This window comes from Lactuca virosa, chromosome 4 (genome assembly GCF_052849685.1).
Source record: "Lactuca virosa cultivar CGN04683 chromosome 4, Lactuca_virosa_CGN04683_v6, whole genome shotgun sequence".
In the NCBI taxonomy this organism is placed as follows: domain Eukaryota; kingdom Viridiplantae; phylum Streptophyta; class Magnoliopsida; order Asterales; family Asteraceae; genus Lactuca; species Lactuca virosa.
The window spans coordinates 182,175,423-182,247,511 of record NC_136429.1 but is presented as its reverse complement, the minus strand read 5'-3'; the positions used below and the strand labels follow the sequence as shown (position 1 = coordinate 182,247,511).

The window sequence follows — 72,089 nt, the reverse complement described above, 5'->3', positions numbered from 1 at the left end:
TAAAAATTACGTAGGCGTAGCTCACTTACAGCGGGTTTTCTTAAAAACTGGGCTTTGCTTGGAGCAACGTTTCCGAACCGAAAGACCCTTTTTCTCAGGACTCTGGGAGCCTCGGGGCTTCATTCGGGTGCTAGGGGTTTTTCCTAGGGTTTAGGGGGTTAGAAGGGTAGTGAGAGAAAGTAGAGAGAGAAAGGAATGAAGAAATGAGTGAGAAATCCGGAACATTTCGCATGGTATTTATAGGGCCGAAGTTCGGACCTACGCTGCGCGTACCACTCAACTACGCTGGGCGTAGTTCGGATGAGGGTGCCAGCTTCGCACCAGCTGTCTCGCACACCGGAAGAGGATAAGGACCGAAGGTACGCTGGGCGTACCAACCTTGGACGCGGGGCGTAATTGCGAGGCTACGTGGCGTGATCCGAAGCGAAGCCTTGGGCAACAAGCAACGGCTCAGATGCGGCCACGTCATCACCCTTTCTCACAGATTTCGCAAATTGCACACTCGAATTTAAAAAAATCATAACTTTCACATACAAGCTCCGTTTTCGACATTCTTTATATCCACGCGTGGGCGGGAACGTACTCTACAACTTTCATTTAGACTCCGTCGGCTAATTTTGATTTTATTTTAAATTTCATATTTTTAATAGGCCGGGACAGGATTGGTCCGTTAAAAATTCATAACTTCTTTATCCGATGTCCGTTTTCGTCTGTCTTTTTATCGGTACGCTACTATTAACGAGGTCTTCGATTCTCGTTTAGGTTGTGTCGGCTAAAAACCGCTCGATCTAATATTCGAACTTCGGGCTATACACTCCTAAGCCGAAACTTCGAAAAATCATAACTTCCTCATACGAAGTCAGATTTGGGCGTTCTTTTTATGGACGCTCTCGGTTTCACGTTTTCTACGACTTTCGTTTATATCGCTAAGGCTAAAAGTTGCTCTATCGTAAATTCACTATTTACGTCTCCCGGTGCCGTGCCGGTTTTGCCGTAAAACTTCGACGGGTCATAACTTCTTCGTTATAACTCGGATTTCGGCGTTCTTTATATGTACGGAAACCTTGAGACATATTCTACAACTTGGTTAAGATTATTTATTCTAAATAATCTTTTGTTGAAAATTCGTTTTCGACCCCTATTATCTCTAAATTGACTAGCCCGGATCTACGGGCGTTACAATTATCTCCCCCTTAGGATGATTACGTCCCGGAATCATCAACGAAACGGGGCTCACATGATGAATCCACATGTTATCTCTTCATCCTAACTAATAACCGTAACTTTGATGTTTCTTCGAACGAGTATCTAACTCTTGGACTCGTTGACTGCAGGCGGTGCTCCATCTTGCACTTGCTCCCTATCTCACGTTAGACTCCAAATTATGACCTTCAAGTCACAATCTCGATCCTTACTGGATACGAACTTAAGATAAGTTCTTTTATTATTACAATGGAACGATGTGTCATATTCTAATGACCTGTCATCATATGTTGCAACGCTTAGACTTAGGTCTCTTAGAGTCAAATTCTAGAATAGGTTATACCTTCCTTCATGTTCTAATGGGATATAATCACATCTTAAAAGGTAGAATTCCTAGCTACAAGCAACTATTGCGATACCTCTACTGATCGATTTGAATGTCTTTCACTTCAAGCTTCTAGCTTAAGTCAGATGCTACATCAGACTTGGTTCTCTGAACCACGTATCATACTCACCGTAGTCGGACTCAATTCGATATGACCACCAGGGTCGGAATAACAACAATCTTCTTAGTCATTACCGAATCGATGGTAACGACATGCTTGAATAAAACGGAATCAATTACTAGCTTCTTGGTAACCTTGTGACTTTCCCTGATCCAAGCGTGAGTCATGTGCTTCCGGTAGTATATGCATCTACTACCTTTCACACCTACTCATACTCGTCCCAAGTATTGTCTCGCAGTTTTTTTCCAAGTCACCATACAGAAATCACACAACAGTTTAACACACCAGATAACAAAACGATGGATTTATTATTTCTTGAAACTATTACATAGGTGTTCAAATTCACCCTAGACTATGCCTCTAATAGGGTACATCATATGAAACTACGGCTACTGCATAATCTGATCTTTGGATGAGAAATCCTCATCCTTGATTCCTCGCGTTGTTGTCTGCTTCATCGAGGATCATGTGGAATGCCCTTGGTTTCGGCGGTGCTTCTGGCCTTGTTGCTTCATTTTTCTTTGGCCAATCTTTAGAAATATTCCCTTCTTTGTTACATCCGTAGCACACCTTCTTGTTGGACGTGCAGTTGTTGGCGTAATGCCCTGTCTTTCCACATTTGTAGCAAGTCATCCCCTCGCTACACTTTCCAAAGTGTTTCTTCTTACACTTCTCGCACCACTTAGCTTCACCTTCTCCTCCAAATTTTGAGATTTTGCTTTCTTTGTGGGTCTTTGAAGATCCCTCATGCTTCCTTTTCTCACCAACTTCGACCTTTTTGGCGGCTCTACTCTTGATCATCTCTTCTACAGACTTAGCAGCCCAGATAGCTGCCTCCAGAGTATGTACCTGACGTACCGGCACCGCATACTCCCATGGGAGTCCCTTGGCATACTTGTCGATTTTCGTTAATTCATCCGGCACAAGACGCAAGGCAAACTCCATCTTTTCTGTGAAGTTGTTGGTGTACTCATCAATTGACATGCTTCCCTTCCTCAGGGTCAGGAACTGGTTCTCTAGCTCGAGCAGGTTTTGGGCTGAGCAGTACTTGCGTTTGAATTGCACAAAAAACTTTGCCCATGTCAGTTGCAGGGGCTCATTGGGGTTTAGAGTCTTCCCCAGGGTGTTCCACCAACGAACCGCGCCTCCTCGGAACTGACCCACTACAAACGTGGTTTGTAGCTTGCCTTTGCAACCACATGTCATGAAGGCTAATTCCATCTCCGAGATCCAATCCATAACTCCGATCGGATCTTCCTTCCCAGTGAAAGTCGATGGCTTGCAAGTTAGAAAATCTTTGTACTTGCATCCATTCCTCTCGACTCCATCATCTTGGTTGTTCCTTCTAATTATCGGCGGATCAGCTTGACCAACGGTCCTGCTGTAGTTTCCTTCCTCAGACTGCCCATCGTTCAATTCAGGCTCTTCAACATGCATCGTAGGTTCATCCCTCTCTTGTAGCAGTAACCGCCTTGTTTCCTCCATTTGGCGATCCAACATCATCTGGATCATCGCTTGTACTCCGGCCATTGTGATTGGTTCGGGAGCGGCTACCACCACGGGTATTTGCTCAACTACTGGTGGTTGATTCCTGTTTCCATTCGCATTCCCAGCTCCACTGCGGGTTCTTGCCATCTTGATCTATACACCAAATACGGTGAATTTTAGATCCTTATTTAGGATAGACATTTAAATCATCCTTATCTCTCCGAAACGATTACATGTTAGTTCTAATATCGTAATCGTACGTTTAGAATCCTAAACACATAAGGTTTCCAGATCCGGTCGGCAACAGACCATAGATCCGAACAAATAACAACATATAAGGCATAAATCATTTAGCACATAAAGCATATTAGGCATTTACCTAAATAAGCTAGTGCTTGTGTCTATTCAGGTGTATTACCTAAATTCATTCCTCACGATCATAACTTAGCATTCTAAGTTTAAGTCTAGAAATAAATCCATATTCCTAGTTCGCTTAAACTAATGCTCTGATACCAACTGTGACATCCCCATTTTCACGGCCAGAAAAAACCGATTTTGTTTATGCTTTATAAAAATCAGAGTACCTCTTTTAATAAAAATGTTGCGGAATTTGTTCCCAGAAAAACATGATAAATACGTTATCAAAGCATTTCCGAAGAAATGTATTTTTATTCATTTTCAAACATTGGGATGTCATCGTCAATACAAAAACATAAGCATAAACAGAACTTACATTCATTATCACTAGTGATCTATATTTCTTTTAAATCCCTCAGTGTAAAGTGGCTTCATATCGACACCTGTGATACAAATAGGCTTGAGTGGGTCAGGTTGGGAAACCTGGTGAGTACATAGGGTTTTCAACCCACAATAATATAATTATTATGTTTAAACAACAAACAATCAACCCAATTACCCTTCCCCATTATCTTCTTTATTCTACCCTAAGAATCAACTATTCCTCGTTCATTTATTCCTAAGGATTATCCTAAGAAATCGGCACGAAGTCCATAGTTGCCAGAGTCTACTCATTTGGCACTACGTCGCATAGTCGCCAGGTTTTAGGCACTAAGTCTCATAGTCGCCATGGGTTTATACAACAGGCACTAAGTCGCATAGTCGCCAGGGTTTATACAACAGGCACTAAGTCGCATAGTTGCCAGGGTTTAGGCACTAAGTCTCATAGTCGCCAGGGTTTGTTTATCGACAGTATCGTTTCCGAGAATCCACTCGCAATACATGTCAATGGGTTTTTAGATTACACCTGGTGAATACACAGTTCAAAACACCTACAGGTTGCGAGCCTGCTAGTGTCCACTGGACTGTCTAGAATAGTCCGTGCTTGTCATCCATACTCTGATGAATGACGGGGCCAACACATGGGTAAAAGGCTTCTCTCATGGTTTACCTCTCACCCTTATCTCATGGTCTATATCACCTCTCATCATTTTGTTTTTGTCACACAGCAACTATTACATCTACCCATGTTTTACCCAACACATTTTGTAGATATAAAATACATATACAGTTTAAATCATTTAAAACGTGTATACAATCGTTCATCCATCATAGATAGCAAGTATACAGATAATATGCACACGTAGCACGTAATTTATATAAAATACTTCATATCTATGTGTAAGATGAAAGTAACTATGCACTCACCTAATTAGGTGGTGACTCGGTACTTGAACAGCGCTTCGTTATCTCAAAACAATTTTTCCTTGACCAGAACCTAGTATCAATACCACTAGAGTTTAGTTTTAACGTTAACCGCGACTAATTAATAGTCTAGCTATTATTATTAGTATATAAGCGTTAAATAACACTCAATATAACTCATAATAATAGCCCAAATAATTATTTTAATGACCTAATAACATTACTATAATTATTTAAAAGCTATATTAAAAAATACGTAGGCGTAGCTCACTTACAGCGGGTTTTCTTAAAAACTGGGCTTTGCTCGGAGCAGCGTTTCCGAACCGAAAGACCCTTTTTCTCGGGACTCCGGGAGCCTCGGGGCTTCCTTCGGGTGCTAGGGGTTTTTCCTAGGGTTTAGGGGGGTTAGAGGGGTAGTGAGAGAAAGTAGAGAGAGAAAGGAATGAAGAAATGAGTGAGAAATCTGGAACATTTCGCATGGTATTTATAGGGCCGAAGTTCGGACCTACGCTACGCGTACCACTCAACTACGCTGGACGTAGTTCGGATGAGGGTGCCAGCTTCGCACCAGCTGTCTCGCACACCGGAAGAGGATAAGGACCGAAGGTACGCTGGGCGTACCAACCTTGGACCTAGGGCGTAATTGCGAGGCTACGTGGCGTGATCCGAAGCGAAGCCTTGGGCAACAAGCAACGGCTCAGATGCGGCCACGTCATCACCCTTCTCACAGATTTCACAAATTGCACACTCGAATTTAAAAATTCGTAACTTTCACATACGAGCTTCGTTTTCGACGTTCTTCATATCCACGCGTAGGCGGGAACGTACTCTACAACTTTTGTTTAGACTCCGTTGGCTAATTTTGATTTTATTTTAAATTTTATATTTTTAACAGGCCGGGACAGGATTGGTCCATGAAAAATTCATAACTTCTTCATCCGACGTCCGTTTTCATCTGTCTTTTTATCGGTACGCTACTATTAACGAGGTCTTCGATTCTCGTTTAGGTTGTGTTAGCTAAAATCCGCTCGATCTAATATTCGAACTTCGGGTTGTACACTGCTAAGCCGAAACTTCGAAAAATCATAACTTCCTCATACAAAGTCAGATTTGGGCGTTCTTTTTATGGACGCTCTCGGTTTAACGTTTTCTACGACTTTCTTTTAGATCGCTAAGGCTAAAAGTCGCTCTATCATAAATTCACTATTTACGTCTCCCGGTGTCGTGCCGGTTTCGCCGTAAAACTTCGACGGGTCATAACTTCTTCGTTATAACTCGGATTTCGGCGTTCTTTATATGTACGGAAACCTTGAGACATATTCTACAACTTGGTTAAGATTATTTATTCTAAATAATATTTTGTCGAAAAGTCGTTTTCAACCCCTATTATCTCTAAATTGACTAGCCCGGATCTACGGGCGTTACACTGGTCGACTTGCTGTTAGATACATTAGAGACCCTATCATCTGACGATAAAGGGTCATGTCAACAACCGGTTTGTCCAGAGAAGGTGTTAGCTTTGTGCCAAACGCCATAGGAACCTTTACTTTCGAATCTCCCATCATTCCAAACTTGGCGAGCAAGGTATTCGTGTAAGCCTCTTGATTAATGAAAATGCCTTCGGGTCCCTGTCTTATATTCAAGCCAAGGAAAAAGTTAATAGGACCCATTGAGCTCATTTCAAATTTAGTCTCCATCAACTTCCTAAATTCAGCTGTTAAGCTAGGATTTGTGGAACCGAAGATGATATCATCAACGTAAATCTGAACGATCATAAGGTGGTCACCCTCTTTCTTACGAAAGAAGGTTGGGTCAACCGAACCTTGTTTAAACTTAGATATTTTGAGAAATCTAGTTAGAGATTCATACCATGCCCTTGGTGCTTGCTTGAGACCATAGACTGCCTTGTCCAGAATGTAGCAGTGATCTGGATACATCTCGTTCACGAAACCCGATGGTTGCTCTACATACACCGTCTCTTCCAGTTCTCCATTTAGGAAGGCACACTTCACATCCATTTGGAATACTTCAAAGTTCTTGTGTGCAGCATAGGCGAGAAAAATACGAACCGATTCTAGCCTTGCTACTGGAGCGAAGGTCTCTTCGTAATCTATGCCTTCTTCTTGACAGTAACCTTTCACAACCAATCTTGCCTTGTTGCGTATCACATTTCCTTCCTTATCCATCTTGTTCCTGAAAACCCACTTTAATCCAACCACGGAAGCATCCTTTGGTGTTGGAATCAGTCTCAACACTTTATTTTGCTCGAACTCATTGAGTTTGTCCTGCATCTCCTGTACCCAATCAGAATGATCGAGTGCACTCTTGATCGTCTTTGGTTCGACTTTGGAGACGAACGAATTAAACATACAGAATTCCACTTTAGAGAAAAGTGCAGTTTGTTTCGCTTTCAGTTGTGATCGTGTGAGAACCTTTTCTGTCGAATCACCAATAATTTGTGTTTGTGGATGATCTTTGGTCCATTTGGTGAGAGGAGGGTAATTAGGATCATATGAGGGATCCATTTCAGTATTCACTTCTTCTTCAAATTCTGACTGAATATCATCATCGTTTGTATTCGCATTCTCCCCCTCGAATGATGATACTTCCTCAGCTTTAGGCTCAGAATTCTCCCCCTGGACTCGACTTTCGGTTGGAATGAATGATGATGAGCTCTCCCCCTGGAATGGTGAATCTTGGTTATGTGGAAAAGACGAACCCTCCCCCTGAATATGAGAACTATCTTTTGGAGGTTCGCTTGTGTCTGGCTGTTCGGTTGTTACCGGTTGTTCTTCTGCCATTTTCTTCGCAGCATCATCGATTATCTTTTTCAAGTTATCTACCTTGTTGTCTGCAGCTTCAGATTCAGAGAGAATAGCCTTTTCTGGTTCATCAAATAGCATCATGTATTGCTCAAAGAGGTTTGAAATGTGTACCGTAACTTGACCAGAGATTGGAAATATTTCCTCCACAGAGCCTTCGGTTGTCTTCAGTTTCTTGACGTAGTTATCATCGAAGGTAACATAATAGGTCTCCTCTATTTTCTTTGAACGCTTGTTGAGAACCCTATATGCTTTGGAGGTTAAGGAATAACCCAGAAAGATTCCTTCGTCTGCTTTGACATCAAACTTGTTTCGGTGCTCCTTTGAATTGAAGATGAAGCATCTTGAACTGAACACGTGGAAAAACTTTACATTAGGCTTTCGGTTGTTCAAGATCTCATAGGGAGTGATGGAGAAACGTTTGTTGAGATAAGATCTGTTCTGTGTAAAACACGCAGCAGCTATGGCATCAGCCCAGAAATATATAGGTAGAGAAGCGAAGCTCAGCATGGTTCGGGCTGCTTCACATAAAGATTGGTTTCGCCTTTCGACAATTCCATTCTGTTGTGGAGTATACGGAGCCGAGAAATTGTGAGTTGTTCCCTTCTCTGCAAGAAAATCTTCAAAGTCTCTGTTCTTGAACTCCAACCCGTTGTCGCTTCTTATGTTGCGAACTACCTTTCGCAGTTGAACTTCTATCTGCTTGATAAAGAGTTTAAGTTTGGGAGTGGCCTCTGATTTCTACTTCAAAAAGAACACCCAAGTAAACCGAGAGAAGTCATCCACTATGACAAGTATATACGTGTTACCGCCAATGCTTTCGATTGAAGATGGACCACATAAATCAATGTGAATTAATTCAAGTGGTTCAATAACTTTTGTGTTGACTCGAGAAGGATGACTTTGTCGACTTTGCTTTCCCATTTCACATGCAGCACACATGTGTTCTTTATCGAACTTCAGAACAGGAAGACCTCGAACATGATCCCCAAGCACCAGTTTGTTGATGTCTTTAAAATTGAGATGGGAGAGTCTTCGGTGCCAAAGCCAGCTTTCGTTTGAATGAGCCTTCGTTAGTAAGCAGATTGTTGGTTTCCCTCGTATGGGATTGAGATTCAGAGGGTACATCTCTCATTTTCGCTTCGATTTCAGCAGAATATTGTTCGTCTTCTTTTCAATAATCTCTGAACCATCGTCATCGAATGAAACTTTTAACCCGGTACCAACAACTAGTTGAGAAACACTGATAAGGTTGTGTTGTAAACCTTCAACGTACGCCACTTTTCGTATCGAGAAATCGCCATTGGTGATCATACCATAACCTTTAATCGTGCCAAAAGAATTATTACCATACTTGACACTTCCACCATTTGTAAGGGACCGAAACTCCCTCAGCTCTTCCCTTCTTCCTGTCATGTGACGCGAGCAGCCACTGTCTATGTACCATTCATCGTCAAACTGCTCGTCACGTATAACCTGCAAAAATTAAGCAGATTTAGGAACCCAAAGTTTCTTGGGTCCTTGTGAGCCTTTTACAGAACAGGGAATTGTAAGAGAAACATCAACTAAAAAGGTTCTTTTTATTAAGGTTGTTTCATCTTTTCTTTTTAAAGTGAAAATTTTGATTTTATCTGATTTGAATACTTTAGGTTGAGTTTTTGAATTTGAGAATTTGACGTTGGCAGACTTTCGGTTCTCAAAATCAGGTTTAAAGGACGTCTTCTTTGCGTTTTCTGGAGAGAGCTTTCCTTTTCCCTTTCGATCATTCTGTGAGTGACAGTGAGAACGAGAGAGATGAGATTTGGAATCAGAGTTAAACTTTTGGTCATTGATCTTACATGGTTGAGAGCCGAAACTACTTTCCCTTCGGTTCCTCTCACTGGTTGGTCTAGAACCGAAACCACCCTTTTGGTTTCTCTCATCTTGAGGACCGAAACTTCTTGTTTGGTTTCTGTGCCTTTGTGGACCGAAATTCTGTTTTCGGTTGTTTTGATTCTGAGGACCGAAACTCTTCTTTCGGTTGTTTTCATCATGTTGAGCACGAGAATTGGAGTTTGCTTTTCCTTCCTCCTTTGACTTAGAAGGCTTTTCATAGCGAACGTAATTAGGGTTTTGAGATCGCCAAAACTGTTTCCTTTCAGTGAGATTCTTCTTGTACCTCAAATTTCGTTGATGTTTTCGGTCTAACACCTGTTTTGGATTTTTGTGGATGTTGGCCTTTTTCATTGGTCTTTGAGCACGAGGCTCGCTCTTTAGCGAAGAGGTTTCGCTAGACACCATGACCGGTTCACCTGAAGGAATTTTGGTACCACTTGTGTTGGGCACATCAAAGCGTGTAGAATCATTAAGTGGTTCTGCCACATACCTACCTTTTACTCTCCATGATGTTTTCTTAGATAGACCTTCTGTTTCATCAGCGTTATCAATCGGTGCTGACCAGAAAAACTTATCACAGCCACCAGCATTATCTTCTGCTACTAATGCTGTCAGTTCGGCTGTCTGTTGCTGAGTAACTCCTTGAACTGTATAAACTTGATTTGGAGTCGTTTGGAAATTTTGATATACTACAGCCTTTTCCTTGAGGACTTTGGTCCTTTCTTTGGATAAACGAGCGAACTCAACGGAATTTTCAGAAATAAGATTTTTGTTGGTTTCGGGTTCGCTTTTGACAAATTCCGAACAGTCAACCTCATCTTCTACAGATATTACACTCATATCATCATCCTCATTGAATTCAAAAGTGTTTTCAATATCAATTTTATTTTCTGAACTCAACTTGGCATTCAAAGAGTCAAATTTCTGTACAGTTTCGGTTTTGATTTTTAATTTGTCATTTTCATCCAACAAATTTTTGAGCATGTCCTTATGGTCTTTTGACTTTATGAAGGACTCTACTTTGTCAAGACCAATTTTGTAAGTGGGAGAAATGTCACCAGAAGAAACAACGTTTTCACAGTTATATGCATCGGCATCGATTTCATCCTCCTTTAACTCAAGGAAGGGTAAAATCATACGATGTATCTTCTTCCCTATTTCACAATCAAGATGCAATTGAGTAATGTTGGAATATAATCGTTTAGCAATTAAACAAAAAACATTTCGTTGTTTTAAAAGCTGTAAATTATCTCTTTGCAAATAAATTGTTTCATCCCTAGACCTAATCAACTCCTTCTCCTTCTTCTCAATCCATATATGCCTCTCATCACTCTTCGATGATACCCTGCTGATTTGATCACTTAGGTTAGAGTTTGTGACGCGAATTTGAGTTAAACTACCACTTATACTAGAAAAATTAGATTTTAATCCATTTAGTTCTTTTTCATAGTTTGTGATGGGAATTTGTAAGGAAACAAGAATAGATTGTACCTTCTTGATCAACTCATCACATTCATTGATCTGCTCACTGACAGGTTTCGCTGCAAAACACCTGTCTTCTCGCTCCTTTGCTTCATCCAGTCCCCCATCAGTGGTATAGCCTCTCATTTATGACACCCCAGAAGTCACCATTAGACACTTTCCTGCAATGTCCTCTTCTTTCACCAACAAAGCCTTGCCATGAGTGGGCTTCCTCACTTCTTCATCTTCTGAATCAGTGGACCAAACTTCAACACCTCCGAACTCATCGTCAACAATATTTCCCTGTACAATAAGAGCATTCATAGTGTTATTAGATCCAGCTTTCTTCTTCTTGATTTCTTCCAATCGTCGTGTGAGGTTCGCTTCCTCGTCCTCATCTTCATTCTTTTCTGACATCTTTCTCAGCATACAATCTTTGGCGAAGTGATTTTTGCCTCCACAGTAGTGACAATTAATGCCCGAGTCACCACCAAGTTTTACTTCCTTCTTTGGTTCTTCGTTCTGAGAAACACTCTTCGGTTCCTCCTTTGCTTTCTCGACACTGTAGCTACCTTGCCAGTTTCGGTTCTTATTTGTTGGGAACCTTCTTTTGATGAACTTCTTGGGATTTGACACCATCAAAGCATACCCTTCACTTGTTAGATCATATTCAGAAAGATCCCAATCTTCTTCTTCTTCAGCAGCATTCTTTCCTTTGGAGATTAAGGCCAAGGAACCCATGCCAGAGACCACATTTGTTTCTTTAGTCACGATACTCTCATGTGACTTTAATATTCCCACCAGTTTTGCTAGAGAATAAGTCTTGAATTGTTCATGTGCCTTCATAGTAGACACCACAACCATCCATTCGGGTCTAAGGCCATTCATGAATGTCACCTTTTGTTCAATGACTTTCCTTTCAATCCCATGCTTTATCATCTTACTAAGGAGATGATTGAAGCGATCGAAGGCTTGAATAAGCTTCTCTTCGGGCTTCTGCTTGAAGTCACCAAATTCTCAGAGCAATAATGTTTGGATTGAATGCTCAAGATCTTCATCCGTAGAATACAATTCCTTCAATCTGTCCCATATTTCTTTTGTCGTTGTGCATGAGCTTACTAACCGAAACGTGTCCGATTGTAAAGCAAACCTAATCATTCTTAAAGCTTTGATGTTGCACTGAAACTTTTCCTTCTCATCTTGGGGAATGTCTTTCACATCATTGACGAGTTGATTGTACTCCTTTTGAGTTTTAACAATTCTTGAAGTGCTTGAGTGAGCGAATGGACCTACAGTAATCGCCTCCCAGATCAAGTATACATTGTCTTCTGAGCCAATCACGTAGTCTTCAAAGTGATGCGTCCAGACCTCATAATCCTGAGTGTACAACATAGGAATCCTTGTCGTCGATCCTATGCTGTTGGAGATATTGATTGGGTTAGACTGAGAATCATCCATGGACATGACGATGTTTGTTCAAAAACCTGCTTAAGATCAGACTTGTAAATAACGTTAGGGTAAGATCGAATATTTAAAGAACTACGTCAATAGCAAATGACGGCTCTAACAATATCAATCAAAGCGGAAAACCCTAAGATCTTCTTCAACAGAAAAGATGTGTATGAATTACACAGTCTCCTGCTCTGATACCAATTGATGAGTTGAAAAACTCTTAGATCGATTAGATCTTCAACAGGCTAAACAATAAAAGCAAACAAACACAATAAACACGATATAGAATCAAGTAATGCTTAATGATTCAAATGTAGTCACGCCTCAGCAGAGCTCGATAAAGAACTTCCACTGTAGAGGCGAACTAGGGTTTGTAGTACAATGATAAGAATAATAATTAAAGCACTACCAACAAAGGATGCATGCATGCACCTTAAATACTAAACCCTAATAAAATAAATATGGTTGGACAGGCCCAAACCGGATAACAAAACTGGGCTAAGGACCGAGCCCAAGGACGCAACACTACTAGACCCAACACTATCGGATATGAGATTTGTTACAGTCGCAATAATCTAGTAAGTTTGGTTGGATATTGTAATAGCAGTCACAACATTGATCAAGATGATGGAAGAAGTACCACCGGGCATGCATTTTACTTTGGTAAATCGCCAATCACATAGTGCTCTCAAAAGCAAGAAACAATGGCATTATCATCTTGTGAAGCTGAGTATATGGTTGCTTCTGCAGCAAGTTGTCAAGCAGTTTGGTTATTAGATCGTTTGGGAGAAATAACAGGTTCTCAAGTACAAGAAGTAGTAATTAAAATTGACAACACATCAGCAATTGCATTAATAAAAAACCCAACTTTTCATGGCCAGAGCAAGCACATCAAATCTCGTTTCCACTACATACGAGAACAAGTTGAAGACAAGGAGATCACAGTTGAGCATGTCAACAAAAAGGAACAACGAGCTGACATTCTGACAAAGGTGTTAGCTAAGATAAAGTTCGTTGAAATACACAAGCTGCTAGGAGTTGAAGACCTCTCAATTTCCATTCTGAAATTAGGGGGTGATTGTTAGTTAATTTCCGGTAATACCCTTCTATACACAATGAGGTGTAGAAAGGACATTCCTTGGGCAACAATGAGTCTTAAGAAGTCGTTTAGGACTCGAGCAAATCTAGTTAGCTTAGGGAACAAGCAAGTCTCTTATATGGCAAGTTGTCTCCTAGTTAGATACAAATTAGGAGGTCATTATCGGCTATATATAGACAATCAAAACATGTAGGTTTCGATGATCAAGAGAGCATTTGAGAGGAGAGATTGTAAATAGTTTTTGAGTTATTTTCTGATTTACAATAAGAATTTTATACCTTTCAATTATGTGTTCTTATTTTTCTTCATATCAATAGTCTTTCAGGCATGATACATACTAGATGTCGATGTAATTGTAAACACTAAATGAAATCAATGAAAAAATGTATCATATGCCTTTATTTATCTTTGTGTATCATGATTATCCTAACAGGTGTTGCTTGTACTCTCCGTGAAACACTGAGCGAGCCCTAGTTTCTTCCCAACAATATGCTAAAAAGTTTTATTTCATCAATGATCATTCATTATATTCTCGAGCACCAAAGAAAAATAAAAAGAATAACCCAAGCTTGAAACATAACATTGATGTTTTCATCAAGTGCAAAAAGACTACTCAACAAATCATAACTTTATTAAAAACAATATTTAAAAATAAAAATGGTTTAATATACAGACAACAAAACACAATCCTTAACAAATTTCATCCATTAAGTTATTAATGTATCTAATAACATTTAATTTGGAACACCAGCAGCAAGCATTGCTCTCAAGTCTTTACGAAGAATTTTCCCTGATGGTGATTTAGGAATCGCATCGATAAAAAACACACGGTTTATTCTTTTATAGAATACTACCTGTAAATTATATAAAAAAAATACCATTAATCTATATACATTGAAGTAAAGACATATATAGTTTATAAATGATAAATGATTTTATATAAATATAATTACCTGTTTGTGTACAAATTTCTTGATATCGTCCTCTGTTATGCTTGAGCCAGCAGATTTTACCACAAAGGCAACCGGAACCTCTCCTGCTGCTTCATCTTTCATTCTGAGATAAATGCATCACAAAATATTATGTCAAAAATCAAATGGATGCAATTTGAAAAAAGTAAAAACCTAATTAAAATCTACCTTTGTATGATAAAACAAGTCAACCTACTTATAAGGAGTCAAAGTGTCAATTTTCATGGTGGATGGGCACTCCTTGTCTTAGTCAGAATAGTTGGTGGGAGGTAAGTGCATATTTAGATATTTTATAATATTTAATTTCTCTTATAAAATATAATTCTATTTAATGCTAGAGCCAACTAGAAAAGGACAACATATGTGCCTACCCGATTTTGATGCCAGATCCAATCATGCTATTCTCGGTATTTTCTTTTTTACCCCCAAGGACAATTTAGGTATTTGTAGAGTTGGATACTCGCATTAATCATCTTTTTGATTATTCGTTTATTATGTGTAACAAAAAGTTCATTGTACTTCACTAGCGAGACAAAATAGAAAAGGTAAATCACAATCTTGACATAGTACGGATATCAGAACATCTTTTTATTAATTTTTATATTTTATATCCTTACCACTTACGTGAGTATTATTTTTAATCATGGTCTTTTGCTCACAATTAATTCAGTACTTACGGGACAACTGCAGCATCAAAAATGTCGGGATGAGTAAGCAACAAGGCTTCCAGCTCAGCGGGTGCTACTTGAAATCCTTTGTATTTAATCAACTCCTTAAGCCTATCAACAATGGTAAGCTCATCATCATCATCAATGTACCCAATATCACCCGTATGTAACCAACCCTCTGAGTCTATTGTACTCTTAGTCGCCTCAGGGTCATTCAAATAACCTATACATAATTCAATCCACATTAAAAAAAACATATTTGGTTGAATAGTTGATGATCAATTAAATTGTGACAAATATTGGTGTTGACACATAGTGTACAAAATAAGGATTAAAAAAAAGGTAAGAATACCTTTCATGATTTGGTCACCACGAATACAAATCTCGCCACGTTGGTTTTTGGGAAGTGAGGCACCGGTTTCGGGATCGATGATTTTCATCTCGGCATTACGGACTACAGTGCCACATGCACCGGACTTTATGTCGAATGGCTCTTTAGCAAAGGCTAAGCACATGGCTAACACTGGTCCTGCCTCTGTCATACCGTAACCCTGTCATTTATTCAACTATCAGTTATCAATTATCAACTACCAGCTTCTTCTGGAGAACAGCTAATGTTGTCAAATATGCTCTCGACGTAAAGATCTAGTAAATAGTTTTCTTCTATCTTTTTTCTAATGCAAATTTTATTTTACACATTTAAATTATTATTGAGAAATTAAATTTATTATAAGTAAACAAGTATAATGCATATTTTATTTATGTATAAATATTTGGTATGTCGCTGTAAGCTTTTAAAATGTGTAAAATTACATAAAATATATATAAAGTTAACAGGCTAAAAGCTAACTGAAGGTGTTAAATTACATATAATATATACGAGTAACCAATCTCCGTATTCTAACAAAATAATATGTTTATTCTCCTTTTGTCATGTGTCACCCTATTTGGTCTCATAATTAATGTCAGGTCAGTTGTCAACCTATTTTGTCAACCTATTGGCTTTCCATTTCAAATTTCAAAATTTCCACTCTAATTACATTAAATTAATAACATTAAAATAAAAATTAAAATAAAGTTAATAAAGATTATAATGTGATATAATTTCACGTATTTATTTAAATCAATGATTATAATTTTATATAATTAAAAAATATCTCTTAATTAATAATTTATTTAAAATAATTGATTAATAATTTTGAGTTTTTTAATATGAAAGTTTAATTAATTTGGTAACCGTGGTTGGTACGGGTTATAAACTAGTTTACAAAACAACTAGCTACTACAATTATATAGAATTTTAATTTAGGTATTTCTATAATTGATAATAATGATGTAATTGGTATTTTACCAACCAATTATGTCGATGGTCGATGGGGTGGGTAACAAATATTTATGGACTCCTTGTGACCCAAGTTGTATAAAAATGAATCAATTGGTCTTATTATGTTTATAAGGACCTAACAAATTAAATCTCATCTATTCAATGAAGCAATGGATTCGGTTTTCAATTAATTCAGTGGGTCTAAAAAAAATTAAATATTTTTGGCTCTTTCCATTTAATATAAAACCATCAATCAAACAACATTTCCAGTCATTTATCTTTTTAACAGTTTCGCAAAAGGACAATACTTGTTCAATTGTGTTCATATAACGAGAAGTATTGAAAATGATGTTGATTTTAGATAATCATAAGAAATACGTGTAGACAGATGCATCAACTGTGTGTTCAAGTGTGAGAGAGAGAGAATGTTGTGGAAGGAACGCCATACCTGTCCAAGCTTCGCATTCGGGAACTTCATCCTAACAGTATCTTCAAGCTCTTTTCCCAACGGCGCCGCGCCGGACATTACCGTTCTTATCGATGACAAATCGTACTTATCCACCAATTCCTCGTTGTTCGCGATCGTCAACACGATCGGCGGCACGAATGGTCCGATCGTCACTTTGTACTTCTCGATCAGTTGCAGAAACGGAACTATGTCGAATTTCTGCATGATAAGGATGGCTGCACCTGCGCGTAATCCACACAACAAGATCGAATTCAACGAGTAGATGTGGAACAACGGCAACACGCAAATCAACACATCCTCTTTGTGGATCCATAAATTAGGATTCTCTCCATCGACTTGTTGTGCGACGCTCGTCACAAGCCCCTTGTGAGTCAACATCACTCCTTTTGGCAGTCCAGTGGTCCCGGAGGAGTACGGTAGCGCCACCACGTCGTCAGAAGAGATCTCAACCTCCGGCAATTTAGTCTCGTCGCCGGAAATCAGCTCCGAGTAGTGCAGACATCCTTCCGGAGCCGAATCGATGCACACAATCTTAATTGAATTCTCCGATGCGAAGTCTCTGACCTTCGGTACGTGTGCGGATTGCGTGATGATGATCTTAGCGCTGGAGGCTTTTGCCTGCTTGATGATCTCAGCAGCGGTGAAGAACGGGTTGGCCATGGTGGAGATGGCGCCTAGGTAAGATGCACCGAAGAAAGAGTAAACGAATTCAGCCGAGTTTGGAAGCAAGATCATGATTACGTCGCCCTTGTTGATGCCGTGTTGGTGAAGAGCAGAAGCAACTTTTCGTGACGTGAGCTCGACTTCGGCGTAGGTGTGGACTTCACCGGTGGCGCCATCAATGAGACAAGGGCGTTCACTGAAGTCTGAAATGTTTTCAAAACAATACGAGTGTAAAGGTAGATGTTTGGGTATGTAGATATCCGGGAGTTTTGATCGGAAAATTATCTCCTTCTCCGGCTCCATCGGAAAATATTTCTAGAGAGAGAAATAGGCGTCTGGATTGGGAATTAAAAGGTTGTAAAAAGGCAAAATCCTTTATACGCCTGTTGTGGCCGGAGGGTAGTTTGGGGATTATGGGTTGGTTTGAAGGGTAATAATGGAAATTTGTTCAAGTGGTCGGAGGGCATAATGGGCAATTGGGCATTGGTGTGGTTGGTGAGGTTGGAGTCGTTTTTTTGTTATACCACTTTTATGCTGACTTTGTAGCCACATGTCTTTGAATAAAATAAATTATGAACGAGATTATACTAAGTCGACAATAACGTGGAATCATATGAAACGGAAAGTCATGTTTATGTTTGTTTATTAAGTTAAGATGGTTTTGGTATTGAGGGGTAGGTCAACTTTTGGGTGGTGATTCTTTAAAGTTTGATATCACAAAGTTAAGACGCCTTGTCTACCTACCACACTTACTCGCTGGAGGACATGTGATCTATTGCCGTCGGCGACAATTCCGGTGAATCACCGATGATTTACAATTACAACGTGCATTTAAAAAGTATACACGTTTAAAATTAACTTTTAGACATCTAGCGATTCATTTTCTAAAAAATGTAATGCGTTTTTTTATAAAAAAAAATTCTTACAACTTTCCTAATGATTTTATAGTTGACGAGACTATAACAATAATGTATATCTTGTTGTCATTTTTTGTGGTTTTATTCAATAAAATTTTGGATTTGTACCTGTTTAAATTTAAATCTTTTTTGTCTTTTATTATCTTACACTTTTTTTCCTTCAAATTCTATATTTCTTTTCATATTTAAAATATTTAAGAAATAAAATGGAACCCATCCCACCCCACTAGGGGTGAGCAAAAACCACACCGCAACTAAAATTAACCGCAAAAACCACATAAACCGCAATCGATTAACCGCGACCGCAATAAAAACCGATGGTGTGGTTTTCTGTTTTTCAAAAACCGCAAATTTGCGGTGCGGTGCGGTTATTAGTTTTCAAAAACCGCAAAAAAAAACCGCACCGCACCGCATATATTATATATAATTTTTTTATTAATTATTAATATATTAAATATTAAAAATAAGACAAGTTTCATGGATGAAAGAAAGATAAAATTTTAGAAGACAAAAGTGTTGGTTTTTTTTATGTTTAACATTGGAAAATGGTGAAATTTGACAATTTTAAGATATTTATTATTAATTACTAGAGATTTAAAGTTTTTAAGATATTAGTTGTTTGTGATTTAAGTTAATTGTTTTATACCTTATAGTTTTTTATTAGTACAAGTAATATGTTTAAACTCTTAAAGCTGTTTGAACTCTAAAGTGCGGTTAAAAACCACAAAAATAACCGCACCAAATCCATGCCGTTAATAACCGAAACACAAAAAAACAAAACAACACCGCAAAAAATAACCACCTAACCGCACCGCAAAAATAACCGCACCAAGCAGTTTTGAAAATGGATTAACCGCATTTGCGGTTAGTGGTGAGGTTTTGGCCAATAGTCGCACCGAACCGCACCGCGTTCATCCCTACACCCCACCATATCCTTTTTCATTCAAACATGTTCAAGAAATTATATTCATATTCTCTTTCAAAAAATTCTCATATTGCGGTCCAGATTAGTATGCTCCGACGACATTGTTTCTCTGCTATGACATCCATTGAAGCCTCTGTTGTGGTTATCGAAACCTAAACCGTCATCTACTTTCATCTTCTTTTCCAATAAACTGCAACATCGACAAGTAAGAAAAACTAGTCTCCTACGTCAATATCAACATCAACAACCCATTGATTTCACTTTTTGCCTTGCAATTTTTGGGTCTACAAGATGTTGAAAAGCTTACATCTTTTACTCCTAACGATTAACATTCGGTATGAATCTTCTTTCATTTTTGTTTTTGAGATCATTATGAATCTCAAAGCTATTGAAGTCCACATTTGACTTTTCGTGATCGAGTAATTATACATCATTTTGAAAATTTTCTAAGAATTATTTCTTTGTGACATAAAAAAAAGATAATTTGATGAAAAAAGCAGAATGTATTCATATAATATAACACCCGTTTTCAAGGTTGTTAAATTGTCAATTTGAGGATTTTAAGATTTTGCGGTTTAAGGGAAAAACCCGTAGTCGCAATGTGAATATAGAGGTATAGCGCTGCGAGCCACGTCACAAGTAGCGACATGACCATGGATGGGTCGCGACGTGAAGCCGCAAAAAGCCCAAACCTTAATCTAGGGTCTTGAGCCCTATATAACGACACTAACTTCTAGGGTTTCCCCAATTTTCCGGCCTCCAACCCCAGAAACCCTTCACCTCCAAAACCCTAGACTCATTTACCTTCTTTCCTTGTGTTTGGTGCTTTAGAGAGAAATTGAAGAGTCGGTTGCTATTTTTATGTCTAGAGAAGCAAACTCCAAAGAATTTCTACCTTCTTATGGCCTTCTCAAGCTCAGTAAATTATCAAGTTCCCACCTTTAAGGTTTTTGCATGCTAGATCTAGGATTTAGAGCTTAGTTGGTCACCTTTGTCTTGACTCCTTGGAGTTTGGATAACTCATGGGATATAAATGAAAGATCTTATATGTCCAAGAGTCATTATAGAATGATATTGCTAATAACATATGATCTTATAGGGTCACACCTTATAACAAGTTACCATTAATTGATTTTGTATTAATATATTTTGATTATTATTAAATATCAACACTTGTATTTAATTGTAAAAACATTATTTTATGAAAATAATATTTAACAATATATTGGGAATTATTATTTTCAGTGTTCATTGATTATTAATAATGTTTTCTCTTATTTACCGACTACGTATGATTATGCATTCATAATGCCACCATCAATGTTACTAATAGCCTTGCATGGTTGTGGGTGAAAGGTTATGAACATATTATCTAAGAAAATATAGCATTGAAAGCATATAACAATTTTCTAGTCAAATGTCTAACTAAACTTACAAGGATCCTACATTTTCATTATATTATTGCAACTACAATGTAACATCCGATTATCATGTATTATCATCTAGCTCTTAACTTTATCAAAGTTGCATAATTGGTCCCTTGTGGTAAAAGTTTCACATTTTAGTCGTACGTTGGGCGTACTTGAGGGTACGCGCAGTGTACTCGTGTGATGTGGGATCGCGGGTGTCCTACTAGTATGCATGGCATAAGTGTGGTACGCCAGGCGTACTAGCCCAGTCACTAAACCCTAATTTTAAGGGTTGCTCCTTATTTAAACAACCCTATGCCTCCTTTGGACTATAATTAGCAGCCACCATTCCCTCCTCAAACCCTAATCTCGAGTCTAAGCTTGTTAGTGAGAGTTTGGGAGCTTATTAAGGGATTTTGGTGTATATTGTTGAAGAAGTAGGCTAGAGAAGAAGGAGTTGTTGCTTGCAAGCTTGTAGATACAGAAACCACTCCTCATTGTGCATATTTTTCAGGTATAAAGTTTATACCTTGATGAGTTTCCTTTTTGATCTCCATGGATAAGTTTTATGAGCTTTTTGTCCCCAAGTTTGGACCTTTATGAGTTTGGAGCACTCCAAGGAATATTAGTTGTCCTTTCATACATTTTAGGACTTGTAGATTCATAAAAATGGTTGCTTGATCATTTCCTATGGCCCATGCATTAGTAAAGTGACTTAGAGTGCGATGGAAGTTAGAGTTTGTTGCATTGGGTCCTTTCTAGCCATGCAAAGGCTAAAGTCGACGACTTTATAAGTTAAGCTACCCTAGGATGATCAGATCTAAAGTTGGGTTAGATGTCCTAACGAATTAAGACATAAAAGTTGGTGAAGTTGGATAAGACGGAGTATGTCAGGCGTACTCCTAGCTACGCCCTGCGTAACCAGTTCCTTTCCCGATTGGTTGATGATCAAGTAGTACGCCTCGCGTAAGAAAGAGTACACCCAGCGTACGCATTGGGCAGTTGAATTCCGTTGACTTTTGGTCAAGATTTAGGGTTTTGGACCATGGGAAGGGCAAAATGGTATTTTTGCCCTTAAAGGACATAGTTGTGGGATTTGGACTCGTGGGTTGAGTTATGGACCTTAATTATTAATTAGGTTTAATTAATTCGTTGATTAGGGGGAGTCTAGTTCCAGCAGTTCGGGTGTGAGATTTACTTGTCGTCAGTAATAAGTGAGTCTCCTCACTTATTCTTACATGTATGGTAGAATAGCTGTATTTGTGATGACCAACTAGGTCTACTGTTATTTGTAGTATGATGTTTATGTATGACTGAGACTGAGGGTAGTCTCCAGGGTTGCTGATAACCCATAGGGCGTGCTGTTGCCCACTGGGACTGCTGATATCCCCAGGGTGTTGATAACCGTAGTCGTTTATTTATGTTGTGTTGTATGTGGTATCTTGGGGAACTCACTAAGCTTTTTGCTTACAGTTGTTGATTTATGTGTTTCAGGTACTTTTGAGGACCATGGTGTGACAACCATCAAATTTCGGTCAAGTCAAAGTCAAACAAAGTCAACTAGTCAAACCGGTCAACTCCATTAACCCTTGTATGATAGGGTTTACGTTATGTAATCACTGTATAATTCGCTATTTTAATGAGAAAACATCATTTGGAAAGTTCATGTGTTTGATTTTCCTTAGCCTTAACAGTGCTAAACAATGAACCAAAGCGATAAAACACTATTGCACAATCATCGGGATTGTGTAGGACACTAAATCATGGCTTAACGGGGTCTATGGACCTTGCGTTGCGAAGCCGGGCACTCAAAAAGATCACAAACGAAACCTCTCGCAATCTCATTCAAACCCTACTCAAGATTACTTGACGCTAATAGGATCGAAACTCATACACTACGATATAAATTGACGTTAATAGCAATATAGTATAGTACAACGTTATAACTATAATCAAATTAAATTATGATACCATATTAAAATCAAATCAAAGTATAATGCTCTAATTAAATTTAAAAGAATCAAACTTGAATGCTATAATTAAACTTCAAATCAAAGTAGATTGTTATAATCAAATAATAACTCATCTTTTATAAAACTCAATTTTTATAAACTTTACATTAAATTTTATAAAACTCTATTTTTATAAACTTTACATTAAATTTTATAAAACTCTTATATTAATTATGTAAAAGATGCTTGTGTTAGTGGGAAATTATGAAGACCACCAAAAGCAAAAAGATTATTCCCATGGTCTCCCACTCACACCTCCCATCCACTTTCCTTTCCTTTTTCTCTCAACACATTATTCTCTTCACCACTTAAACCTTCTCTATTCTTTTTCTCACTCTCAATCTCGAAATTTCCTCCAAGAATACTCATATTTCATCCAAGAACAATCTATTATACTCAAATCTTCATCCCTCTTGAAGCATTCATCAAGGTATGTTGTTAAAAGTTTCATATTCATACAAGAAACAAATTAAATCCACCAAAATATCTAAAACTCATTTTATGCATAAACCTGATTTTTCTAAGAATCCCATCAATAAAATAAGAAGTTTTGGAAATTTTCAGAAAATAATTTATTTTTATTGAATTACTATAATTATTGCAATAAAGTAGGGCAATAATTCACATAAAATACCTTTTGCATTCAATAAATTCTGAGAAAATTCTGGGATGACCTGTATACTGATTAAACATGATATATGAAGTTTCATGCATTTATATTACTTTTTACTATTATTTATGATTTTATTGATTAATTAATAATGAAATATATAAAAAATACTTCTCATAGTCACAAATATCTGAAACTTATACACTGAGCTCTACATCATGTTATAAAACTATGGTTAATTTTACAGATTTTTTGAGAATCATTTACTATTTTTCCCGAATTTTGTGTTGTTTAATCATTAAAATATTAAATAAATACTAAAACAGTTCAGAAAAATATACAAATTTTACAGTAATTCATATTGTATGAAATAATGATTTCCTAATAATTTCATAATTTTTCAATACTGGTTACTATTTAAAACTATTTTCCTAAGTATTTAAGCATGTAAAAATGCATTTTAATGATTATTTCATATAAATAATTGTTAAAATCTGTAAATAATTATAATTGGGCAAGTTATTATTTTAATAAGAAATTATTAAAATCTGGCCTAAATTGAAAATATAAATTAATTATGCAAAGTAAGTAATTCAATTTAAAATTCATTTAACAAATAAATACCTTAATATTATAATCAAAATGAATTATTGTTAATTCATCTAATATAAGAATATGTGTCTAATTATTTGTATTAATACTCCATTCTCGTTTAGCAGTTCCTAAACCAAAACTATTAATTATATTAGGTTCTACGCCATTTTGACCCGAATCGTCTATCGTACGACACACGCATTTCGTTTTGGGACTAATGTGAGTAATCTACCCCATACTTTATAATTTTCAATACTTTTGGGGTGTATCATGTGGTTCTAATATGTTCCAACTTCATTTTATTGTTTTATCACAATTGAGACATTGTTGGAACATTTATACGTGAGTCATTAATTGTATAACTATTGTTTGTTTACGCTACATGTACTTGTAGTGCATTATCATTTTTAGTCTAATCTCCATGACTATGTCCGTATTCTTGAGGTACGTTATGGACAATAATAGCGCTATTGGGTTGACCACCTCGCCTTGGGACGCTAAGGTGATTGATCGCACGTGGTTGAGTGTGTATGATGATTAGATGCTCCATCCTATATATATTTATATATATATATATATATATATATATATATATATATATATATATATATATATATATATATATACATATGTATATATAGGGTGAGGACTTATTGTTGTTGTTATCATTTGTTAATCAATTTTTGATTTATAAACCGTTATCTCAAATACAATTGTTTGCCGACTTCAAAAGAAAACAAATTTCCAATTATAAAGGTTTCAACTTCACAATTTTCTCTACTAAAATTAGATTACTCACCAACTCTCGTAGTTGACCTGTTTTTACCCATGATGCAGATTTGAAGAATGAAGTTGATGAAAAATAGGTTGTGCCTTAGAAATCCACAAGACTATTTAAATTTGATGTAATAAATGTTGTTCATATTTGGATTTGTATTTGTATGTTGTGGATCTTGTTTGCATACTTAGTACTTAATTGAATCTAATCCTATTATAACATAGTTGTCATGAGACTTTGAACAATATATCACGCCTCGATCGATTCCGACAAGGATCGGGGTGTGACAGATTGGTATCAGAGCCCTTGACTATAGGGAATTAGGTTAATTGCCTTGACCTAGTCTATAGCCTCTAGGGTCCTCTCGTATGCTAGTTTATAAAATGCACACACAACTGCATGCAATTCGCACTTAGAAAATCCTAGGAATACCTGTGTGTGTTAATTGCTCCCTTATGTGCATACGTATTACTCCTGACACTTATATGTGTGCATACACTTGTGAATATTCTCCACTTTCTCTGAAAATCACACACATACTCAAGTTGTTTAACAAAATGTATATACATATATGTATTCCTTAGAGCTCATAGGAAATTCAAAGTCATCCACTCTAGTTGGGTAGGATCATAGTAATGGACGCGTAGTAACCGGAAGGGAGAGGTGCCGGTAGCCCGAAAGTCCTGACTAGGTAAGCATTCGTATACATCCCAATCAACCGAGGGACCAGTTTGCTTATCTGGGGACCAAAGGCGAGAGTTCCCAAACCTATAGGCCAAAGCGCGTCATTCACATTACTTTTGAGCCATCAAAATACCCGACCTTATCAAACGTATCCGAAAAGATACACTCCAAAATGGCCAACTCATTGGACTATTAAGTTCCCTATGGGCCTAGAAGTGGGAAAGAAATGTGAAAACTTAGTTTTGTGGGGGCCCACGCAAGTGCTACATGTTTCACATTTAGTAACCATGGAAAGCCCAAAAGGTGCCCAACACTCCTAACCATGGCCCAACAAGTGTTTTACAATTATTTTACCCAACAATGTCTAAAAAAAACTTTATTTCCCTAATCAATTTACAAATAACTCACAAGTTCATATGCGTGTTTCTCATAGTTGACATGTTCCTTGTTTGGTTGTGGACTTAGGGTAGACTCATTAGGATCAACAGTCTAATAAAATTTTAATTACACATAACTGGGGGCATGTCGAGTGAATCTTAGGAGTGGATCAGACATGGAACAAATCACAAGATTATAATCAAGTTATTCCTACTAAATTCATAAGTCTATTTATATAGACCTCTGGTATAGAGTCGTCAGCGTAGTCGTGTCGGCAATCTAGAATATAGCTAAATACATATACAAACTATAATACCCAAATTATACAAAATTTTCTGCATAAAAAAATCAATAGACAAACACAATGAAACTAAAAAGGGTATCAATCTATCAAGAGAAAAACACATACAATGTAGATTAAAATCCACTAATTATAACAAAATGGCTAAAAGAAAAGGTAAGGACTAAGGATTGTTAAGTCCTCTCTTCTTATAAATAGCTTTGAAGCAAGCTTGCCTAAGCTTCTTTGTTCTTTCTGTCAATTCCATACCTGACAATTTCTCCATCATCTTCTTGTGCCCTGCTAACGTCTCTACCTCCTCCTTTAATCCCAACTCCTAGTTTTTTTAGGTAGATGCAATATATTTTTCGTGTGAGTTCATAAAATTTACAATGAGTTAAGTTTATGTAAATATAAATCAGAAATCGTAGTAAAACAACTGATTCGATGTGGCATATGCCTAGGGCCTATGTTTATGTTATAAAGAAACTAATAATTAAAATTTTAGAAAATACCAAAATAACTTTGGTTACCAAGTGCATGCATACATGCATGAGTAATGTATAGAAGGTTATTATCGTAGTTTACCTTGGCATTTTGAATGAGGGATTGAAGGCTCTTAAGTTTTCTATGAGGCCATCTGTTTATGTTTAGCTCTCTGCATCTTTTCTTCAACAATGTTAACCCTATCCCTAGTTCCTTTGCTGCCATGATTATCGGCATCTCAAAGTACTTCGCTATCTCTTCAAACTCCAATGGTATCAATCTATTTGCCACCTTCCGGCCACCGTGATCAGTGGTGGCAGCACTAGAACTACCTGTAGCCTCACCACCGGATTTACAGTCTTCACTGAAACTAACCAATGGTAAATTACCATCCTCCCAACAATCCCATAAGCTTATGTCTTTAAGGGGATCCAAATCGTGAAACTCATTTCTAGAAATGATGTTTTGATCTTTGTTAAGTACTGTGGAAACGTTCTGATCGAGCACTTCATGCAATTTTTCCGACAACTCGTAATCATGATGGTCGAGCATGTCACCACTGCAAAAATCCAAAAAAAAAAAAAAAAAAAAAAAAAAAAAAAAAAAAACTCAAGATAATCAAATCCAATACGATGAAAGACTCTTTTTTATCACTACAAATCCAAACCGTGTTTTGATCAATATAGACAAAATCACTTTTATGTGCGAAAGATGGGGTAATGAGTGACGTTTATATATACCTGAAAAGATCTTGATGATCAAAGTACTGAAACCAATCGAGGTCATCTATGGGGTTTTGATGATCTGCAGGTGGATCCATTTGTGAGGGAGAAGTTAAAAGTTACGGTAAGAATGTGATGATTTATATAAGTGAAGTGGGAGAAGTAATTAATAACAAATAAAGAGGAAATGAATATATATGGTCTTTGAACTGTAACCTTCTTCTTCAATTCACACACATATACGTATATGTTGCCGCAAATTATGACTTATGTGCCTCATGCATTTAATACATCACATGCCTACCGCATATTCTTGACTTTGAAGCTACGTACCAGTTTCAAATTTCCCCAGTAGCACACTTTTCATTAGAAAGTACTCCAAGTCTTCACACATGAACCAGTTAGAAAGTACTCCAAGTCTTCATACATGAACCAGTTAGAAAGTACTCCAAGTCTTCACACATGAACCAATTAGAAAGTACTCCAAGTCTTCACACATGCAAATTATGACTTGTGTGTCGCTATAGGTAACTAATAAAATTTTATTTTTTAACCCCTTAAATATCAGTACAAGCTTCTAACCTCGACGTTTAAATTCAAAATTTCTTTTTATTACTAAAACTAGCATCGATTCAAGTATATAAACCATGAATCTTGAGAACACGGCAAAACCCAAATAAGTCTTATCATCTATGTAAAAAAAAAACTCAGGGTTTTTACTAGTAAATCTATCAGTGGCGGAGCTTGAACAATTAACTTGGGGGGGGGGGGGAATATTATAAACTGAAATTAAAATTAAAAAAAAAACAGATTGTTTTCTACAAATAAACACCAAAAACACCTAGAAAAAGAATTACAACTCAGCCCGACAGCCTTTAATGTCTTTAAAAACAGATTATGAATGATATATTAGTAAGCAGACAACAATTTCTCTTTCAATGTTTTCATCTTTCCCATGATTATATCTAGAAAAATCAAAATGAAGGAACAATTGATCCAATCAAAACAAAATCAAATTCAAAATTAGAACAATAACCAATAACTCATTTAACAATAACCAAATCAATCTTTGTTGTCACTTTTCAGTTTTGTTTGAAGCTGACAAGCTGTTAAGCATAACCAAATCAATAACCAAATCTATAAGTTCATAACTTATAAATCAAATTGGCAAATCGCCAAATCGCAAATGACAGCCAAATTAAAAGGAAACTCAGTAAGACAGTAGTAACGCATAAATAGGCAACAAATTGACAGAAAACAGCAGCAGCAGTGCAATACGCCAACACCAACAATCAACAATCTTACAATCAGAAAAGAAAGAACATCTGAACAGGATTTGGGTCTCGGGATTACATACCTGATTTCTGTGAAGTGAGAATGGGGACTTGGGCACTTGGCGATGGCGATTGGCGAGAGTGAGACCAGGCGACTGACTTGGCGAGACAGCGACAAACGAACAACAGGCGAGATAGGCAGCGAATTGGGAAAATAGGGATGAATCGATTTTGATTTCTTGATACCGCTTGGTCGCTTGGAGAATTGGGAGTATTGGACCATTCTGATTAGGAATCGGGAGGGGCCAAAGCCCAAGTTTGAAGATATCAGGCCTATAACTATTTTATTTTGAACTACAATTCCTACTTCTAGCCCAATAATACTACGCCCCTGGAATCTATGAGGGCTAGTGTAAACATTATGGTCATATATCATTAAGATTCTATGGACTTAGAATGTGTGATTCCGCCTCATTCCCTGTTCCTTGTTTGGTTGTGGGCTTAAGGCGGGGTCACCCATCCAAAATGCCCTTGCAATCTTAATGATATACGACTAGTTTACGTCAATCGACTATAAAAGAACTTGTAGGACTTATAATGCAAATTTCGTCAAAATTTGTTGAAACATTCGTAATGATGGAACTCGCTAACTACGTTATAAAATATTCATAGTGGTAATACCAAGGATAAAACAGGGAGTATAAAAGCACACATAGAATACTCTATCATCCCAAAACAATAAACTCCTTTTAAATTGACTCAGTTCAAGTTACAATAAGAAATTTCCAAGGTCATCATGTGACATCAGGAGGGTTGTTCCTCACCATAATCAATTTCTTGTACTATGAAAAGTTTTCCACATCTTTTTCCAAACTCTTGAAGTCCCAATCAAAATGCAAATTTCGGGACGAAATTCCCTCTAACGGGGGGATGATGTGACAACCATCAAATTTCGGTCAAGTCAAAGTCAAACAAAGTCAACTAGTCAAACCGGTCAACTCCATTAACCCTTGTATGATAGGGTTTACGTTATGTAATCACTGTATAATTCGCTATTTTAATGAGAAAACATCATTTGGAAAGTTCATGTGTTTGATTTTCCTTAGCCTTAACAGTGCTAAACAATGAACCAAAGCGATAAAACACTATTGCACAATCATCGGGATTGTGTAGGACACTAAATCATGGCTTAACGGGGTCTATGGACCTTGCGTTGCGAAGCCGGGCACTCAAAAAGATCACAAACGAAACCTCTCGCAATCTCATTCAAACCCTACTCAAGATTACTTGACGCTAATAGGATCGAAACTCATACACTACGATATAAATTGACGTTAATAGCAATATAGTATAGTACAACGTTATAACTATAATCAAATTAAATTATGATACCATATTAAAATCAAATCAAAGTATAATGCTCTAATTAAATTTAAAAGAATCAAACTTGAATGCTATAATTAAACTTCAAATCAAAGTAGATTGTTATAATCAAATAATAACTCATCTTTTATAAAACTCAATTTTTATAAACTTTACATTAAATTTTATAAAACTCTATTTTTATAAACTTTACATTAAATTTTATAAAACTCTTATATTAATTATGTAAAAGATGCTTGTGTTAGTGGGAAATTATGAAGACCACCAAAAGCAAAAAGATTATTCCCATGGTCTCCCACTCACACCTCCCATCCACTTTCCTTTCCTTTTTCTCTCAACACATTATTCTCTTCACCACTTAAACTTTCTCTATTCTTTTTCTCACTCTCAATCTCGACATTTCCTCCAAGAATACTCATATTCCATCCAAGAACAATCTATTATACTCAAATCTTCATCCCTCTTGAAGCATTCATCAAGGTATGTTGTTAAAAGTTTCATATTCATACAAGAAACAAATTAAATCCACCAAAATATCTAAAACTCATTTTATGCATAAACCTGATTTTTCTAAGAATCCCATCAATAAAATAAGAAGTTTTGGAAATTTTCAGAAAATAATTTATTTTTATTGAATTACTATAATTATTGCAATAAAGTAGGGCAATAATTCACATAAAATACCTTTTGCATTCAATAAATTCTGAGAAAATTCTGGGATGACCTGTATACTGATTAAACATGATATATGAAGTTTCATGCATTTATATTACTTTTTACTATTATTTATGATTTTATTGATTAATTAATAATGAAATATATAAAAAATACTTCCCATAGTCACAAATATCTGAAACTTATACACTGAGCTCTACATCATGTTATAAAACTATGGTTAATTTTACAAATTTTTTGAGAATCATTTACTATTTTTCCCGAATTTTGTGTTGTTTAATCATTAAAATATTAAATAAATACTAAAACAGTTCAGAAAAATATACAAATTTTACAGTAATTCATATTGTATGAAATAATGATTTCCTAATAATTTCATAATTTTTCAATACTGGTTACTATTTAAAACTATTTTCCTAAGTATTTAAGCATGTAAAAATGCATTTTAATGATTATTTCATATAAATAATTGTTAAAATCTGTAAATAATTATAATTGGGCAAGTTATCATTTTAATAAGAAATTATTAAAATCTGGCCTAAATTGAAAATATAAATTAATTATGCAAAGTAAGTAATTCAATTTAAAATTCATTTAACAAATAAATACCTTAATATTATAATCAAAATGAATTATTGTTAATTCATCTAATATAAGAATATGTGTCTAATTATTTGTATTAATACTCCATTCTCGTTTAGCAGTTCCTAAACCAAAACTATTAATTATATTAGGTTCTACGCCATTTTGACCCGAATCGTCTATCGTACGACACACGCATTTCGTTTTGGGACTAATGTGAGTAATCTACCCCATACTTTATAATTTTCAATACTTTTGGGGTGTATCATGTGGTTCTAATATGTTCCAACTTCATTTTATTGTTTTATCACAATTGAGACATTGTTGGGACATTTATACGTGAGTCATTAATTGTATAACTATTGTTTGTTTACGCTACATGTACTTGTAGTGCATTATCATTTTTAGTCTAATCTCCATGACTATGCCCGTATTCTTGAGGTACGTTATGGACAATAATAGCGCTATTGGGTTGACCACCCCGCCTTGGGACGCTAAGGTGATTGATCGCACGTGGTTGAGTGTGTATGATGATTAGATGCTCCATCCTATATATATTTATATATATATATATACATATGTATATATAGGGTGAGGACTTATTGTTGTTGTTATCATTTGTTAATCAATTTTTGATTTATAAACCGTTATCTCAAATACAATTGTTTGCCGACTTCAAAAGAAAACAAATTTCCAATTATAAAGGTTTCAACTTCACAATTTTCTCTACTAAAATTAGATTACTCACCAACTCTCGTAGTTGACCTGTTTTTACCCATGATGCAGATTTGAAGAATGAAGTTGATGAAAAATAGGTTGTGCCTTAGAAATCCACAAGACTATTTAAATTTGATGTAATAAATGTTGTTCATATTTGGATTTGTATTTGTATGTTGTGGATCTTGTTTGCATACTTAGTACTTAATTGAATCTAATCCTATTATAACATAGTTGTCATGAGACTTTGAACAATATATCACGCCTCGATCGATTCCGACAAGGATCGGGTGTGACACATGGGAAGGCGAAGATCTGATTGTACACACTCGCTAGGAGATTTTTTAGAGGGACAGTTTGAGATACTCTGATATTTCGTGATGATGTTTGTTTTCGACACTTATGTTTTTGATAACTTGGATTGTGAAACTTTATTTTGATAAATTAAAAATGAAAAAAATTGGTTTAAAATTTGAGGTGTTACAATTTGGTATTAGAGCCCTGGTTTTGAGGGATTTGGATGAACCTCAGGGTAATTCCAAACTCAAACTAAGGATCTGAAGATTTTATAAAAACTTAACAAAAAATGAAGATTTCAGATCCATCACTCTAAACCATAAAGGGACTATGGGGATCCATAAAGTTTGCAACTTTATGGAACCCCAACCTTCCAACTAGCCTAAACATGAAGGATAACACAAGAAAACCTAGATTTAAGCACATGGAGTCATAAAGATTGGAACTTGAGGACTTACAAAAGTCCAGAGAACATGCACAAGGAGGATGGTGAGGCTTGCAAGTTGAAATTATGCACTAAGACTTCTTCTCTTCTTCTTCTTCTTCTTGGCTAGAAATCACCCAAAAACTCAAAGACTTCAAAGATGGAGTTAGGGTTTCAGTGAGGGAGGAAGGGAGGTGATGGAGGCTGAGGGTGTGCAAACCCTAGCCATCACATCCCTTAAATAGGGACGCAAACCGAGGAATTAAGGTTTTCATTAAACAGCTCCCACGATGTAGCACCCGTTAAAGATGCGCACATCCTCAAACTATGGCCACGCCGTGGGAACTCATTCCCCACACTGTGTCCACCAAAAATTCTAAACTTTAAACATTAATTTCTTAAATGAACACACCAGAAACTTGGCGTTACAGTGTAAGTTCAAAAAAAATTAGACTGAAACCACAAAAAATAACAACCATGTGGACCATTTTTACATCTTTCTCATCATAGTTCATTGATTTTTTTTGGAACGGCATGCATATATTAAAAATATGCTAGCAAGAAGCTAGAGATAATTACACATAAGTAAATGCCATTTTGAGGAAAGACAACCAGCAATCTTAAGAAATTATATATTTCCTACGTCTATTGCTAATCCAAAAAAAGGAAAAAAAAAATCGAAGATCATCAAGATTTTCATCTTCTGTGGGCTTTAACGTTCCAAAGACAAGGTTATTGCGAACGCGAGAAATAATCCAAAAAGCAACTCTTATAACTGCATAAAAAATTCTTTTTAGCCTCCATGTCAAGAACCATAGAATCAATCTAATTCAATAAAAATGAATTGAAATGACTTTCGTAGTTGGTAACCCTCACCACAATGCAATCCTATTCCAAATGGGAACTAATAAAGTGCAAGAAGAGAAGGGATGATCAGTGTACTCATCCGTCTGAGAGCACACCGGGAAAAGCATCGACTCTAGATCAATTCCTTTATCTCGGAGGTTTTAACGAGATGGGATCCTATCCCTATTAATCCCCCAAAGAAAAAATTTATTTTTCTAGGAGTTAAAGTATTCCGGTTGGTAGAAATTGGAGCATTTCCCAGCAAAAAATAATCTAAACAAGTTCTCGTAGACGAAACAAAGAAACATCCATTAACCTCTAAATATCAAGTGTATCGATGCAGCACATTAAAAAATAAATAAATAAAAATTAAAAGTTAAAAATTAAAAAAATAATAAAAATAATATAAAAAAACATCTTCAAGCTTAGAACACAACTCTTACAATTGAGTAATTGTGACGACCCGCCCCCGGCTCCCTTTCAAAAGCCTCCAAAATATTTTCTTGGGAGTTTTTAGCAGTTAGAATACGCTCTAACGCAAAAAGTCTAGAAATTATCCCTTTAAAGTAACTGAACCTATCACAATTTTACTAAATATATCATATTTTGTTAATTATTAAGAAACAGAAGATACAATAATTTAAAGCTATCATACCTAAATATACATTACTTAAAATTAAAAACTAAATATATATTAATTAAGATATGCAAGCCCTAAAAGATGAAATGCCTAACAATGATACCTAAACATACATTATTTAAAAGAATACAATACTCCAAAAGTCGTTACTTGAAAAGTACTAAACATAAAAACAAATTTCTAAATAAACCCTAATTTAGGTTTATAAAACCTCATTTATGCAACATTTATTAATTATGATGTGAAATGGAAAATCAATATTGCATTTGGTTTGAATGTGAGGCCTTAAGGCTATACATAGTGCGATGGCATCTCCCAACGACATCCTAATTGGTAAGGGATGTCGGCCAAGCATGTCGGCCAATCACACCGCCCCATAATAGGTGCATCGGCAAAAACCATTGCGTGAACAACATGTTCATCCTAGTTGGCAAGGTTGGATCGGATTTGGACCAAATCTTCCCAAATCCGAATCGGATTTGGGCCGGATCGGATTAAAAGTGACATCTCCTAAACTGGATCGGATCATATCAAATCCTAGTTTTGTGCACCTCTACTCCTATTAGAACTTCACTTACCTCTTCATTGGACCACATTGGTCTATTGAGATAATGTCTCAACGATTTACTTATCTACCAATCCAGTTAAACATCAAAACATGAAACAATCGAGATGAATATACATTTTATTCGGAAAAAAGTCAACCTTGGCCACATCTGAGTTCTTCACATACCTTCGGCCTACCAGTATGCCAACATCTTCGGTAGGGGTCTTACTCACCAACTTTTTCCCAAAAAACAGATCATTTAATCTTTGTAATAATTCAACTCTTTATATTGCTCATTCTATTACCTTGTTCGTTCCATTACTTTGTAATTAATTTTTTCGTATCAAATGGACCTGATTAAGTGACTGAAGCAATTATCCATATCCCAATTATTAGGATAAATATAATCTTTGTTTGTAATCTGTAATAATTTGGCTTTATTGTATTTTTGTTGCAATATTTAGATAATTGTTGGTATCTTCAGTGTGTTTTATATATATTCGCATTTGACAACTCTCGGTTTGCTTTTCTTTTGCAAAACATCAGCCAACTCAAAGACAATATATGAACACAAATCACATGAGTTCTTAGAGTTTATTACTTCCAGATTCTCTTCAAGATTCCACAACGATCATACTTTGCAAGGAAGAAAATCACAACAGATTTTATGGCATAGAAAACCAATTTACAGTGTAATCCTTTGCAGCATTAGAAGGGACGTCTTCAATGACTTTTTCTTGTCCCTTAGGGTAATAGATTCCAGTACGACCATCAGGGACCCAAACGATATTAGCATCTGAAAGAGACCCACTGCACAAATTCTTGTTCTTAGCTTCGTCATGGTTCAGTTTTGTAGTATGATCAGCACCCCCACTCTTTCTGCTATGATATGCCTTTCTCAATGCTGGTCTGGAAATAATTTATAAATATACTTAGTTTTTCATGATCTTATAAACTGTAATAGCCGTTCAAAAAAATGCAAATTATACGTAATCATTGTTTAATTTAACAAATTAAATTCAAGATTAAGAGAAATTAATGAATCAGTGACTTTGAACGAATGTTATTCTTGTCTCATGGTAATATTGAAGCATAGATCATCAACCATTGAGCATTTAGATTTTTGTGAATAAAATATAGATACTGTAATCAAAGTGATTGTATAAAGATATGGTGGCAGTTGGTTTCTTTGTTGAGTTAAATATTTACTCCAATAACTAGATTTCCTTATCAACCTTTCAACAAGAAATATAAATGATCATCAAGTTTGAAAATTTATTATTTTGAAATAAATATGTATTATTTTATTTATTTTTTGACAAAAAAACAATTTTAAAACTTATTTTTGGTAATAAGAAAAACAATTTTGAAATTTTAGTTCGAAATAGCAATTTCAAAAATTGCCTTTTAGTTGGGAAAATGTTTTTAGTTCGAAAATAACAAAAGTATCATATAAAATTAAATATTTTTAGTATCTTGATTTTTGTTATATTTATTTTTAAACAAGTTAAATGATTATATATAAAGAATTAAGATTAAGATGTTGTCTTTTAATATTTAGAATTTTGTTTGAAGTTTCAAAGATTAAACATTTCAAAATAACAAAAGTATCATATAAACTAAAAATATATATTAAATAAAATACGGAAATCAGCTAACGATTATTCAACCATATTACTTTATTGAAAACTAGATGGAAAAGAAATATTAAAGGTAAGAACAAAAAATATAAATTATGAATTATATTATTTATTATTTTTAGTTACTTAATATAATATTTAACATCTTAAGCTAAAAATAATTGTGTTTGATGAAGTTTGTGTTTTTTTTATTTGTAATATATTATCATTTGGTTATTAAAAATAAATTAAAATAATATCAAGTAACTGAAATGCTTTATATTAATTTGTAGAAGTTGACAAATAAAAAAAATCAAATTAATGTATTAAAATATAATTATTTGTTTTGAATCACACTAGTTAAATGATTTTTTTATAAGATACTTAATGTATTCATGTACTGTATTTATATACGTTATGTGAGTGTAAAATTGTTTTGTAATAATATTGATAAGTTATTTATTTAAATAACTAAGTCATTCTAATGTGAAATTTCTAAGAATTTATTACTGAGATTTATTATTATTATTGTTTGGATAAATAAGATGTTATCGCACACTAATCACTCCCATGTAAATGCAATGGATATACTTCTCTTACCACATCAATCGATATCAATTAAAATAGGTCTCCCCTGGCCCTTAAAAACTAGGGATTCCCTTCCAAATCTATGAAAAAAATGGTTTTCCCTCCCCAAAATAGATGAACAGTCTAGTAAAATACTTATTAATTGTGACATTTCAAAACCAATACCCGTCAAATATTTATTAGCTGTACTTTAAAGTTATAAATTTTCAATGACTAAGGTGAAGACTTAAAAGTAACATCGGTAGAAATAGTTGTCAATCATTCACTTTTATAAGTCTTGCTACCTCTTTCATTTCTAATTCTCGTTCAATATGGAATGCGTGAAAAACAATTGTTTCAAAAACAATTCATCCAACATTATCTTATGAAAGAAACAAACCCTGTAGTTTTAGTAAAATTGTAAGGGAACCTTTTACCTATATTGAAGACTAATTTTTTGGTTTTCTTCCAAATATTTTAATCAAAATCAATTCAAATTTTCGAAAACATGTAATTATTATTGGAAACGATTCTATGATGGCTTTTAAAATCCAAAAATCCATCATGATTGGTTTTAGAACCAATTATGTGCAATTTAGTTAGGTACATCAACGCTATTTGTAATAGATTATGAATAATAGATTTATGAATTTAATTTTTCCATTTTTTACTAATAATTGATTTTTTTGTAAAATATATATTAAATTAATAAATAATAATTGGTGATAATGAAAATATTGATAATACTAATAATAGTGTCAATATAATGACAATAATAACGGTAATAATAATGATAACAGTTGTATTAATAAAAACTCATACTAAATAATAGTTACAATATTATTTTAATTAATGAAGATGGTACCCCTGTTTAGCATTGTTAAATATGAATGTTAAATATGCAGAAAACCAACCAACATGTTATCAATCGAACCAAAAAAGTTGTCAATATGTTTGGTTGATAATATTGTACCAACCTATATATATATATATATATATATATATATATATATATATATATATATATATATATATATATATATGATTACAAATTTGTACCAACCAAACTTGTTGGTAGCCAAAACGAGTTGGTACGAAGTATACTTAGTATGATACTGGTAGCAAAAATTACTGTACATAGTTTAAAGAAAAAATAAATCGGTACCGTACCATGTTCACATATACCCCTGTTATATCTCTTCAATACATTTCATTACTTCATTATTTCATCAAACCATAGAAAAAAACTCCATAATTAATTTATCAATTTTGCTGTTTCCTTGATTATCTTTTTATTTGTAAAATAACATCTGAACCATTATCAAGAATAAATCAAATTATTTTCCAAAGTAGCCCAAGGTTATATGTTTATTCATCACTGTAGACATGTTACGTATAAAGAGAAAAAAAAATTTATATATTTAGCACACAAAAGACTGAAAATACATACAATTGGATGCTACTAATTTACAACACATCTGATTTTAAGTTCTAATCTAGAACTTATATATACATAATCTTCTTCATATCTTTAAAGAAAATAAGAAATGTATATAACGTAATTAGAGCTTACTTTATGTAGAAGGTATGCATGTTTTGAGCTCCTTTTCCAATTGTTGTAGACATCTTGCAAGAATCGATTCTATCTATATATCTCATTTAGCTTCACCATTCCACCCTCTTTTATAACCACCATGCTTTCTATTTTCTGCCTTATATATATATATATATATATATATATATATATATATATATATATATATATATATATATATATATATATATATATATATATATATATATATATATATATATATATATATATATATATTAGGCAACAGCCAACAAGAGACAGTTTAGTTTCCCAAGAAAAATGGTTAGCACCATTTGAGCCTCATACATCATCATATCTTCTAATTTTGGCCATCCTACAAGTCACCTACAACAAAAATAAAATCCCATTTAAAATATTAAATAAAATAATTCCAATTTCAAGATTGGTAAAACATTAAAATTAATGTTATAAAACCAATCATATATATAAAAGACGAAAATGATGATGGAGACATCCATGATCCATGTATGGGCTTGAAAGGATGATTGCATGAAGTAGTTCTCATATTGCCCACAAATGTGTAATCTTGATAACTACCATCATGAGTCATGCCATCATTACACCATGTCCCAAAAACTCAACTCATTATCTCATCCATTTTCATGCCATACCCAAATACCCAATCACGAATTGTCCCCATTTAAGATGATGCTTATATGCATCTTCTAAACATAAAGTATTATATCGTATTGCAATATTGTAACTTTTGTATTTGACCATTCTAATTTTAACATATTCTGTCAAAAAAATCAAAACCGAGTCTAGAATACTTGTGTATTTTGTATTATTAAATCAAGATTTTGTGAGCACAAATGTGTAAAATATCAGAAAATGATAGAAACATCGCTAGGTTATCATCCGAATAATACACAGACAAAGTTTTATATGTACGCAAGTGGGAGGAAGAACATATTGTGAGTTTATTAGATTTTTCTTGCCTTAATCTTTTAGAAGTCTACAAAACTAGATAAACTCAAGGTTCGGATAAGGTTAAGGACAGTTTCCTTCTACCTTATAATAATTGACTTTATTCTCAATTAATAAACCATCAATAATCACATGGACCATGAGATTTATAGTTTAGAAAGTTATTTCATTTCTTTCAAAACAATAATTAAGATCTTTGTTACGAGTTTATACTCAATTAATAAACCTGGTTACCTAAATTAAAAATTGACTTATTGGTAATATGATCCTGCATTTAGTTACAAACGTATAATCTTATGTTAAACGTTTATTCTGAACGTATGTTTCCTAAAATAGAAACATTCTACATGCAATTTGCACAAGTTAAAGTAACAAAACAAGTAGCATGGAGTAAGATTTAAGAAGCATCAACGTAATGCACAAACGTTTCAGAAATATGTAAAATTGTAAATACAAAAGTGAAGTAACGATAAGCAAGTTGTAATTGTATAAACTTGCATCTTGCAGAATCCTTCAAAAACTCGAATCCTCTGTTGTTGGTCTCCTCAGAAAGTATCGTAAACTATTTGCCAAAACCTACAAAATGTTTCTTAAACTTAAAATCTTACACCCTAAAAATCATGCTGTGATTGTGAATTCTCAAATCACCTGTTGAAGTGGCTCAATAAGTGATTTTCCCCTATAATTCACATGAAATTTACCCTTTGCCAACAACCCCTACATTGCAATTTAATAAGTCATCAAGTCTCGAACAGATTCAATGTAAATTGGGCTCCCTTGATGGACCACTGTGTAACTTATTTACATACACAGACAGTGTGGGCCAGCTCAGGGTTTGCTAAAAGAATAACAGAAAAAGATTGCTTTTTAACTACTTTACACGAAGAGTTTTTTGATTTACTTTCAAAAAGACTCCCATGTATATAGAGACAGATAGGACAGTGTCTAGTCATTGTGGGACCCAGAACCCAATAACAGGTTTCAGATTACCTCAGTGTCAAACTCGCCTGACTCCACTGCAACATTTATGTCCGTGAAAATCTTTACAAGATCTACCAGTAATCCAGGCCGATCTGCGGTTTCTACTGAGAGCAAACTGCATAATCCAACACTCTATGTTCATCACTTTTTTTTTTCTCTTTTGATAACAGAAATACATAATATCTATATGTTTCCTATTTGACCTTCGATTAGGGCCATCGTCATACACATGTATGCGTGTTGCAATGTCCACATCAATCTGGAATAGTCCACCAATTATTAGGAGAAAAAAAATATTTGATAAATAGTTAAATGCACAACTTTACATACAAAAATTCTATAAAGTTTAAATTTAAAAGGTAATGCAGTTGCTGGCTTAATTATATGTTAAAAGGTGATGATTATTGATTAGTACCTTATTTTTTGGTGCCTCGATTCCAAAGGCTTCCCCCATTGCTAACTGGGCACTTGATTCCTATAGGCCATCAATTTCATAAAGTTCGTAAGGGCACATTAGTCATTACAGTTAAAAATATATATATTATATTTTCGGCAGTTTTGCAGTTTAACCACTAATACGTTTTTTTTTTTTTCCAATAAAACCATAAAAGTTTCTGACTTTTTTTCAAATTAACAAATTTCCAGATTAGCATTTTGACCTCTTACAAATTGTATGAAACTTATATGGTTTGATTGGAAATAATAAAGTATAAGTTATTAAACAACAAAACTGTCCAAAATATAATGGTTTTTCTGTAATTTGCCTATTTTATAAAGATCAAGACGAGGAGAATACTGGGTGATATTTAAGAAGATTGCTAATAATTGTTAAACGAATTGCTTCAAGCAACTCTGGGTCTTCAACCTTACGCCCAGTTGAGCTGCAAAGAAACCGGATATAAATTAATCAAAATTTTAAAAATTGATGCTTTATTAATAATAGATTCATGATGTTTTTTATAAATGTTTCTTGCTGAAATTATGTAAGAAAACAATGATGTAATTTGATAAAAAGATAGATATAGCTCAATACTTACGCTTTAGTGATTGAAAACTTGGTGTGTTTCCCTGAAGAATCTAGATGAACATTTGCTTTCACAACATTTAGTCCAAGATTTTGCAGAGCGTTCATCTGTACATATATTTTTACATTTATCCCACAATCACAAAACGGTTAGATGGATATAAGTTTCTAATGATGAAAAAACAAAATTGATGGGCAGACGTACAGTGTCAAGAAGAGCTCCAAGGCGATTCCCGAAGGTAATCTGTACGAAAGTTGCATTGAGATCCGAATCCTGGTCTATGATCACCTTTGGAATCGGAACATCATCAGTTTCCTGATAAATTTCATCCTGTTCGACACCAGATTGAAGACACGAATGAAATTAGATAAGTTTACAAGACAAAATTGAAGTTTTAGAACAAATTCTTTCTTGATACCTCTAAAGCTGTGGCTGAAGCTTTTGGAATCATAGTTCTCAGTGAATATGATAATCTGGGTAAGAACCCACATCAGGATAACAAAACAAAACAAAAAACAAAAAAACGTAGATCCTGAATCCGTGATGCGTGTTATAAAAGAAATCGATGGTGCTTTGGATCCTAAATTCCTAACGATAACGATTATTCTATTTTCATTTTCTTACTTATGAAACTGTATATCGGCTGTGAAATTCTGAATTATACTTAAAAGTTGCTAATCCATTTTGAATTAAGACGATAGCTACAAAAATTAGCTAAAAAGTGGTCAAATCAGTGTTATTAAACTTTGAAATTCGAGATTTCATGTATTTACAGACAGAAAGAAACCTTAGAAATCTTGAGAGATCAAAAATCACACAATGCAGACAGCTTACTGAAATAGAACTGGGGTTGGAATTTATAAGTTGATTTAGTAGCATACCTGGATTTGGGGGAAACACAGAAGTGTCTAGCAGGATCCGAACCAAAAGAAAAGGTAGAAATTGGGGATTTAGAGATGGCTTGCTTTGGAGATGCAACCAAATCGTCATAAACCCCAGCAATACAACCGTAAGAACCCATAGACACGGCCATTTGCGGATTGCCTGGTTAAAATGAACACTTCGTATGTGAAATTTGAAGTCTAAACAAAAGGGGAATCAAAAACTGGAGTTGTTGAATTGGGGGAGAACGTGGGCATGACGAAAATCACGAGGTTGAGGGCTGGTGCGAAAATTGATGATGGACTGCACCAAAAGTGTAATACGTCAACTTGTAAGATGGGAGTAAACTTGTACTCTATTTGCTTCCATAACACGAGGGCCGGTTCTAAGAAGTTAAATTTTTTTAAAGGCCTATGACCAACAATAAAAAAAAGGTTTTTATCGTTATTATAATTTTTTATTTTTAAATAAAAATATATAATAAAAAAAATTGGGCCATGTGCAGCTGCCCACTTTGCCCCCCTCAACGCCCCCTGTGATAGCATCCCATTTGTAGCTTGCATGGGAAATTTTTCTAAATTACTAAAATATATTATTTTTGGTTTAAAATACAGTATATATATATATATATATATATATATATATATATATATATATATATATATATATATATATATATATATATATATATATATATATATATATATATATATATATATATATATATATAAAATGGATTCAAATGAGATTTAACCTATTCAGCCGTTCTAAACTTTAACCTACATTTGAGTGGTGGTTTGTTGTTTTAGTAAGATCAGGATTTTAATCGTACACTCGTAGTATCGTTTGATCTTTAAAAAAAAAAACCATGATTTTAAAGCGTACTCATAATGGGTTGGAGGAAATGAATTTCTACCACCTTAATAATATTGGTTTTGAAGCAAGATCAAACTTAAGTTCATAGGATCGCACATTGGATCATAAGAGTGTATACTAATCCGATTTCATCCATTCTCTTTAATTTGGTCTTTAATATCTTAAAGTGTAAATTCTAAAGCCATTTTCTAACCCAAAAAGACTAATCTAACAATTCAAAATTCCAAAATCCAACGTAGAGCCTCAAAGATTTAGACCTTCATCTTGAAACCGAGCCCAAAAAATCCATTTATTCAGCATGAAATCGAGCATCACATATCACATGATGCCACACAGAGTCTCACAAGTTCATATATGCATCTCAAAATAGGTAGAGCATCACGAAATGCATATCATGTAGGTTTGTCCCTTTGTTTAATTTTTTTGTTTAAGATGTTTTCTTACATGTAGTTATAGGGGTCAACATGACCTTGTTTTTTCAGCTCAATATGTTCTTCCTAACTCATTATGTGTCATTAGTTGTATAGATTTGTGATGCCATGTAGTCCTAAAGGGTGAACACAATGATCTCGACAAAGATAGTTTTTTTATCCGTCATGTTTTGTTCTCAACCGTCCAAATATGTTTTGTCAAGTCTTTATGAAGATCATGATGGATCTCAATATTACGTACTAGTTTTCTTCTTGCCATGTACTCATCGCTACCAAATATAGTGGTTGTGTCGGTGGATCGATTCATGCACTACAAATGAAGAATTTGGTGCAGCCTTGTTATATATGTCATTGAATATCGATGGTTAGCATTAATATCATAAGCGAACCGGGAGCGCCAAATAAGGCATGTCATATCCATAAATCATGTGAGTTCAAGTATGATCGTAATATGTATCGACCATGGTATTAGTAGCGGATCCAGCCCGGAAGTCAAGTGGGGTTCATTGTTGACCGTTGACTATGTAAATTAATAATAACAATAATAATAATAATAAATACTTAAAAGTAGAATAACATTAAAACATTCAACTAATGTCATTTTACAATTGAAATCTACGAGGGGACATAGCTAAGAAACGTTTGATAATACTTTCATTGGTAACCTTGGAAAATCCTTCTCTTTCAAGCGCGCAAATTACACAACCATTTAAAAATTCATCCGAAATCCGATTCCGCAAATCTGATTTGACAAGCTTCATCGCAGAAAAACATCTCTCCACCGTTGCGGTTGCAACCGGCAAAAGCAATGACAACTTCAATAACCGTAAACCAAAGGAAAGTTAAGATGCATATTGCTTTCCACCATCACTTTAGCAAGGTCATATATATTCTTTAAAGTAGCAAATCTTGCATCTTGACATGGTCTTTTAATCAAATATTTTCTTCTTATATTGTCCCTTTGATTAGGGTGATAATCTGAAAAAAAAATTCTATCAGCAGGATCCCAAGGAATGTCACTTGAATCAATTTCACTCGGTATCGGTGGAATAAAACTAGGTTGCGGAATTTCAGCTGAAGATGGTCCTGATTATGGTCCTGATGTGGATGTTCTACTGTAAAATCTTTTCATTGCACCTGTTATTGGGTTAAACAAAAAAAAACATTAAACAATGTTAAACACAATTACCAAAACCATTAAACATTAAACAAAACAAAGCACTAAATTAGAAAACACCATTAAACAAAACAATTAAAGAAAATTAATTTTTTCCATCTCTCTTAAGCTTAGTTCGTTTCCTGTCCCAGATAACCATCAAAAGCAAACCAAGCCAAACTAACAAATCCATTGCACAGATTAATCTTTTGAGAGTGTTAAATCAAAATAAAATCAGTTTACAAATCAAAAATCCCAAATCAGAATTCATAAACCATTCAAATCAGTTCATCAAATCAAACCCATTTGGGAAAATCAAACTAAATAAAGGGAATAAACTTACAACGATGGTGGCGAGCGAAATCAGACAATGCTGGTCCGTTTGCGCGCGAGGGTAGATGGTGTTGCTCAGCTGGTAATGAACGAAGTCCGTCACTGCGTTGGCAGCGCTGCAGCAGTGATAGGTTCCGGCGATTGTAGACGATGTCGGCGGCTGTGGAGTACTAAATTCCAGTGGTTGTGGAGTGTTTAATTTTGTCACTGATTCAGTGCATTTGGTGACTCAGGGCATTTGGTATGCTAGGTCAAAACTCTGAAGAAAGAAGTGAAAAATCCGGAGTGAAAAATCAGAAAAGAGAGAAGTGAGGATGAGTGGGAGTAGTGGGGACCAATCTATTGTAAGTGGGAACCATAAGGTGAGTTTTTTTTTTAATATGTATTCCTGGTGGGGCCCACTTTTAAGTGGGGTCCATGCCCCCCCCCCTCCCATACATTGAATCTGCCACTGCATGGTATGCATTCGGGGAATTTCTTCATTCTCAATGGATGCCATTCAAGTTTATTAACATTCTAGAAATTCATGTACATTTGCATGATGAGCATGCATTTGTTGGATGTCATTGGAAGTATAATAGGTTTACACATATATCGTGGACCATACAACATCATGACATACTTGTAAAATTTGTGAAGACTTTCTTGTACGGTACACATTCTAAGATTCTCATCTCGTCCATCGGTAGGGTGTCATATGCTATCATATGAAGCGTGGTTGTGTATTTTTGCAATGGATTAGGACCTACTATATCTCTTGCATCAGGAGATTGTTGGAAATATGAACACGCTTTCGTCACATGTTCGACTATACACTAAAATAAATGTTTATGCATTTCAAACCGTCGTAAAAAAATCCTATTCGCCACCGTTTTAGCAACGCCCATCGCCGCTTGTAGCACCATGTCAAAAGTTCGAAGTTGAAGATGAAGATGAAGAAGACATTTTAGAATAGTTAAAAAGAAAGTGTTGGTGTGGTATAAAATGGTATATTAGATTGGTATTTATAGTGTATTAGAATTGAAGAAAAAATCAAATAAAATAGTTATTGGCTGGTCAACACACACACATACACACAGAGAGAGAGAGAGAGAGATGACTCTGTCACCTCAGCATGCCGAATAAACGCGATGGTGTGCGTCGTGTCACGACAGCCTCCTGTGCCGATGGGCAAATAAAAGCACCAATTGCCAATTACCCAATGGATTTTTGAATAAAAAAAATAGTGTTAATTTGGTTGAAATATTTAGATATACAAAGGTTTGTTTATAAGGATGCCCACAATAGATTTTTGACCCCTAACACACAAAATTCCTAGTTGGCCACTCCACGTAGCCTCAAAAATTTACACATGGAAGTTGAACTTACAAAAAAAATTAATTAATTAATAACTTCTATTTGGTCTTTGACGATATAAGTCTTAACCAATTTTGTTGCATGGCATCCTTTATAAACCGTGCTAATCCAATTTTGCGAACTTTTCAATTTTGCTAAAATAACTTCATTTTTCAATTTTGCTAAAATAACTTCATTTCACCACAGAAAAATATATCATATTCACGAAAATAAAATAACTTCATGAAACTTGATGTTATTCCAGGAAAAAGTTTGTAATCGACCATTGTTTTATTTTTCTAGTTTTGGAGCCAGGCCAGCAAAGCTACAAAAAAGAACATTAAACAAGCATGCACTCTATTTAAAGCTTACAGCCTAATCACAAAATTCAGCCAAAAAATCTAAACAGAAATTAACTTCTCAACAGGAATAGCGTTAAACAATAAATTATGAATTATATATTTACTGAACCTCAATGAATTCACAACATTCCTCTAACATATACACAATCAATATGAATCACTTTGTACATTAAATAATATAATAATTAATGGGTTTCTACATATATTCACCTATGACAATGCTGATGTGTCAGACAAGTAAACATTCCGGCGAGACTTGTTACTAACCACCGGATTTCCCGAATCATCAATCTCAATCACAGCAGTGTCCCCCTTCTCAAACTCTCCAGAAAGAAGTGATTCACTCAATGGATTTTCAATTATCAAAGTCAACGCCCTTCGAAGAGGTCTTGCCCCATAACTCCTATCAAAACCTTGTTCACATATAAGCTCCAATACTGGTACAGACACTTCCAGATTAATTCCAAATGAAACAAGCCTCTTTTTCACCTCTTCCAACATCATATTCAATATCTCAAGCATCTGCAATCAAGACAAAATAAACAATGTCAGTCTCTCTCGGTCAAGTTAAAGTGTCAAACACAGTACAATCTGTTCTGCTCTGTCATGTCATGTCCTAGAGGGGCAAAGACAAAGACAAACCTGCGTCTTTTCGAGTGCACGGAACACGACAACTTCATCTATCCTGTTTAGTAACTCGGGACGAAAATACGTTTTGAGTTCTTCCATTACTAGTGATTTTAATCCGGCATAAGAAGATGAAGACTCGTTGTCATCAAGTAGGAAACCGATGGAATTGTGTCTCCCCTTTGCGATAGCTGTGGACCCCACGTTAGAAGTCATCACCACTAACGCGTTCTTGAACGATACCCTACGACCCTGAAATCATGACAAAATCTAATGAGATATATGACATATATCAGATGACTGGCGCATAATGCGCCAGTCATCTAATATAAATGCACCAGTCATCCGGATCGGAATATTCGGACGACTGGTGCATTTATTGATTTCCTAGGTTCACGAACCTGGGAATCAGTGAGGTGACCATCTTCGAAAATTTGAAGAAGAATATTGAAGATATCAGGATGGGCTTTCTCTATTTCGTCAAGAAGCACCACTGTGAAAGGCCGTTTACGGATGGCTTCCGTAAGGGTCCCGCCTTCACCATACCCTACATACCCTGGTGGTGAGCCTATTAGTTTGCTGACTGTATGGCGTTCCATGTACTCACTCATGTCCAATCTTAGCATCGAACTTTCCTGTAAAAAAAAAAAAAAAAAAAAAAAAGATGTAAAACAAATTTAGAAGGAAAAAAAACTAAAAAATATAAAGGGTGTTATTGTAAATCTATATAAATTAGAAAAAATGGTTTTTACCGAGCCAAAGTAGGAAGCTGCTAGGGCTTTTGTGAGTTCGGTTTTGCCAACTCCCGTGGGCCCACAGAAAAGCATGGCAGCAATCGGACGGTCAGGATCGTTTAATCCTACACGAGATCGCTTCACAGCGCGACAAATGGCATCCACAGCTTCATTTTGACCACAAACTCTTTCTTTTAATCGGTCTTCAAGTCCCACCAATAACATTCTTTCATCAGCTGTCAGCTGTTGAATTGGAATCCCTGACCATAGTGAAGCAACTGCTGCTATTTCATTAGCCCCCACAATTGTAGGCCTGAAAAAGTAATTCAAAAAAATCATAATTTATATAAAAGTAACACCACGAAAAAAATTCAAGTAGAAGTTTGTAAGAATATAAAAAGCATACTCTTGATCATCAGATGTCGAAGAAGTCAAAGCAGCATCACTGGTTGTGTCTGTTGGGTCAACAAGATTGCTTCTTCTGCTTGCCAAAACCTGAATTTGGATAATGTTGTTTTTCATTTATTAATGTTTTTTTAAACTTGAAAAAATCTATCCAATTATAGCAGTGAAAATGTAATGTAGTCACTTACCACATCATGCATAGCTTGAACTGCTTTAATCTCTTGCCAATAGTCATTAGGGGACTTTGAAAGTATATCAATTTGTTGTTCCTTGTTCTTTCTGAAAGATTCCATTCTTGCTTTACTTCCTGCTTCATCAATGAGATCAATGGCTTTATCTGGAAGATATCTATCAGGAATGTATCTTGATGACAAGTACACAGCTGCATTTATGGCTTCCAATGTGTATTTACATTTGTGATGAGCCTCGTATTTTTCTTGTAGCCCCATTAGAATCCTCACTGCATCTTCCTGTATTTTCATAGAATGAATATTTTTAAGAAAGAATTTTGGTATAATTGTTTATTTTTTTTCTTTTTTAAATATATATTACCTGATTTGGTTCTTCAATTATGACAGGTTGGAATCTACGTGCCAATGCTTGATCCTTGTCGAAATGCAATCTGTACTCATCCATAGTTGTGGAAGCAATACACTGAAATAACAACGCTTTTTCTTAAAAAATGGTAAATATGACCTAAAATTTAAAAGTTATTAGTTATAACACATTACACAAGTTCAATTTTAGTATAATGAACAATGGAGAATAATAAAAACCTGTAATTCACCCCTCCCAAGAGAGGGCTTCAAAAGATTACCAATGTCAAGTCCAGATCCCTTGTTACCTCTTCCAACAGTCCCTGACCCAATCAGTGTATGGACTTCATCAATGAAAAGTATCACATCACCTAAAACACCAATAAAATAAAAGAAATGATCAAAATACACAATTATTATTATTAACCTAACAAGATTTAATGTATTATGCTTACCTGACTCTTTTACCTCCCTAATTAAACTCGTTACACGTCCCTCTAATTCTCCCCTCTCCTTTGCACCCGAAATTAACAAACCGATATCCAATGACATAACTCGTTTTGTCTGCAGTTAAACCAATAAAAAAATTAACAAAAAAACACAACCCAAAAGACAAATTTTCTAGGGTTATCTTAAATTATGGGGATGAGGAGGGCATTCACGTCTTTTCCACAAACAAGATATCTAAAGCAAGTCCTTGTCCCACCTTTTGCAGTTGGACAAATTTTTTTGAATATTGTATCAGTCTCAGTCGACTGCATGCAGTGCAACAAGTTCTATCATATCATAATCAAATGCGGTACAACATGTTTTGTTCTGTCATGTCATAGTCAAATGCAGTGCAACATGTTCTGTTCTGTCATATCAATGACAGCCTATTCTGTTATGTCATATCATGCTAACTAAAAACAGGGGCGAAAAGGACTAATTACCATGAGAAAGACAGGGACATTTGCATCAGATATACGAATGGCTAGCCCTTCTGCAATGGCTGTTTTTCCAACCCCAGCTTGACCTAGAAGAATGGGATTATTTTTAGTTCTTCTGCAAAGAATCTGAACTATTCTTTCAACTTCATTATCTCGCCCAATCACAGGATCAATGCGCCCATTACTAGCACTAGCAGTAAGATCCACACAGAATTGATCTAATGCACTTTTCCCTGAAAAAAAATTGCCAAGAAAATGTCACTATCTAACACCAACATGTTTATAGAACAAAAAAGATAGCACCATGGATACAAAAAGACATAATATTATTATATTTTACCTTTTGCTTTTTCAGGGGATCTGACTGATGTTTTACCAAAAGAGGAATTTTTTAACATTTTCGTGGGTTCTCTTCCATCTTTGGCAAGCTCTCCTTGCAGTCTAGAGACTGCAACATCTGCGAGGTGGTTTAAATCTGCTCCTAATCTGCGAAAATAGAATTCCACCATTAATGACTTTCAAACGCAAGCTTCATATGAAAATGGCTTTGGTTTCACTCACTTCTGAAGGACACGACTGGCGCTGCCATCGTCTACAGTGAGCAATCCGATGGCAATGTGCTCAGGAGCGATGAATTTATAACCCATAGTTCTCGAATACTCAACTGCAGCCTCGAACACCCTTTTTGTGCTATTTGAAAACGACACATCTGTGGCGGACGTGGTTGATGTGACTTGCTCCTTTTTATCACCCTCTTCTTCTTCATCCCAGATACTCCGAACAGCTTCACGAGCAGCGTCTATGGTGATGCCGGATTCGAGAAAGCCACCAGGAGAACGATCTTCAGCGATTAAACCCAATAACAGATGCTGCGTAAAGACCATGTCTTTGCCCAAAGCTTTAGCTTCCCTTTGAGAAAACATCACAGCTTTGATTGCTCTTTCGGTAAATCTCTCGAACACACCAGCTACAATATAGAACGACCCACGCCTTTTTCGAGGAAGGGTGTGATTATTCTTCAATTTCAAGGGTTTATGAGAGATGGAAAGTCCAAAATAAGACGACGATGCAGAAGAACAAGAAGAAGACGAAGTGTTACAGGTGGTGGAAGGGGTGAATCGGGTAACTGGTTTGGAAGAGAAACGCGATACGGGTCGGGTCAAAATAGGTGGGGCGAAGTCGAGTCGATGAATCGAAAGTGGGGAGGAACATGATGACGATGAGACCTCCATTAAAGAGAAAAAGTGCTATAAAACTATAATTATACACAAAAATTGAAGAACAGTGGGCTTAAAAGCTATAAATTTACTATACGAATCAAATCTGTGTGTGCTTATATCTACAAATCATAATCATACATGTGTGGAGCAGAAAATATTGAAAAGAAGAGGAACAAACGGGAAGAGGATGAAACCTGCACGTTAAAGTTTTCGATTTAGGGGGTTTGGTGAATGATTACTTTCTTTTCTTGATCGATTATTTATGATTGCGTAACATGTTAGGCTGCTTTGTGTGCCGTTAATTTTAACGCCACGATGGTCAAAGGGTCGGTTCCTTTGATTGTGTTTCATTGCAAGATGCCAAATATGAGAGGGTTGCTTGCTTTGAATCAGACGGATAGAAGAAGAGGTTTAGCGGTCAACCAATGGCGCACGCAACGCCATCGGTGCCTTCTCTTGTTCAAATCTTGATGCCATTAATGTTATTTTTTGTTAATCTTCAATAACAAACAAGTTAGGATCTAATTTACTTGATCATCATGGTTTATTGAATCGAATTTAATAATTTGACAATTTTTTTCTCAAACCAAAAGAAATCGACCATTATACTCAATAGTTCGTTAGTGGTAAGTTTCAAATACCAAAAATATGGTATTGATAATTTGTTTTAGTTTAGTTTTTTTTTTTTTCGAACGGGCATCAGTATATTATTAGGTTTTGGGGAGTGATCACAGCCAAACAACCGGAAAAACGTTGTCAACTTAATGTCACGTCAGCTTCATCACCAATTCACTAGACATTGGAAATGGTTACCACTTCACAATATTCATTTTTTTTACTTTTTATTTTTTATGATTAAGTTAAATAAAAAAACATAATTTAAAACATAAATAAATATTTTAAAAACATAGAAAAATAAAACCACATTTCATTAATTAAAAACATAGAAATTTAAAACCTAAATTGCTCAAAAAAAACATAAAACATACCAAATAAAACATTACATTACTTAAAAAACATAAAAAAATTTAAAAATTATCTATTTTTTGTTGAATGTGTGTTTGTTTTGAAAGAGTGTATTTGTTTTGTTTTGAAAAATGTGTAAAATGAATGTATATACAGGGAGAAATTAAATTAATAATGAATAGATTTTTTTTATTAAATGCTTTCAAACGGTGTCAACGTTCAAAAATTAAGCTCAGCCAATCAAAATGCACGTCTTTGTCCGTCCTACCACCTACATCACACCCAACCCACCCACCATGGGGTCGGTGTTCACCCGTCTCCAGGGTGCCAAATCAGCAACTCACGCGTGGAAATCTCATCCACTCCGGATAGCCTTAAGGAAAACTAGTGATCCATTAGAATCATTACATCATATAATCAAAGTTAATAGGGGAAAAACACCGATCAAAAAAATTAATCGAATTAAAGCCAGCCTTATGAGAAAACAAGAGTCAACAACGACCTCTTCTTCTTTTTGTCCAAATTTATGGAGCACACATCAGTAATCAAACTCACTTTATCCAAAGGATGAGAACATAACAACTTTGATCGGTTAACAAATCATTTCCAAACTTCACTCACATAAGGACAACCAAAGAAAAAATGGCCAGTGTCTTCCTGTGAATTAACGCAAAAGGGGCATAAGATCAAGGACAAAACAACTCTCTAATTGTAAGATTGTGCATTAGACATAATTCTATTTAAAAACAAACGACACACGAAGCAAGTAACTTTTAATGGAGCTCATTTCTCTCAATGAAAATTCATGTCTTCCTCATTGTTTTGGTCAAAAATCAACTATGTGGATATCAACCAAAGTGTATGAGAGGTTGTGGTGTTGTTAGTGAAGTATAAAGGAAATCAAAACAAAGCTACACGATAGATTTACAAGGAAAGCTCTTGATCCTTGCTAGGATCTCCGACATAAAACCTTGGGAGGTGATAATGATCACCTGCCTTAATGATTTTATTGATTGAAATGAATGATTACAGAGAAAATATAATGAGTACGAGTACAAGTGCTAGTATACTGCCAAAAATCGTGTGTAGTGTGATGAATACAAGTGATTTATATAGTCAAAGGCTAATAACTAGAACTCTGAAAATTTCGGTATCCCCCGAGATCAACTTATAGTCGTTGCTTGACTTGGTCCTCCGGGTCTTTTGCATGGTTGTGACGACTATTCGTTGAGAGTGTGACTTTGATTGGTTAATTTTGCACATGTGAGAAAGACAAAAGAATATATTGTTGTTATAAATATTAAAAAATATCAGTCAGGATCCTGAAGTATATCTGGGATCCTGAGGTTCGAGGATCCTGAGCCTTTGAGGATCTCATAGTAGTTCCGAGATCCTAGCCCTAACAATTGCCCCCAAATTATTTTTGCGAAATATTTTGGAGTTAGTTTGCTAAAATTCAAAGGAATAATTTTAAAAAATAAAAATAAAAAGAAATAAATATGATAAAGAGTTTTGAATTTTAAACCCTAACGGATAGGATTTATCCGTTCAAGAGTCATCATAACCGGTCTAATTAATCTTTCTCTTTCTTCTGCCATTAGCATAAATAGAGACAATCGATTAGGGCTACTCTTATGTGCGTCTTTAAGCTTTCGTCAAGTCGTCTTTTGAAGGAACATTTCTCTCTTATTCTCCTTAATTTTTCCTTTCAGTAACAATGGGCAAGAAAATGATCGTATCTCGTAAGAACATCCTCGTGTCTACTGAGGATGATTTTGTCAACCAAAGGATCTTATCATACGATGAGATCTGTTCTTCCGACGACGATGATATCGAGTCGTTGAAAACAGTTGGGGCTTTCTCTAATAAAGTTGTCTTTAAACCCTTCGATCCAAAACTCCAACCTTACTTTGCTTCCTCATCTTGGGTTTGCTTTCCCGGATATCCCTTTAGTTTGGGTCTGAAATACCCTTTTTGGGGATTATCTCCAAGTTCTTCGAAGTCACCCAAATTTCTTACATCCAAGCTATGCCCATTGTCTGGAGAATCATATTTTAGATTGAGAAACTGAACTAGTCCAGAGGTCTAGATATAGGTTTGGATGAGTTGGCTCACGTGTATGATCTCACTACCTTTGGGACCTTCCGTTTTCTTCTTAGGCTCAAACCCCACAAATCCCCTTTTGTTCTGAAAATGAAACATAACGACGGTGCTCTGAATGAGAAATACTTCTTTGTAAAACATGATTCGATTCCTGGTGGGGATTCCCTACCGAAGTCTTGGGTTAAAAAGGGTAGGAATAACTTTTCCTTGTATTGAGGATCCTGGATTTCACATTTCATTACTTCGTTTGGTGTTTTGTAGCTTTCAAGTTTTAAGAATTCATTCCTATCTTCAGGGATACCGAAGAGAAGATAAAGAAGCTTTTCACTGTATCTGCAGCTGACAGGTCCTTCAGGTTCGATTACTCTAGTCTCCACGAAGGTTCATCCACCACCGCGTCAATGGCTATTGGTAAGAACTCTTGTATTTTTTGTGATAGTTTGAAATCGATGAGGATCCTGAGTTAATGATGATCTTGAATTGATATGGATCTTATGTGGTGTGCAGGATCCAAGGTTATCCGTTCTAATACCCGATTCGCTTTATCTGATCTTGAAGATGATGTGTCCAGCGGCTTGATCATAGCCAAGAGGGAGAAAGTTGCCTTGCCCCTTCCTCTTAAGAAGTCCCTCATCGACCGTACTGTGAAAACCCCAGGTTCCCATAAAAGGAAGACCTCTGAAGCCACGGATCTAAACTTGGAGAATCATGGAGCCGAAGAGTCGCTTCAAAAGTTGTTTTCCTTTTATCAAGTCTTAAGTGTTAGTGTTATATTAGTTTCTAAGTTCTACTAGTCTCTACTAATTCCATGCTTATTTCAGGTTTCCGCTCATGTTTCCCAATCAGTAGTTGATTTAAAGATCCAGGTTTAGGAGGCTAAGCGAGTTCTGAAGGAGCGGGAGAAGGAGTGGAAGGCGACTAATGAAGATTTCCTCAAGAGGATTAAGTTGTTGATCAAAGAGAAAACCGAGAAGGAGGAGGAGCACACCCTAGAGATCGAGGAGATGATTGTTGATGCAAAGCCAAGTGCGGCGGTGGCTATCTGGGAGGCCAAGATCAAGTTGGCTGAAGATCTTGATAATTCAGGATCTTGGAACGTAGCTGGATGGCGCGAGGCACTAGCCAAAATAATTGGCAAGCCTGCCACTGCTACTGAGGATCCTGGATCACAACCCACAGAAGAGGAGAAGAAGAATGGGGCTGATGATGACCAAGCTAAGGTCTAGGCCTGTAGGAAATTAGTTTAAGTTTTTTGTTGTTTTAGTAATGTAAGACAATTAAATTTTTTGTTGTTGGGTTGGTGTGCAACCCCTTTTGAATGCAATGGTCGTGCTTCCTTTACATATTTCTTTCTCGATTATCCTGCATAATTATTATGATACTAGGATCCTTATATAACTAGGATCCTAAAAAACTTGGTTCATGTGAACAACCCTAAGGCAAAATTTTCTTTATAAATCATAAGTAATCCTTTTAAGCTTAAAGACTTAAGTTCTGATAACCAATTAATTACTATTCGGGATCCTAAAAAAGTTTAAGATCCTCAGTCTTTATTTAGAGTTTTTCAAATATAAGGATAGATGAAACCTGGTGATCTTAGGAAAAAATTGAAATCATGAATTCCCTGTCTTCGTATAATCTTTTAAGCTTAAAGACTTAAGTTCTGATAACCAATTAATTACAATTCGGGATCCTAAAAAAGTTTAAGATCCTCAGTCTTTATTTAGAGTTTTTCAAAAATAAGGATAGATGAAACCTGTCTTCGTATGATCTTTATGCCATCATGTGAAAGGATCTTTGCTTTAGAAGCTTGCTGGGAAGGATCTTCATTTGTCTCTATTTTGTCAAATTTCAGGAAGGATCCTTAATTTTAGCTTGAGGAAAGTCTTCGTATGATAACGCTATGAATTCTTGTTTATGGTATGGGGAGTATCCCATCTTCAGTAATGTCATGGAAAGTTTCTGAGAGGAATCCCAAATTAAGGTAACATATTAATGTTACAATTTTTGGTGAATTACGGGAAAAATCCCAAATTGTATGTTATAAGCTTCATGCATTTTTTTGGAGGATCCCAACTTAAGATAACATGCGAATGTTATAAACCTTAGGAATTTTCTGGGGAAGATCCCATCTTAAGATAACATGTAAATGTTATAAACCTTAGGAATTTTCTAGGGAAGATCCCATCTTAAGATAACATGTAAATGTTATTAACCTTAGGAATTTTATGGGGAAGATCCCATCTTAAGATAACATGTAAATGTTATAAACCTTCCTGAATTTTCCGGGTTAGATCCCATCTTAAGATAACATGTAAATGTTATAAACCTTAGGAATTTTCTGGGGAAGATCCCATCTTAAGATAACATGTAAATGTTATAAACCTTAGGAATTTTCTAGGGAACATCCCAACTTAAGATAACATGTAAATGTTATAAACCTTAGATACAAGCTTTAGGATCTTAACTTATGTTCAAAAATAAGAGGGTTGCCAAGTCACTGAGGCGTGAAATGATCCCCTTATTCACATCCCATAGTAAGATATCATGCGTCCAAGCGAGGTGTATAAACCTTAACTCGTGTGAAAGAGGTAATTAACTCTTTAAACCTTAGAGGATTTAAGTACCCTTATTCATAGGAGAGATGGTCAGTTTCTATTCTTAGGAGATTCATATCGTTAGTCGTCGGATTTTCTCAGTCACGGGGTTCTTGCATGCTAGCTGTCTTTTGGATATCAGGATCTCTGAACATACATCTGTCAAAATCCTTGGAGGTCAGGATCCTTAAAAGTCTGGATCCTTAAATGTTAGGATCCTTAGAGGTTAGGATCCTGGAGCGTCGGGCTCCTTCAGTCTCTGCATGTAGCAAACATTAGCTAGGGGTGGGCGTTAGCCTAGCTAACGCCCCTCCGATGCTTAAGTTAGTACTGATATTTGAAGAAAATAAATAATGAAAAATGAAGTATATCATGCGTACCTTGAGTGTATCTGGAGATGACCAGTTTTACTTACATGAAATAGGTTTTGAGATGTATAGCATTCCAGGATCTTGGTAGAATATTTCCATCTAGGGCGGCCAACCGATATGCCCCCTTTCCTGCTTCGGCATTTATGAGATATGGCCCTTCCCACTTAGGTCCCAGTTTACATGCACTAGGATCCTTGGTATTTTGGAATGTTTTCCTTAGTACCAAGTCTCCTATTGGAATCTTCTGACTTTTATATTTCAATTGTACGCCTTGGTGATTCTTTGTTGATGAGCAACAATACAGATCTTGGCAAGATCCCTAAGTTCATCTATAGTTTCGAGATCTTGGGCCAGGATCCTGCTGTTGTCCTCTTGGTTTTGGAGTAGATATCTTGTTATGGGGATCACCACATCAGTAGGGATCATTGCTTCCGTCTCAAACACTAATGAGTATAGGGTTTGGCCCGTAGCTACCTTGGAAGTGGTCCTATATGCCCATAATACGAAAGGAAGTTCTTCTGCCCATCTTCCTTTCTTCTCATCCAACCTTTTCTTCAAGTTGTTTACTATAATTTTATTGTTGGATTCTGCTAGGCCATTGGCTTGAGGGTGGACAGGAGTAGACATCACCATCCCTCGTCCTTTTGCTTATGAATTAGGATCCATTATCACATATAATTTCAGCGGGGATCCTGAACCTGGTCAATATGTTACGTTTGATGAAGGAGACTACCTCTTTGTCTCTTACTTGGACATAGGCTTCAGCTTCTATCCACTTCAAAAAATAGTCAGTCATCACTAGCATGAAGACCTTTCCTCTGGGGGCTACTGATAGTTTACCTACTATATCCATTCCCCATTTCATAAATGGCAAAGGGGGAATGATAGGGTTTAGAGGTTCTACTGGTTGGTGTAGTATGTTGTTATGTCTTTGGCAAGAGTCGCATTTATGGGCATGAAGGAAGGAATCTTTCTTCATGGTTGGCTAGTAGTATCATGTCCTCAATACTTTGGAACACAAGGATCTGCCCCCAGTGTGGTTGTCACAGTCTCCTTCGTGAATATCCTTTAGGACCTCTGCAGCTTCATGATCATCTAGGCACCTGAAGTTTGGCCCTGCTACAGATTTCTTGTATAACTTACCTTAGATTATAAAAAACCTTGAGTTCCTTATTCTGAATACTCTCTCGCTTTTCTCTTCCTTAGGGATTATGCCAGTTTGGAGGTATTCCATGATGGGTTGGATCCACGATCCTGAAGTCAAAGAGGGATCCTGAATGTTGGGATCCCAATGTTGGATCGTGGAGTCGGAATCTTCGATTGCGGCAATGTCGGCAGTCTCCTCGTGATCGTCGGGATCTTTTAGTCCCTTGGCGGAATCCTCGATTGTCGGGATCGATATGTGAATTATAGGTATCTTGGTTTTCGGCGGGATCCTTAAGGAGGATCCTAGATTGGCTAAAGCATCTGCTTCGACATTGTCTTCTCTAGGAACTTGGGTTAGGCTAAATGTTTTGAATTATGAGGCCAGGTTTTTGAGGATTTTGAGATATAGAGTTAGCTTTTCTCCTTTCATTGCATAGGATCCATTAAAATGGTTAGTTAGTAGTAAAGAATCAATGAATACATGAAGATCCTTGATTTGAAGATCCTTAGCTAAATGTAGTCCTATGATCAACGCCTCGTATTCTGCTTCATTGTTGGTTGCATTGAATTCACAACTGACTGCTTCGGGTAGGATATCCCCCTGTGGCAATTTTAGTATGATCCCTAAGCCATTTCCTCTTTGGTTCGATGCTCCATCTGTGAATAGCGTCCATCTTCCCATGTTTTCCTCTTCTAGAAGTTGTTGGCTTCTATTTCGACTTCAGCTCTTAGATCATCACTAAAGTTAGCCACAAAATTTGGCAATGCTTGGGACGTACATTATTGCGTATGTGGTTAACTTCACAGACCATTTTGCCATTCTTCCTGACATTTCTGGTTTTCTCATAACATTCTTGATTGGATAGTTAGTTCTTACAATTATAGGGTGTGTTTCAAAATAATGTCTTAACTTAGTAGAAGTTGTTACTAATGCAAGTATGAGTTTTTCAAGGTGAGAATACATGGTCTCAGGATCCAAAAGACTTTTACTTATGTAGTATATGGGATGTTGGCCCCCATCGAGATCCTTAGCTAGTACAACGCTTACCGCGTTTGAGGATACTGAGAGGTAAAGAAGGAGTGGGTCCCCGTCTAATGGTTTTACCAATAGGGGTGGTGAACTTAGATATATTTTAAGTTCTTGGAAATCATTTTCATGTTCCTGGGTCCACTCAAATCTTTTGTTCTTCTTTAAGATATCATAGAAAGGTTTGCATCTTTCTGAGGATCTTGAGATGAACATGTTTAGGGCTGCCACTCTTCCTGTTAATCTCTGAATATCCTTTGTTGATGATGGTGGTCTCAGATCAAGGATGGCCTTGATTTGCTCCGGGATCGCTTCGATCCCTCTTTTGGTCACCATGTATCCCGGTAAGTTACCCGATCTCATCCCAAAGTGGCACTTAGAGGGATTCAGCTTCATGTTATATTGGTCTAGGATGTTGAAGGCTTCTTCAAAATCCTTGAGGTGATCCTCAACTTTTTTGGACTTGACCACCATATCATCGATGTAGACTTCCATCGTGTCCCACAGTTTCTCATTGAACATCTTATTCACCAACCTTTGGTATGTTGCTCCTGCATTTTTAATACCAAATGGCATGTCAGTGTAACAATAGATACCTGTTGGAGTTATGAATGTTATGTCTTTTTGGTCATAGGGTTCCATCTAGATCTATTGGAATCTTGCCGATGCGTCCATGAACATTAGTAGTTTGTGGCCTGTTGTCTCGTGTGTCATGGGGTCGATGTGTGGTAGAGGCAAAGGATTATTGGGACAAGCCTTGTTAAGATCTGTATAGTCCATACACACTCTCCATTTACCGTTCTTCTTTTGTACCATGACCATATTAGCTAGCCATCTTGGGAACTTCACCTCCTTGATCATGCTTGTTTTGAGAAGCTTTTTTACTTCTTCGTGTATAAATTGGTTTCTTTCTGGTGCAAACTTTCTTCTCTTTTGGTGTATGTTAATTTTGTGGGTTATTATGCTTTTATCGATGCCTGTCATGTCCTCATGCTTCCATGCAAACGTATTGCATCTATCCTTGAGTAACCTTATGAGTTCATGTTCGAGTTGTTTAGGCATTGAGGATCCTATGAGAACATTGGCTTCATGATCCTCACGGTTCAGGGGTACTTTTATATCATGCTCTCTTGTTTCTAGTACATCTCGTGCCCCTGCCTTAATTGCTATGCTTGTCGCAGTATTGTTGAGGATTTCATCGAAGTCTTGTAGCATTCCTTGGATTCTTGTTGATCTCCTGTGATCTTCACTGTCCCGCATGGGGTGGGCATCTTTACGCATTGATGATATGTTGACGGAACGACCTTTATTTCGTGGATCCACTGTCTACCTAGTATGACATTATAAGAGGATAATGTATCAATGACACAAAAACGTTGTACAGAATTTACCCCCTTTATGTAGATTGGTAGCTTTATTTCACCGATGGTGTGCTTGGTTTCACCACTGAATCCGATTAGCACTGATGATCTTGTAACTATCTCAGACTCAGGGATGTTCATTCTTTTCAATGCGTCTAAGAGTATGATGTTAACTGAGGATCGTCCATCGACGAGGATCCTTCTGACGAAGTGGTTGGCAATGTAGAGAGTAATCATTAGTCTGTCATGGTGAGGATCCTCGATGTCCTGCCTATCCGCTTCGTCGAAGATGATTTCATTTTCATTGGTGATCGTTGTGTTCTTCTGTGGTCCCTTTTCCTTCTTCGTTTTGGATACCTTGGCGTGCCTTTTTGCTGCAGAGTAAGAGGTACCACAAATGTCAGATCCTCTAGAGATCACATTGATTACCTTTGCGTCAGCTGGAGGGTATCCTGGTCGTTTTCTTTGGTTTTCTCATTTCTTCTTCCCAGGATTTCTTTAAGGTATCTTTTGCCCAGGAGATAGCTTGATAGTTTCATTTTATTTACTTCTTTTTAAAGTTTATTTTAGCACATTCCATCTCATTTTAGTTAATATTCATGCATATTTTCTCTTTTTGTTATTTTTCTCCTTTATCGGGTGCTTTCCAGTCTTTTGAGCTTAATTGCAGGATTTACCGAAGACTATTTGTCATTGGAGGTATGGAAGGAGTGCGGGACTTTTGGAGGCTTGCGGTTTTCTTGTGCACTTGAAGTGGTGTGATTGGGCATGTTGTCAACATAATCAAAGGAGCAAGTCGGGCTTAATTTTAGATGAAGAATGATGATGATGTGAAGAGAATTTTGAGCTATAGAAGATCAAGGAAGCAATGACCCATCTTGGGAGAGTCACGAAGACACAATTGGGCTATCAAGAACCTTTACATGTGGGTTGGACCAAGAAATAAAGGAGCAAAACTAGAAGGCCAATCAAATGGGCCAAATGGCCCAGAATCCACGCGGTCCGCATGGATTTACAAATGGTCCGCGTGGATCGCACTGTGAAGAATCCAGATTTTTGACTTTTTGACTCTATTTTGGGAAGGTTGGTGGAATGCTTTTGGGGGACTTTTGGATCCGATTTTTGACCACTTTTACTGAAGTTTTGAAGCAAGAAGGAAGATTAACACCTTGAAGAACAACTCTATTTTGCTCTCTAGAAGGCTTGGGAAGATTTTGAAGATTGTTGTCATTTCATTTCATCTTGCACTTAGAACAATGTTTGGTATTTCTAAAATACCTTGTATTTCTTTTATTTTGGCCATGCTTGGCTAAATTCTCATTTGGTTGATTAAGGTTTAACCCATGGATGATTAGTTGCTTTGAAGACTTATTATTATCTTGTGTTTGAAGTTTATGGAAATGTTTTCTAGTTAAACATCTTGTTGTGTTTATTTATCTTTGATCATGAGCTTAGATGAATGAATGCTTATTTTTGTTGACTAATTTCTTGGTTAAGTAATGGACCCTCAAATTAGTAAGAAACAAATGGTTTATATGTTTGTTTTCATTTCATTTAGACCATGGAAATGTTTCCTCCATAATGATAATGTAAGCATTTGATTATCTTTTGGACTTGGTAACTCTTAGAACTTAAAGCTAATTGATTTTCACAAGATTATATGCTTCATTGATTTTGTGACTTTAATTAAGGAAATGCGTTAAGAGCTCCTCTAGCCATTTGAATAACAATGAAGAGTTGAGGTAATTTGTGCTTATGGATTGCTATACCCAAGTTAAATTAATTCACAAGTGTTATTCTATTTATTCTAATGATAAGTCAACCATGTCATCCATGTGGTGTATCCAAAATCAACCAATTTCACTTCATTGAATTTAATCAAATCTTTTACTTGTTTACTTGTCATATTTATATTCTAGCTAGTTTTAATTTTGTCAAACAATCAAAAAGAACTAAACCCCCCATTTTACTTTTGCTTTTGTTTTACAAGTACTTGAACAAGTGATTTACATAGAGATTTAAATTGAACCAATCTCCGTGGATACGATCCCTTTACCACTATATACTATTTTAGTGTATAATATTTAGGGTATTAATTTTGTTGGCCTCGACAACCACCAAATTTTGGCGCCGTTGCCGGGGATTGGTTTATATTTAATTAGTTTGTTTCTCTATGCCTAGATCTCATTGTGCAGGTACTCTAGTTTAAAACTCAAAATTTTAAAAAAAGTATGGTTCGGAAATGAACACTCCTTGCATTGAAGATAAACTTTATGAGCTAGCTCAGTTAGTTATGATGATTGAAAGTGACCAAAGTGTGCAACCCAAGCCTCTTCTTTGTGATAATTGCACCCAAAATGGACATCATTCTGACATGTGTCCATATTTACAAGGAGAATGGGAGGAAGTGCAAGAAAGGGGAAGCTATTACTGGTCAAATCAATGGAGTTATGATCTACCTCAATATGATCAATGGTGGGACAACAACCAAGCTTGGGGATACAACCAATACCAAAGCCCATACCAAGCTTGGAGAAATGACCAATACCAACCAACTCCATAATTCCAACATCCATGTCCTCCACCTCCTCAACAACCTGAACCGCCAAGCATGTCCTTAGAGGAGATTGTGAAGAGCATTTCCACTTCTACCCAAAATTTCCAGGAAACAACGCAAGCTAGCCTCAAAAGCTTGGAGCAACAAATAACACAACTTTCTCAAACAATAAGTATAATGGAAGCTCAAGACAAACTACCATCTGAAGAGATCCAATGGCATAGCGCATGTACCATTCCTTTGAAAAATGAGAAAAGTTTTGATGGCCCAATAGTGTCATATGAAGAAGAGGAAGAAGAAGTAGAAGTGGAAGAGGCTGTCAAGGAGGAAGAAGACATTGAGAAAGTTGACATTGAAACTATAGAGGAAGTGTTGGGTGTTAACGAAAGAGAGGTTGAGCCACCCAGTATCATTGAGAAACTAACTCCAGTGGTAGAACAACCACAAGAGCCGGAAACATTAAATCTGTCGGACCCTTCAAAGGATACGTATCCCGAGAACGAAGACGCCCAACCGGTCACCTACTCAACCACCATGTCAAAGATGGAAGAGTTAGTCACCTTATTGAACAAATACAAGAAAGAATACGGTTGGATGATTGCTATTATCAAAGGTCTAAGTCCGATATGGTTTTCTCGTAAAAAGAAAGTCAAATACAAGAAATGATTCCTAATGGAGGTGTGGAAATTAAAAAATGTAGACACGGGGCAAATCTTCAAAGTCAATGGGCATCGTTTGAAACCTTTCTATGAAGGTTTTAATGCAAATGTGATAGATGTCATCCATTTGGATACCCCGGTATACTGAAACCGAGAGGGAATGACGTCTCGCCAAAGACGTTAAAGAGGGGCATTTTTGGAAAACTTAGTGTTTTCATCTTTTCTAATTCCAAATAAATGTTTTAGATAAATTCTTTTTGCATTTCACATTTATTCTTCTCCCTTCTTGCAGTAAAAGAGTGTTGAATTTTAAGCCCCCGTGTTTGTTTTGGTCAAGCATGAAGGTTTAAGATTTTTCACGGATTCACAAATGGACCGCGTGTACTCGGAAGGGCGCCCGCGTGGGTTATACAAACGGACCGCGTGTGGCCAATAAAATCGACTGCGTCATTCTTCAAATATGGATGGTTACAGAACTTTTTACGCGGACTGCATGTACTCGAGGGGTCGTCCGCGTGGGTTATTGAAATGGTCTGCGTGTACCCAACGCCTTGTCCGCGTGTACTATAAATGGTCCGCGAGTACTCCAGAAACTGTCCGCGTGGATTCGTTGACCAGATTTGACCAACATTGACTTCCATTAACTTTTGACCAAATAACTTAAGTGACATGCAATCCTTCTTTTTCATTAGCACACCAGTTGTTTCCCTCTCTCTATGCATTCTTTCTCTCTCAAGAATCAATACCCATATCCTCCTCCCGATCCCCGGTTTAGGTACTTTCGCCTCGCCCCAAGCATTGAGGACAATGCTTATTTCTAAGCTTGGGGTGGGGTATTCCTTTTTTTTCTTTTTGCTTTCTCATGCATTCTAACTTAGGTTGCATAGCATTTTAGCCTTAATTTGCATTCATTTTTTTTATAAAACTCCAAAAAGATTTTATTTTCTTCTTTTTCACTTTTTATTTTTACATGACATTTAGCTTAGGGCATTAACATTCATGCATTTTTGTTATCTGTTTTTTCTCACCCCCTTGGATGCCATGGAACAGGTTCACAATTATTGTATCATTATTGGTCCAGGATCTTGTTGCTATCTCACCCATCGAACCGGGACCACTAGCTGCAGCTTGGGACTTCATACTTGGGATCAGATGCTGGAAGCTTAAAGGGGTAAGTGATCATGGCCAGGTAGTTTCACAAAGAATTATGCATGCAATACTAACAACTGTAGGATATATTATAGCAATGGATGTTCTTAGCCTTGCGGTCCATTATGCCGAGAGGATCACACTTGATCATGTTTGAACCGTTAGGATGAAGCATTGGTGCTTGTCCTTGAGTAGAATCCATATCCGATCACTCTTTAGATCACCATATTCTTTTTGCGATTTACTTAGGATTTTAGAGAGTCTTTTAGCCCACATTTGGGCATTTTCTTTATTTTTGAAAAATCGCAAGTTTGAAAAGTGAAGTGATAAACGAAATCAGAACAAAGCTACACAAGAGATTTACAAGGAAAGCCCTTGATCTTTGCTAGGATCTCCGACATAAAACCGCGGGAGGTGATAATGATCACCTTCCTTGATGATTTTATTAATTGAAATGATATATTACAGAGAAAATATAATGAGTACGAGTACAAGTGCTAGTATACTGCCAAAAAATCATGTGTAGTGTGATGAATACAAGTGATTTATATAGTCAAAGGCTAATAACTAGAACTCCAAAAAATTTGGGGTCCTCTGAGATCAACTTATAGTCATTGCTTGACTTGGTCCTCCAGGTCTTTTGCATGGTTGTGATGACTATTCATTGAGAGTGTGACTTTGACTGGTTAATTCTGCACATGCGAGAAAGACAAAAGAATATATTGTTGTTATAAATATTAAAAAATATCAGTGAGCATCCTGGAGTATATTTGGGATCCTGAGGTTCAAGGATCCTGAGCCTTTGAGGATCCCTAAACTTGAGGATCTCATAGTAGTTTTGAGATCTTAGCCCTAACACTCATCACTTATCAAATCCGCCTTAGCAATCAAACTTCTCATATTCTGGACAGAAAAACCTTCAACATCTTTACCTTGCGAGACCCATTTGTCTGGGTAGTCTGTCAAGGTCATAGTAGCTAACTTGTTCTTCAGATCTGTAAGCGAACTAGCCTCCCTTCCACATCTAAGACCTCTCAACCACATCCCCTGGAAGCAATCGATACCCATGTTGTTCACTTTATCAAAAACCATACATTTTTTTGTTAACCTCCAACCTATATAGTGACGGGTAAGTGTCTTTCAACACTAGATTTTGGCACCATTTGTCTTTCCAAAAATAAGTGTTATTTCCTGCCCAAGCCTCCTTATAAGGAGCTCATTTAATTCAATACCCCGCTGCTCCAAATCCACATTTATAGTAGCGATGGAAATCCAGACAACCGAACCACCAGCTTTGGCCAAGGGAATATATTATGCCAAGCCTTAATACTTTTGGAGCAAAGGGCATCACTCTCTAACTTAAGTTCCACAACCGTTTGACTAGCAAATCCATATTTAAAGAACGAACACACCCAATGTCAAGACCACCTTTATTTTTTGGTTTTACCAAAGTGCTCCATGCCACCCAATTTATCTTCCTCTTGTAACCTATTTCGCCCCATAAAAACCGCCTCCTTATGCCTTCTAAAGTGTAAATAACCTTTATAGGAGCTTTAAAAAGAGAGAACTAATACAATAGGAGGCTGCCCAAAACAGACTTCACAAGGGTGAGTCGACCCCCAACAGAGAGATTAGTCGTTTTCCACTTTGAAAGCTTTGCTTTGAACTTATCAACAACTGGTGCCCAATTCTTGGAAAGCTTCATGTTGGCCCCGATCGGAAGCCCAATATAAAAAAAGATGGGAACTTCGTTGTTTCACAACAAAGAAAACTTGCTAAACGGTTAATCTCCAAATCATCCACACTAATCCCGAACACTTTGCTTTTATGAAGATTCGCCTTCAAATTGGAATTAATGAAGAAACATCTCAAGAGCCTATTGAGATTAAAAAATTCACATCAGATTATTCACCAACAAAGGTAACATCATCCACATACATTAAATGAGACAAGATAGTGATGGGTTTTGAACATTCTAACACTCCTATGGTGTACATGCAACCCTAGATGCTTTGGATCTATGTTTTCTCTAATATACATGCAAACTTTGTTTCTACAAAACATCATCCTTACTAGCATACAATGGAGTATCTTTACTACAAAATTCTAGTTAGATGACATACCTTTTGTTGTAGCTGGAACCCTTGGACCTTTAAGAACTTAGCACCAATAGTATGAATGCCTCAAATGGAATCACAACACACCTTGGACAAAAGGTGACTTTTGAGAGAGAATTCCTTGCTCTAAAAAAAGCGCCTCATATGAACTCCAAGAACATAGGTCACAATTTTAGCTATGGAGCAACATATATATATTGTAGGATTCCAAGGATCATGGGTAAACCCTAATCCATACCCATGGGTTTATTATCCATGGTTCATGTGGCCCAAATCTTTATGTATCCATACATAAACTTAGTCCAACATGGATCATAAGCCCAAAACATATATATATATATATATATATATATATATATATATATATATATATATATATATATAACTAATTTACACAATTAGTCCACATTGATTTAATTAGTCTCTTTTGATCACTAAATTAATTCCAAATTAATTATTGATCAATACTAATTAAATCATATGATTTCATATTAATATATTATAACTTATAATATATTAATAAATCATAAATAACCTATTCTCAAAAGTCCATCCTATCAAATTGTCCTGATGATATGCAACCCAAATGGACCATGCTACTCTCGGGTCAAGTACATACCAATTATAGTTATGGGCTTAGACACCTAATCCAACAGTCTGCCACTTGGATAAGTGTAATACCTATTATTGCAAGTACGACTCCAAAATCCCGACTAGCAATCGTAGCTCTTAAAAGTTGTTGTCGAACTCTGACCTAGTCAATGACACGTCCATTAGATAAGGGATCATATATTCCTCCATTCTACAAGATATCATATGGACTGAGACATGGATTATAATCATTCTCTCTGTCCATCTTTTCTTTCCCGATTTCCGATTTATGACTACCGATTAATTGAACAAATCAAATCAGTCCAGGTTCATCACTCAATCATCGAGGGGCCCACATATATCACTTTTATCCCTCTAAGGGTAAAAGGAATGGATAAACTTCGACTTATATGCTCGCTTTCACTTACTCATCAAGTCACACACAACAATATGTTTTATAACACCAAGTTACTGGTGCATTTACATACGTCAATGTGCAACCGACTTGCAACTACAACTCACATGTCTCCGTTTCAAGAATATAAGATATTATCATCTCACAATCACTCGTGATAAAATCCATGAAGTGATTCAGATGAGCGTGGGTTGAATCCAATACCCGAATCTTATTCCAGGAGTACTTACGAACACTGCAGCCACCTTGTCCTAGACAGACTACAGACCCATTCATGACAGTCTTGCCTCAATATCTACTTCCAAAGTATGATCGACTGTGGATGGTTTGAATAACCTAGTTATTCAGGAAGCCAAAACATGCAAAGTAAAACACAATAATAATACTAATCCTATATGGCCCAAAAACTTTTGAGTCATATTGATTACTCATTATTCATTGTATAATGTTTCGAATAATCGACTTAATACTTGAATTAAAACAATAGCTATGCCATGCTCCAAGCATGCACACTATGTTTGTCTATGGTCCTTACTTTGTGAAATAGATCAATTGAACACATCTTCAATGAAACTCATTTCACAATTCCAAATCTTTATCACCAGTGTAAGAATTCTAAATTCTTGTCACTGCCAGAATGTGTTAGATTCTAAACAATCATGCAATGCTTCCTTTGTAATGTCTAGGTACCAAAAGTCACGGAGACTTGACCAACTATATTACAAAGTATTCCTTTGGAGATTGTTACAAGACAATTCTATGGAAGCGAAGTCTCAAATTCAAAGTACATTCCTTTGAACATCCTTCTTGCATAAAAGTTTCTAACCACAGATTCTTAATATCCAACACCCAATATGAAAACATTCCATATTTGCCATATGACAACTCATTATTAATAGAATACTTTCTATTTATAATAATGTCGATATAGTCCATCCATTACTATACTTACAAGTACCCTTAAGTGACCAATCTTCGGTGAACCTTAGATTGTCCTTTAACAGTTGTTTAACCACTTCAGTCATTTCCGGTTCTATCTCTTTTTTCCCTCTTAATGCCCTAGGCATTTGGAAAATATTTAGAACGAATGATTATTATAGCACATGTAATCGATCCTATACCCGAAGCATATATGACACGATTCATATAAAGACATGATACTTGACCAGTCTTTTGCTATAATATTTCTATTTGCCATGTTCTCATCATTCGAATTATGAAAAGGGATGTCGTAATCATAGTCGAATTCTGAGAATGCAATTTACACATCCATATATATAATTTCCTTATGTTGAACCATTCCAACACAACATTCATATATATATATTTGACTAAATCTGATTAAAATCTCAATATAAGCTTTTAGATTTGAAATGAAGTATGAATTCCTCTCCCTTAATTATAGCAAAACAACTTTTCAAACCCTGCAACTTGCGAATTGAAACTTTTGTTTTCTATAATTAACATTGCTAACTTGTAACATTCATCATAATTGATTATGCTCCCACTAGCATAATAATCATTACTTTTACTAGCATAACATTTATGCTCCCACTAGCTTTGACATGTACCCAGAAATCAGCTAGACTTCTAGAAATCAATACTTATTGACTTTCATTACCAAAGTTCATATTTCTGATACGATATGCTTTGATAATACTTTATCTAGGCTTCTCAAACTCATACACCTTTCCTTAGATAGCTCACATGTGTGTCTTAACAATTTTAGAACTTACATCAATAAGTCTCAAATGTTTAGACCCTTTGCCATTTCTCATAATTCAAATTATGAATAGGGATGTCGTAATCATAATTGAATTGGAGAATGCAAATATCACAATTCTATCTCCTTAAAATCTACTTAGTGAAAGCGTTTCCTCACAATCATTTTCATGAATTGGAGAGAAACCTTATGACACTTAGATTTTATGGTGTATGTGTTCCTATCCATGTGAATTTCTTAAAACGATAATCACAAGACATGGTTAGTGATAAATCCAAACTCATATGGACTGAACTTGTTCAATCTTAATTTCTTGCCACCTGGCAGCACAAGGTCCTACCATTGCTTCCTAGGTTGTTATGCAAACAACTGAGAACTCACAGAACTCACATGCATAGTCAACTTAACTGGAATGGGAACAAAAACAAGAATATGTCAACACGATAGGTTACAAACCTCAAGTCGTGTGCTAGTGTTTGACAATAGGTTTATTCTTGATTAGTTCTTGAAACTTGTCAAGATCTTTAAGATTGCCACTGATCTTTTGACATATAAGATTCTCTTGTCATGAACCATTCCTTGACAAGCAAATATTCAAGAGTTAGTGCGGATTCTAATCAAGACTAACACTTCACACCATTGGCCTTAGTTGGTCTTTGTTTTATCCAAAACATCACAACTTACCAATTTCAAATGTACAAGAGTAGAAAACATTTTACTCTACATTTGACAAGTGTTATAAACCTTTCTTAAGATTATGTCACTCAAGGCACAATCTAGGAGTATGACTCTAAGACTTGTTTTGGAACGAAGTATGACTCATCTTCTTGATTTAACCATTTGAACAATTCACGATTCATCTTCTTAGCCATACAAATGCACTAAGATATCCTTAGAGGATCAATTGTGACATGGTTTTCATAATCATTAAGATGATCATAAAACACGATACTCAAGTACTCTCCCATCTTTTCAGATTGGAGAAATTTTTATCTTTCTGCCCAATTTGATTTTTCTCATTCGTTCTGCCATACATTGAAACTTTTCCAATGTTTCAGAATTATACTTAAACTTGTAAGAATAACCATATTTACTTAACTTTAGTAAATCATGACGAATAGTCTTATCATTCTTTGTGGTGGACTTGACCAGCGCACACCAGTGTACATGATCCCCTAGTCCTTCACTTGACTCACACATACATGTGAACAAGGTATTAGTCTTAATTTCCCAAATATGAAGGTTCTCATTCATCACACAATACAAGTTGCATGATTCCAAGTTTCTATCCAACTGAAGCTTGGGTGATGAGAATCTTTCCTTATTTGGTAAATTCTCGACACTACCACAAACGAAAGAATCAAATTCATTTTTCTAATATTGCCAGAAGCATAAACATCAATTTTCACAAATGTCATTGTAAGGAGATATAAAATAAAACAAAATCAAAATTTTATTTATTTATAAAATGCGGAAAAACTTTTCCTTACAATGCAATTACAAATGAAAACTATGTTACTACATATTTCTAAGCAATCTATCATAACTCTTAAGCAGCAGCTGAGAAATCCGATCATCGAACCATGCGATCGAAATCCATCTTCGCGACCAGATTCAGCATACTCTTCCTTTAAGCTTCCTTTCTCTTCTTCGATTATTCAAAACATCAAAATGTAATTACACTACATCATGTATTAAGAATCTCCAAATAAGAACTTAATAGAGTTAGATAGTTGACTTACCTGAAGCAGAGTCAAAATTTCGACTTTACCATCCTTAGATCTTTCAGGTAAATATGGCAGCTTCGCGAGCAATGCCCCTTCTCTTGGCAATAGAAACATATGGACCTTTTTCGGAATGGTACATGGGACAATCTCGGACTTAGCCCTTCTCTTTACCATTTG

General features: G+C 35.9%; 3 protein-coding genes and 1 long non-coding RNA gene across 4 annotated transcripts; all 4 read right to left on the bottom strand.

Moving 5' to 3' along the window:
* Positions 1-14,178: 14,178 nt before the first annotated feature.
* On the bottom strand, positions 14,179-18,024 carry LOC145107797 (4-coumarate--CoA ligase 2-like). The gene is made up of 5 exons (XM_079044747.1): positions 16,980-18,024; positions 15,560-15,758; positions 15,217-15,430; positions 14,522-14,624; positions 14,179-14,422 (listed from the first exon to the last, which is right to left on the bottom strand). Exons 1-5 carry the CDS (start codon positions 17,964-17,966, stop codon positions 14,303-14,305), a joined length of 1,623 nt encoding a protein of 540 aa, XP_078900873.1. The 5' UTR covers positions 17,967-18,024; the 3' UTR covers positions 14,179-14,302.
* A 17,384-nt stretch (positions 18,025-35,408) lies between these two features.
* On the bottom strand, positions 35,409-38,714 carry LOC145168643 (uncharacterized). The gene is made up of 2 exons (XR_013741980.1): positions 38,603-38,714; positions 35,409-35,752 (listed from the first exon to the last, which is right to left on the bottom strand). It is a non-coding gene; the product is annotated as an uncharacterized LOC145168643 (long non-coding RNA).
* A 1,226-nt stretch (positions 38,715-39,940) lies between these two features.
* Positions 39,941-42,799, bottom strand: LOC145107796 (ACT domain-containing protein DS12, chloroplastic-like). The gene is made up of 10 exons (XM_079044746.1): positions 42,459-42,799; positions 41,996-42,050; positions 41,782-41,907; positions 41,590-41,684; positions 41,349-41,433; positions 40,968-41,027; positions 40,756-40,811; positions 40,562-40,667; positions 40,220-40,288; positions 39,941-40,147 (listed from the first exon to the last, which is right to left on the bottom strand). Exons 1-10 carry the CDS (start codon positions 42,608-42,610, stop codon positions 40,085-40,087), a joined length of 867 nt encoding a protein of 288 aa, XP_078900872.1. The 5' UTR covers positions 42,611-42,799; the 3' UTR covers positions 39,941-40,084.
* Positions 42,800-47,025: 4,226 nt separating this feature from the next.
* Positions 47,026-51,777, bottom strand: ERD1 (Clp ATPase). The gene is made up of 12 exons (XM_079044745.1): positions 50,745-51,777; positions 50,524-50,669; positions 50,187-50,416; positions 49,710-49,818; positions 49,495-49,625; positions 49,271-49,372; positions 48,907-49,188; positions 48,720-48,808; positions 48,332-48,626; positions 47,981-48,214; positions 47,595-47,831; positions 47,026-47,474 (listed from the first exon to the last, which is right to left on the bottom strand). Exons 1-12 carry the CDS (start codon positions 51,413-51,415, stop codon positions 47,163-47,165), a joined length of 2,838 nt encoding a protein of 945 aa, XP_078900871.1. The 5' UTR covers positions 51,416-51,777; the 3' UTR covers positions 47,026-47,162.
* Positions 51,778-72,089: the final 20,312 nt, after the last annotated feature.

Excerpts from the sequence above, each read along its gene's own strand:
- ERD1 (XM_079044745.1), bottom strand. The coding sequence starts at position 51,415 with ATGGAGGTCTCATCGTCATCATGTTCCTCCCCACTTTCGATTCATCGA. Across the intron at positions 49,819-50,186 it reads ATGTCCCTGTCTTTCTCATG|ACAAAACGAGTTATGTCATT; the intron begins GTAATTAGTCCT and ends GTTTAACTGCAG. Across the intron at positions 47,832-47,980 it reads GTCACCTCACTGATTCCCAG|GGTCGTAGGGTATCGTTCAA; the intron begins GTTCGTGAACCT and ends TCATGATTTCAG.
- LOC145107797 (XM_079044747.1), bottom strand. The coding sequence starts at position 17,966 with ATGGAGCCGGAGAAGGAGATAATTTTCCGATCAAAACTCCCGGATATC. Across the intron at positions 15,431-15,559 it reads TGGTGACCAAATCATGAAAG|GTTATTTGAATGACCCTGAG; the intron begins GTATTCTTACCT and ends AATTATGTATAG. Across the intron at positions 14,423-14,521 it reads AGAAATTTGTACACAAACAG|GTAGTATTCTATAAAAGAAT; the intron begins GTAATTATATTT and ends TATAATTTACAG.
- LOC145107796 (XM_079044746.1), bottom strand. The coding sequence starts at position 42,610 with ATGGCCGTGTCTATGGGTTCTTACGGTTGTATTGCTGGGGTTTATGAC. Across the intron at positions 41,685-41,781 it reads TTGGAGCTCTTCTTGACACT|ATGAACGCTCTGCAAAATCT; the intron begins GTACGTCTGCCC and ends ATATATGTACAG. Across the intron at positions 41,434-41,589 it reads AAGTTTTCAATCACTAAAGC|CTCAACTGGGCGTAAGGTTG; the intron begins GTAAGTATTGAG and ends GTTTCTTTGCAG.